This window comes from Bidens hawaiensis, unplaced genomic scaffold (genome assembly GCF_021521415.1).
Source record: "Bidens hawaiensis isolate Kalapana, Puna unplaced genomic scaffold, B.hawaiensis_p1.1 tig00060050_1, whole genome shotgun sequence".
NCBI lineage: Eukaryota > Viridiplantae > Streptophyta > Magnoliopsida > Asterales > Asteraceae > Bidens > Bidens hawaiensis.
This window is the reverse complement of record NW_027500823.1, coordinates 1-72,089: the sequence shown is the minus strand read 5'-3', so window position 1 is coordinate 72,089 and position 72,089 is coordinate 1. Positions and strand designations below refer to the sequence as shown.

The window sequence follows — 72,089 nt, the reverse complement described above, 5'->3', positions numbered from 1 at the left end:
TTCACATATTATCCGAGGTTTTTTTTTCGTGTATATGATACAAATTGATGAAACAATACTTTAGACAATCAGTATTATAGTCTCGAGGTTGGTGACCCAATGACAGAAACTATTAAAGGTTCTAAAGGTGAATTATACAATACTTTAGACAAAGTCTTTTAAAACCCCAATTAAAAGTCATTGGAAGTAAAATAACTTTGCCTGAAAAGTTTATAACTCAATAAAACACATAAAAATGGTGTAATGGATTACCGGTTTTTAATTGATGAGGCCAGAAAGGTGAACTAAACATGTCGTATATCTTTAGAATTATGAGGTCGAACGTTAATTGTTGTTGGTTTGTAATGCATGTACGAACTACTCACCAATTAGTGTTGTCTAACGTTTTATCAAAAAATAAGGGGTCATAGTTGCATTTATTCATGAAACTTGACATGAAAGATGAAGTATCTTTCTAGATTAGTGTTCTTTTCAAGAACATAAGATCATCCACAATAGCATGTTTTTTTTGGTGTTTTTGCATGCCAACAATATGTCTATTATGAGTCATTTTTATGGTTCATGTTTCAAATATGTTATTTGGTAAGAACTAGAAAAAACGAGATGATGCGTGCTCTTTTGCATATGATGCGGGGTGTTTTTTGATTTCTTATTGGGGAGGGGGGGGGGGGGGGGGGGTTATTTTTACATAATATTGTTTTTTTTTAAATGATAGTTGACTTGATGTGTTGTTTGGTATTTTTACATAAGAGGCCTTGTGTTTTCTAAACCACCCAGTGTCTTTGAAAATTGGGTCTTCTTAGTATTACAGTGATTTGGAATTAAAAACTACATGGTCCTAAAATGATTACATCATACCTTTCTAAATTGTTTTTTCGCTTCGCCTTTATCATGCAAGAAAATATACATGGTGGACCGGAGTCTAAACATTGTCAACAAATTGCCCTTTGTCATTACTTACACTATACACCAATCAAATCATTATACATTTTTTAAGATTTCTATATTTTCAACCTCAGTTTATATGGGGTCAAACCTATACATAATTAATGATGAAAATTGTACATAATACTTACAAATAGTGTAATTGTTTTCTACTATGCCAATATGCTGCTCATGTAAAACAATTATCTTTCAAACAATTTAAAACTTATTTTGGTAAGGGAAAGGGTATCCATTTTTCTCCACATCAGCACCAAATCATTTTTTATTTTTTTATTTTTAAAATAAATTCTTTGAACTTTTCTAAGGTGATGGTATTCATGTTTCTTCATACATAAAGGTTATTTAATAACTAATTTAAACAAAGAAAAACAAATGTAAAAAGTAATAAAAAACTAGAAAAATAGTTTAAATACAAAATATTAAACAAAATTAATTCCATTACTTTATACAAAGTTTTACTTGAATAAGAATGATAAAATAGTTAATAATAGTAATATATTAGTAATAATAAGACTGAGGGTAGTGGGGGTGAGGGGTGGGCGCGGCCGCCTATATGGCTCGCGAACACCGCTACACCCCTCCGGTGAGCAAGGGCGCGGCCGGCCGGCGTGGCTGTGGTCGTGGGGCTAACTAGCCGTTGGAGGGTGTGTTGACTGGTCAACTTTACCGTTGGCCAATTTAAATATATATATATATATATATATATATATATGTATATATATATTTAATCTATAAATACAAATCCACCCTTTCTATAAAAACTCAAACCATACATTCTCTCTATCAAAACTTCTATTTATATATTTATAAATGGCATCGTCGTCATCGTCTTCGTCTTCCTATTCTACCGAAGAAGACGAACTCATTTGTCAAGCGGTTCAAATGACGATAAGTTTTTTGAGAGATCAAAATCGCCCCCGAGCCCCATTGTTCCGCCAACCGCGTATTCGTGATCGAAAGACCGCTAACGAAACTTTGATACGTCACTATTTTAGTCCCAATCCCACATATGGTGAGGATAGTTTTAGAACCCGTTTTCGAATTACTAGACGATTATTCATGCGTCTAGCAAATGACTTGCCGGAGCACTTTGAGTATTTTCAACAAAGGGATGACGCTAGAGGTAAGCCCGGGTTCACGACTACTCAAAAAATTACCGCCGCACTTCGACAACTAGCGTATGGTGTTGGATCGGACATGTTGGACGAGTATCTACAAATGGCTAAAAAGACCGGACGCGATGCGCTTAACCACTTTTGTAGAGGTATATATTTTTTTACGTTTGTTTATATATTTTTCACATATTTACATAACTTATATAACTTTAATAATTATATTTAGGAGTCATATCGCTATACAAGCGGAGATACTTACGTATACCAACAATGTATGATATCCAACGCATATACGATGTGCACGGTGAAAAAGCATGGTTTCCCCAGGATGCTCGGTAGCCTTGATTGTATGCATGTTGGTTGGGCTATGTGTCCCACTGCTTGGCGAGGTCAATTCCATCGAGGTGATCACCCCGGGCCTACTATCGTACTTGAGGCGGCGGCGTCACAGGATCTTTGGATTGGGCATGCATTCTTTGGGGTTGCCGGGTCTAATAATGACCAAAATGTTATCGACCAGTCACCGATAATCGATGACCTTATCAACGGGGTAGAACCTCCTCAAGCTTTTTTTGCAAATGGAGAACATTTCAAGTACGGGTACTACCTCGTTGATGGTATTTACAACGAATGGGGGATACTTGTTCAAGCTTACGCGGCTCCAGTTTCCGACAAGCGAAAGTACTTCACGAAGAAACAAGAATCGACAAGGAAAGATATTGAAAGGGCGTTTGGAGTCCTAAAGAAAAGATGGGCAATGTTGGCGAATCCAATAAGATTTTGGACAAGGGAGAAGATAACGGAAGTCGTCATCACGTGTATAATCCTACATAACATGATACTAGAAGACGAGGGTAAAGCTATTTGTCAAAACTACCAAGGTGATATTCCAAGACAAGAATCGACGATCACCAATGAACAACGACTCGCCAACATAAATATCATCAAGAGCTGTGAGTTACATGGCAACGTTCGGCATGAGTTGGTTGAGCATTTGTGGGATAGAAGACCCGATGATCTTGTATTAGACTAGTATCAACGTAATGTTTTATATTATTATTAATGTAATGTTTTATATTATTATTTAATGTATTATTTAAAATAATTAAATAAATAAAAAACTGGATCAAGCCCCTACTCACCTGGACCACTACACCCTCTGAGGCTTGGTTGGGGGGCTTGATCCATGGCCATGTCATCGCTTACGTGTTAGATTTTGCTTGGCTCACCTGGGGCTCAACCAAGCCCCATTACCCTCAGCCTAATAATGGTATTAGTGTTTAAAATGGTTATTTGGTAGCTTTTGTCTAATCACATATACAAGTTATTTATTACTTCAAACTTTTAAGCATTTTTTTTTTATTTTGAACGGTGTGAGCTATTTGTTTTCATCTCCATTTTTTACCTGTAACAGACATTTGTATGTACCCTGATTTCGTTCTTTCACTATCAGTTGATAAGATTGAAGGTATTCTATCTAATTATTTGATAGATAGGTTATTCAATAAATGAAAAAAAAACTCATATTTACAAGTTGGTTGGCTAATGAAAAAAAGAAGTATTTTTATTCTCTTAATTTTAAATAAAGTAAAAAAAAAAACAAAACATGAATATCAATTTTTACCCTATATATTTGATCTTTGTGAGAACAACGTAAAATACTATACTACCTGATTCATATACATATAGTTCTCAATTAAAGGAACATCTTTTTTCCTTTAAAAATAATAACAGTAAAATTAAGTGTCCAAATTTAGATTAATTGGTCAAAAACTCGAAATTATATTAAGTGGTCAAAAGTAGGTATAGAAATTGAGGGAGCTTTGGCAGGGAACATTTTGATATCGTTAGGGCATACAAGTATTCTATTGTTGATCTTAATAAGAAAGAACTCGCAATGAGAAAGTTAGTAACACTTAATGTTGTGTGTTAACAAGTTAACCTCATAATTTAATTAACGGCACTTCTTCGAAACATCAAAACTCAGTCATCTACTTCCTATTAGAAAAGTCAAAGCATCTATGCTAAAAAGTCAACATAATCGAGAACCCACATAATTGAACTTTGAAAGGTCACCAACCAAGAAATTGTATAAGCTATAAAGTATTCAATTTTCATAACATGTGTGTCATACACATTTCATACCATAAAAGTAGTTGTTGGTATCCTTAGCACGATATTATATTAGATTTCATGTTTCATATTCCGACAATGAAAATCTCAAAATACATGAATTCAACCAATACTTGTGTCTTAAATTTATTCCAAACTTTAAATAATAGCAAATATCCAGCCACATAAATTTAAATTAGTGTATCAATTTATTGATTTGTGTAACTTATCTGTCAACTGATGTGTTGGATATACAAGAATACATATATATGTTTAACTCTATACTCTATAGTAAGCCCTACTTCCGATATTTATATATATGCCACAGATTTGAGAGGTGAATAGTTTGTTCAACATTGGTTTGTTGTCGCATGTTTCTGTGACTATTAACAAGTCAACCATCAACATTGTCTTCACAAAAATAAATTAAAATTGCAAACGTGTATAGCAGAAATTGTCCAACACTAAAGTTCGTAGTTTGCTTTTTATCTCATTTTACAAATAATTTTAGTTATAAAACATACTTGACAACTTTCATATTCGATTTATCATATTTCTTTTTCTTTTTGAATAAATGGCACACGGCATTGCCTTTCCCAGAATCTCACCCCACCTAATAAATTATTTTGGTAACATGTTGTTTTCTTTTAAAGAAGTGAATATATTCAAGTTATTTATAAAAATAAACGATTTTTTTTCCAATTAGATGCAATTTTTAATTTTTTGAGAATTTTCTTATACCAACATGATATTTTACCAAATGGTATCTTAAAGTGTTATAAAGTATTTCATATTTCGAAATCGAGGGTTCTAGTCTTGTATTGGACACATGTTTAGTATTATTAAGAGTAGATAAGATTACATTTAAAATAAAAAAGAATTTGATTAGAAGTTTATGTATTGCTATATATGTGTAAACACATTAACAGGGCAATGTTATCGGATAATCAGGTTGAATAATCGGGCATATTATAAATTTCAGTACCAAACCTATAAATTTCGAAAGTAATCCAGAACCCGTCCAATATCCTAATAGGACATGTATTATCCATCAAAAAGTTTTGGGTTTCATTGTCATCTCTAGTTGTTTTAACCAGTTAGAGCACTTCATGTCATATTATTTTTCTTAAATTGTATTTATTTAATTTTCCTTCTAGTTTAAACTTAGTGGAAAAAGCCTATCTACGTGTGATATGACAAAAACATTTCACTTTTAAGTAATAGTAGTATCACGGATTTCACTTCTAATCATATGTACCAAACATGCTTTGCAATATAAAATTAATGATATAATAGTCAAAAGGAAATATTGATTAAATTTCTTGTTGAAGGGATATGATGGAGAAAGAGACTTCTTTTATTACATCACTTTGAAGTCACGAACTTTCTTTATACATACAACAAAATCGAATTTCAATCTTCCTAATTCTATTTTATAACCATTTAAACAAATGTACATTTTTTAAATTTTAAAAATATAAAATAATAAACAAAAAACAAAACGATTCAAGTATTTCACCTCATCATCTTCTTCATGTCTTCAAAAAATCAAACGAAAATGGAGGTTTCAAAAGATCATAAGGCGCCCAAAGCGCATCAAGCGGACACGGGCGTTCTGCGTCAAGCCTCACCCACGGCTTCCCTTTTCCACTCCAATGTAACAAACTCACCGGTCCGGGATGCAAATCCCGGCAAAGCCCTCAGAAATTATCCCCTCCAAGCCCGTGTTGGTTCCATCGGTGATCCACCGACGCTATTTTGCCCGCGAAAACGAGCAAAAACGGCGGTAGAGAACCTAACATCAAAGAAGATATATTATCAGAGTTTATTATTATACCGTTACCATAGTTTAAGAGACATTATTAACTGATTTAAATTTGTTTCGTGTTTCAAGTCGACCTATTTTATATTAATCTACAAATATGAGTAATACCAACCTAATGACTTAGTAACAATTACTCATTCATATTATTCATATCAAAACTTTCTTGTAGTTTGATTTCTTCCATTTGTTGTTGTGTATACAGCTCACATCCGGAATTAACAAACTTAGGCTTACGTATTTAACTCAAGGATCTAATAAATGAATGAACGAGAATAATCAAAGAATGAGCTGTTATTATAACTAATAAAATAAAATTATTGAAATTAAAGTAAAGATAATAATGTTCAAAAAGAACATTAATTTCATTTCTAAAAGTAGTTATGTAAAAAATCAAAAATAAAAGTTCCTAACTTTATACTTTTTAAATTTTTTCACTCTAAAGTCAAAATATTAACGTGTGAGCCCACTTTTTAAGGTGTCATGCTCGGATTGACCCCAAGGGCGTGTGAGCCCACTTTTTAAGGTGTCATGCTCGGATTGACCCCAAGGGCGTAGGCAACTTTAGAGAATTGTGTTCGGTTGATCCTGTACAAAATTTGATTTTACTATTATATATTAGTGTATTTTTGACCTCGAACCTGTAGAAACTCAAATCTAAGTTATAAACAATCAATCATCCGTTCCTTAAAATTATCCGAACCCGTAAGAAAAAATTTCTAGCTACCCCACTATTGACCCATTGATTATACATGGTAAATTGATGTACTACTCAACTAAATAGTTGTCTATCAAATGAAACGTACTTACGTAGTACCTATGTTGTGATTTTACGACGGTAATAATAATAATAATATACCTAATTCGTAAATCCTGGTTCGTTTTTGTAACTCCATCCATTCTTCGATTTTCCTAGTGTAGTCACCGGCACGCCACCGGTTTAAGTCGATGACCATAACACCGGTGTTAAAATAACAAGCTTTCCGGTCAGCAAAAGTCAACGATAGAGAGGGGTTTGACCAGAAAGTAGGAGTAAAGTAAAACGTAAAATTAGCATTACAATACTCCGGTGCAGCCAACACGGCGTTGTTCAGCGGTATATTCGCTAGCTTCGCAATGTCGTCAACCAGGACCAGGTCGGAGTCAAGGTAGACGACTTTTCCGACGTGGGGTGGTAGGATTCCGGCGAGGTAGCTCCGGGCGTAGTTTAGCGGGCAGTCTAGGGCGGATCGGATGGAGGTGGAGATAAGTCCGGCGACGGTGGAGTCGTTGAAGGGGTAGATTTGGTGGATATTTAAAAGGGAAGAGAAACAAGTGATTGATTGGGTTTCAAGTATGGACACAGTTTAGTCAAGTGTCTTTTTTTTTTAATAAAAAAATATTTTTTTAGGTAAAATAATAATATTAATAATGAGAACAAGAATAGTAATAATATTAATAATAATAAAATATAGTGGAAGTTAGCTGTAAGCTGACCTCACCGCCCAAGGAAAATACCATTCGATAGTGAAGGAAAACCAAATGGACTCCGTAAGAGGTTTTCAAATAAAACATGTTACTAGAAATAAATGAATCACTCTTCTAGAGAAATGTCCGTCCATGATATTGAATATGACTTACATTTTTACTCAGGTTAAAATATCAAATTTAACCCATATAAATAATAGCATGTAACCCGAACATATCTCGTTTAACCAATTCATGCAAATATGTTAAACTGGTAGGGAGTTTGTAAAATCGGGTTAAGTTATTGGGTTGGTTTTTTAATGTAAGAGGTTGGTTGGTCGATCTATTTAATTAAATTGAATAAACACGTCAACTCGACCATGACCCGTTTGACTAAGATATGAATTCAAATACAAACCGTTTATTTAAACCGATCAGCCCGAATATAACTAGTTTATTAAATGGGTTAGATACTTGAATGTGATAACATAAAATTTGATTATATTCGTGTCGTGTCATAAATTATGACCTATATAAATAAGATATCAAAACATATACTTTAATTACTAATATTTGAAAATGATGTCCTATGTTTTGAACATTAGTTATACAATACTTGTAACTCAAGAATAAAAGTAAGCAAAAATCTAACTATACTAATAAACAAAAACATTAAAAGATGATGTGTCATAACCACATTTATTCATTGCTTTGGACTTTCCTCCTATTTTCTAATCTCCACTCTCATTAATTCATGCTAATCATGGGTTATGGGCTTACTTTATATGACCCATGGGTTGTAACTAGATATATTAATGTAATGGGTTTTCTTTATTTTTATTATTATAACCGTTTAGGGTTTAGGTATCTCACCTCTCTCTTTTGCTCAGATATTTTATGAAGTCATTCTCAATCCTTTTGTATCTCTATTTCTAAGTAACCATATGTTTATAATCCTATGAATTTTAATGTTAAATTTTAGTTTCACAATATTCTGCTTTGATTATTTTATCAAATTTTAATTTCTTTATTACTAAAATGCATAATGGTTTTATTAGTTTTATTGACATCCGAAAGCTTTATATAATTTGTTTAGAGTATTAAGGATCCGAATGACCTTTCTGTGTTTAGGAATCACGACAAACTTTGATAACCTTCCAAGTCATATATGCTTTGATTTTAGCCTCTTTTTATTACATTTTAACATATGCATTTTGGTATGCTCTCAGTTTATTTGAACGTAATATTGTGTAATGTTTGATAATTTTTGTTTTTGTATGATATTTTTTTAAAAATTTAGTTAATTGTTTATATAGTTCTAAATATTGTGGTTGTAAATACCAATTAATTTTAAAGTGTTACATCTCATATTATAAAAAGAAAAAGGTTTTATTACATTTTTCCAACTCATTTTAAATTAATGGTGTATATGAATGTGCTAAGGTTAACTCACCCTTAATATACTATTATTATTTATATGTCTCAATTTAAAAATTCTTAAAAGTGTTTAAAATTGTTGTTTAGTAGTCAAATTATATTAATGTGAAAGATTTGATATAATATATTTCAAAAGGTCATATATATCTAACTATACTATTAAATCAATAAGTTTTAAGTTCATATACCCTCTTCCTATTGGTTGATTATCATAGTTTTCATTTATATCAAGGTCTTCTCTAATTTTCAAGGTATTAAAATCAAAAATATATTAAATTAAGATTCATCAATGCTATTAAATTATTATCTTTTCTCTTTCTTTTAATCTTTAATTTTTCATTTTCAATACTTAAATAATGATGTAATAATGTAATATTTTAATTAATATTACATTTAGCTAAAAGTGTAAATTTATATTAATTAAATAACAAGACAAAATATTCAAAATATTCTATTTAATGCAATCTTTTAAAATCGTAGGTATAGTTTGAATTCGAAATATTAAAAAGTTATTTTTGAAAATTTTATTACTTTTGGTTGATTTCATTCACCATCTTTGTTATACTTTTGGTTGATTTTATTCACCACCCGTGTTAATTTTATATATAATATATAATATATAATATATAAATAATTTAATTAATTATTTACATATTTAATATAGAGATTATTGAGAATATATATATATATAGAGATACCGATATATAATATTATAATTCTGTTAAAATATTATATTATTTAAATATTTAAATTTAATTTGACAAATTGAATAGGAAATTAAGGATATTAGGAAAGAATGACCCGATGTATTAAGGAAAGGTTTAATTATGAATTTGTAAAATTTTAAATTTGATATTCCCTCCTTCCTATTTGAATTAATTATTCATCTTCAATAATTAAATAATAACGTAATAATGTAATATTTTAATATTACTAATACATTAAGCTAAAAGTGTAAATTTATATTAATTAAATAACAAGACAAAATATTCTATTTAATGCAATCTTTTAAAATTGTAGGTATAGTTTGATTTCGAAATATTAAAAAGTTATTTTTGAAAATGTTATTATTTGTTGTTGTTTTCATTACCACTTTTGTCATGTTTTTTGTTGATTTTATTCACCACCTGTGTTATTTTTATATATAATATAAACTAAATAAATTAATTAATTATTTGCGTATTTAATATATTACGGAGAATATATATGTATATAATATATACATAGAGATACCGATATAAATTATTATAATTCTTTTAAAATATTATATTATTTAAAATTTTAAATTAAATTTGAGAAATTCAATAGGAAATTAAGTATATTAGGAAAGCATGACCAGGTCTATTAAGGAAAGTTTTAATTTCGGATTTTATAAAATTCCCTCATTCATATTTGAATTAATTATTGACTTAATTATGGTCTAAATGTGAATGAAAATTTTATTTAATTAACAATAATTAAGTTTTGCTATTATTATCTTAGTTGACCCATTGACCCACTGATTTAATTACACTCATTTACTTTTAAGATTCAAAATACAAATCCATTGACTATTATTTTTTAATAATAACAATTTACGTTAGTTGACCCATTCAACCATTCACTTACTATTGTCAATATATTACAACAATTACTAACTTTTTATTTTCACACCTTATATTAATTACAATTACAATACATACTATATGATTAGTAACTTATATTTTTACATTATGTAACATTCCATTTTACATATCTACAATTACATAAAATTAAAGAATTATGAAATATATTAATTGTATTTCGAATCTAATTTTGTAACATTGCATATTATTTGAAAATCCACTAATTACATTATCAATTCTATTCCTTCCTAATTTAATTCTTTTTAAATTTTTCGAAATTTCCTAACTTTATGTATTTAATCAATTACATTTATACCTTCCTTCTATAATTTTCGATAACCCTAATTCATTTCCTATAAATATGTACATTTCATAGGCTAATTCTTACACCATCAACGCCTTTTTAATAAAATCGAGTAGCTTTGTGCCAAGGTTTTTACTTTTTGTTTACATATATTTATTCCATTTTCATATTTAATTTTTGACGCTTAAATTTTTTATTGTTATTTAATTTTAATTTGTTTGTGTTTTTGTTAAACTTTTGTAGTAAGATGGAGCCAACCAATATCACCATGTCGAACTAACTCGATGTTCTTAACAGTGAGTGTATTCTAAAGGTCCGTATTTTGAGAGTTTGGCGGCTGAAGGACAACTCAAAGCCCGGGCAAGATTGGTCCATCGAAATGATTGTTCAAGACGAGATGGTATTGTTAACATATTCATTCATTTACTATATTATTCATACAATTATTTACTAATGAGATTTTGTATGAGTGTTACACTTGCCTTTTAGTAATTTTGTTTGTGCTTACAGATGAGATTTGTTGAACATAGTGGGATGTAGTTGAAATTAAGACAATAGTTATATTATATGGAGCTAGAGGAGTTGTTGCAATGTTGGCTATCTTTCGTTGTTATTGGTGCAATTTATCAAAGTTTCATTGATAAATGCATAGAAAGTTTTATTAACTGCAAGAGCCAAGGGGGATATTTGGATGTTTAAAGCATTAAACGGTAGTTTGATTTCAGGAAATGTGAATTCATCGCTTTTACTTGTGCAGCTCGGGCCCGTGTTCGTTCGCGATTCAACTCTTCATTTGTCAGTTCATTGTAAAAAGAAAAAAACATTTACTTTTGTATGGTTATGACAAAAAGGTATGATCTATAATCAATATATAACATTACAGTTTTGAATTAATCATATATGTTTGGTTTCAGTTTATATGGCAGTTCATTGTTTTACACTAAATTTGGTTTGGTTTTGGTTATAGGTTCTGCGATTGGCTATAGCCTACAGGTGGTGAAGTTTGTTTGGTCTTTTTCCAAATGCCTAGAATGGTGAATCTCAAGGCTATTTTAACTTTTATATGTCAGCACTGATTTATTTTGACTATGTGCATGGCTTGAACTAAAAGATTTGGAAGAAGTGGTGGGATTAGATGACTCGATGGAATGGATTTGTTCAAGTTGATTGCTGTTATTTTTGTTTATGTATCAATATTGAATTAGGATAGGAATATGTTAGTATAACTAATCTTTGTAATTATCTTTGTATAACATATCATCATATTTTTCAAGTCGTCGCAATGTTTGCATTTTAGTAGTATTTATTTTGCCTTTAATTTTCAATAGTAGCTTTCTAAGTCATTAATATAACAAACTTCTAAAAATGGTTTGTTAGGCCATGGGGTATACTCTAACCCCAACATACGTTAAAATGACATGAAATTAAAAAACATGAATTAAACCACTCCTCATTTGTGCTAATTTTGTTAAAAAAGAGCCTTTGATTATGCTTTTAACGAGTTAAAAGGCAAAGAACAATATACTAAATTAATAATTAGTAGGGATGAGATAAGTTAAAAGGATTAAACTATTTTCTTTGGGTGACTTGGAATGAAAGAGAGATAAATGAGTGATGTTATGGAGTTAAGATGAGTTAGAGTATACCCATGGCCTTATGATCAATTGATTTTTTTTAATGATTTAACCAGGGTAATTAATACACATCATTGTTTCATATATTGTGACACTTGGTTCATTTGTTTCCTGTAGTATATTACTTATATCATATATGGTTAGATCATACCAATTTTGACAAGTCGTCCTTATTATCATAAGCTTCATATTATATCAATTTTATGTTTTAAATACTTGCTTTTAGACCAGTTATTCAATATTTATTCATTTTTAGATTATATGTTTTTCTATTTTGGGTATTTATTCATTTTTAGATTATATGTTTTTCTATTTTGGGTTTGTCATAGTGTCAAGTGTTTTAAGTTGAAAGATTTAACGAGAAAAGAATATTGTCAAATAGTTCTAGAGTCGTCTCAGTTGACTATTAATATTCATGAACAACTTTTAAATAAATTCACTAAAACAAAAGTAAGATTGTTTCAAGTATTTATATTATTATATTTATTTTTTAGTTGTTTATGGTTTATTACCATCCCGTGTAATACACGGGTTCTAACCTAGTATTGTAATATATTGATAAAACTATATAACATAGGTATTTAAGTGTTTCTATCACCGTCTAATGTTGACATCCCACAGGGCCGTGAAAATGGCACCCGAGCAACCAAACGCCTATGACTTCATCTTTCACTAAAAGCAACATCCCAACTTAAATTGTGTAAACTTAAATTTAGAATATGACATCATATATAAGTAACAGTTAGAAACCCTTTAAGAAGTTTTAGAACTAATGAAATTAACTATTTACAAGTGTCCATGTATACATATTACTTATACAGTATACACACACATAAATCTGGATGAAGGCATGAAGCTAGATAGGAGCTCAAGTCAAACCCTTTAGATACACAAGCCTAACTCGTTATCTTTTCGAGCATGTTGTTTATACTCAAATTTAATAAAAGCTCGGTCTGTAAAAGCTTGAGTTTGAGCTGAACGTCTGAGGTTGAGATTGAGCTTAATAAAGGCTTGACTTGAACAGGCTTTAGCCAAGTTTGGGCGTCTCGATTATTTTAGAGTTGGTTCTAGAGCCTAGAGGTTCATTTAATATATAAATTAAGACAAATAATACAAAATGGCATATAAAACCTCACAATTATTATGTTTTAAGGGGCCTAACTTTGACTTTTATAGGTCTACTGGATTAATACCTAATGTTCTTTTTCAATTTCTAAAGTTTGTTTTATACTAGTATTAAGTCCCCGCACTACAACGGAGGACGTAAAACCATAAAAAAGTAGTGTTGAAATGCTTTATTGAACCATATGTTGAAGAGGGTGTTACCGTGCTTTGCGACGGGGGACTGTTAAACCGAATAAAAAGTGGATTTAAAAACGTTTAACCACGCATGCTCCTTGCGGAGTGTTAACACACAAAATTTAGACAAAAACGTAAAACATAGAAAATTAAAACTAAGTCGACTTAGGACTAACATGTTGTGACGGGTTTGTTGACCGGAGAAAAATAAACTTAAAAACGTTGAACCACACACACACGTTGCAGCATGTTAACTCACAAAATTGTAACTAAAACGTTGAACAGAAATTTTGTAAAAAAATGAAAAGTATTCTGAACAAAAGTTGAAAGTGAAATATAGTTGGGGTTAAAAATGAAAATTGTTTTTTGACAAACTTGTTAAAGATGAAAGTTTTAGATAAAAACAAAATGAAAAGTAAAGAAGGAAAAAATATTAAATTGCACGATCTATAAAGCTACAACTATATGTTAGTTTTGCCAAACATACATAAACCGGTAAGGTTGTAGGTTTTGGATGTGATTTTCTATAAGAGCTAGAAGTTATTTAAGTATTTAACCTTTTAAGCATTAATAATTACAGTATTATAATAAATTAGTGTTCTTAAGTGTTAATTTAATTTCGAGTACGTAGCTACAACAAAAAGGTTTAAATAAGAAATTGCTAAACTATTTCACCGTTTAACTATTTGTTTCTCTAAAACGGTTATAACGGTAGTGAAACATTGTAGAAATGGCTCACTATTCAAAAGTAACATATTTCGGGTTTGATTTTGAGAAATAACAAGTTTGAAATATGTGGTTTCAATTTTGTAACACTTATAGGTATTAACACTAGCTTTTGTTTACTTTAAACTAAATAAAAGACCCGACGTGCTTTATATATATGCGAGAATTTTGATCATTCTTAATATTATTTTTATTCATTGAAAATAAGAGAACTACTATGAATCGTCAAAATACCCTTACGTACAAGGCATATGGAGTCAGTTTATGATAAAAATACACAAAATTATTTTAAAACAGAAATCACATGTTAAGTTTAGTCACAAAACATATCACTCATGGCAAACTAGATAAACCATATGCATATGTAACTCTAAACTAAATTATCCGAAGTTAAAAGATGATCCCATTAAATAAGTCCATAGAGAAGGTTCAAGGTTTTATAGGACACGTATGATTAAAAGAAAAAATCATTCTTCTAGATTGACCTTAATTTTTCATTATTCTACACACATGTAAATAGGACTTTCCTATTAAATTATGGCAAATGATTCGTTTTGGCTCAAAAACTTTTTCATTATTCTACACATGAAATTAAAATTTTGTGATACAAACAACAAGGTATAAAAAGAATTATATGAAGAGGATAAGGATTTAATCTTATCTAAACACTTAATAAAATAAAAACATGTTTGCCCTTATTCTTTGCCATTTAAAAGTAGTTTAAATTCAAAAGTTTTTTTTTATAGTTTTTTTTTCTTTGTAGGAAATTTGGATTTTAATAATCCCAACTTAGTCCAGTTGGCCGATAACAATCCCAACTTTAAAAGTAGCTGTCACTGGTCCCAACTTTCAAACTATTTGTTTTTGTTGGACCTCCGTTAAAAAAATTTTAACGACGTTAAGTTTTTTTTTAATTTCAGATTAATATTTTAGGGCTTTTGATCGGAATGAGAATATGAATCGACAGATATAAAACTTAACTCGAAATGGCGCTTTAAACAGTTTGATTTTTGTTAATTAAAAGTTTAAACATCGGAATTGAAGCATCCTTTAGCCGTTTGGACCACCGTTTGATGGCAAGTTTTACATCAATCGACTCGTATCCTTATTCCGATCAAAAGCCCTAAAATATAATTTTGAAATTTGGAAAAAACTTAACGTCATTAAGTTTTTTTTAACGGAGGTCCAATGAAAACAAATAGTGTGAAAGTTGGGATCAGTGGCAGTTATTTTCAAAGTTGGGATTATTATCGGCCAACTGCATTAAGTTGGGATTATTAAAATCCAATTTTCCTTCTTTTTACTCTTCACTATTAAACAATATAGCTTGTAAGTGTACTATATAATGCTAATTATTTTTCCCGGTTATTCGAAAAGTGAATGTTTGAACATAAACAAAGAAGCTTCTAATGGATAGGAACCATGCGCTAAATTACAAATAAATGAAAGTTTTAGTCGAGAAATAAAATAATTTAAAGAAGTAATTGTGCTGAAAGTAGTACTGTATGTTCACAATGATTCCTAACACAATATTTAAGTTTTAGAGACCCAAAGCTTGACTTTGTTAGGTCTAGAAGATTAATACTTGTTTGAACTAGATGATTAATTTATACGAAGTTCTTTTTGTATAAAGTATATGACTACACCATATAACTATGCAAACTGCGTATCTAATTACGTAACATTATAATCAGCAAGTATATTAATAATTACATAGCATATGTATATAATTACCCAAACTTATATCAACGTCTTTTAAAGTCATTTTATGGTCTTTTTAACCTAACTACACCATGCATATGTGGATAAGATAGGAATGAGTTAACAAGCTTGTTAATTCCTATTGGGATATCCTAAGCCCTAATGAGATGTGCCAATGTACTTTATCATACATGCCATACTTATAAAAATTTATAAAAGCAAACATTTACTTAGTTTTATTTTGTTTTAAACTTTTAGAATGTAAGTTTTCAATATAATGATTCTAATCTGAACCGAAGGTCCCAAACAATAGTGATGGTCAAAGAAGTAATAACAAGTATGGATCGAACAAGCCAGGTGGACATGTGCATGTTGCAATTGTGTGACTGGAAAAAGTGTGCGAGCATTTAACATTTGTCATTCTTTGACTATGATAGTTTTTAATGGTTGACCATAACGGAAAATTTGACGTTTTATTTTATTTTATTTTATTATTTTTCTATAAATTAAATAACTTAACTTTTTATATTTTTTAGTTTATTTTTTAAATACATTAAGCTTCCACAGAAAGAAATGAAGCTATTCATGGTGACGGATGGCGATCTATGTAGACGTGGGGGTGACATCCAACTCAAACCAATGGATACCAGATGAATTAGCCCAAAGGTGTGTCATTTATAGATCGAGTGATTCGAGTCATATCTAAACACAACTTTTATATGTGCACATATTTTCCATCAACTTTAATCTAGATATATTTATAATCATGCAACTCCTTTGATCTAAATATATCAAATAGGTTTATTATAAATGAGTTGGCGAATTACAAAAATGTTTAAATGGGCTATAAACAACTAAACAAGTTGGGAGGTTTTCGGTTATGCTTCTAAGCGAGTAAACAGATCGGCATGCTTAATTAAACAGGATCAACACATCAATCTAAACCTGACATAGGCAAACTTAAAGCCAAGCCATGGAAGTCAGCCACACCCCATGGGTTTTTTTAGTATATGTGTCATAAAATCCCAAACAACCCCCAATAAATGTTGACTCGCACCCCATCGAACTTTTACGACGACCCGCGATAATTTTTTGGTACCCTCTGAAAGAATAAGTAATTTAGATTTTTAAAATTTACAGACATAGATCAACTATACACTAACTATTAATTAACATATATACAAGAATTTTAAACTAATTGGACATCAGTACCCTCCTATTTAAATTTAGCCCAATAATCATTACTAATTTGTAAATAATTAAGACTTACTAGTTACTAATATTTAATCAGTTAAGCCCAACAACCCAAACCTCATTAGCAACTAAAAGGAATTAAGTGTGGTTTTAGTACCTGTGGTTTGGCCAACTACGCAACTTTAGTACCTATTCTTTATTTTGTGCAAATGACTACCTCAGTTTCAAAAAACCTTGATTTTTAGTACATTTTTTAACCCCGTCAATTTTCATCCGTTAAATCCGAGGTATTTATGTGATTTCATTATTATTTGTTTTTTCTTTTATTTTCTCTCCTTTTTATATTAAGAAAATTATGATAATAATAATCATTATAGCCATCTACAGATCTTCATCATCATCCTCATCACCATATTCAAACACTCAACCACACAAATGATTATAGCCACACAAATAATAACAATCATTATAGCCATCTAGAGATTCATCCTCATCTTCATATTTCATACATACAAGTTTTGTACTAGAATTTAAAAAATAACATAGATCAAAGGTGTATTCTCTCACACACAGTGTGTGTGTTCTTGGTGTTCCGGAACCCTTTCCTTCATCTTCATTCCTCTGTAATGAACAACACCCACTTCAACATCATCTCGCCGGAGAAGGCAAATACCCTGACCAAAATACCCTTCCCTCATCATCATCTTGTGGGTATCCGGCGGCAGCGAAGATGGATCCGCCAGAGAAAGTGACGTTGGGCCGTTGACGGTGATGCCGTGGAGGAAGTCCGACCACCATTGGTACGGTGAGATGCCGAGGCTGGGTGTGTCGGTGTCGTTGTTGAAGAGGCGGGTGATTAAAGTATTGAAACATGGAGGAATGATAGTGTTTTGTGAAGAAGAAGAAGAAGAAGAAGAAGAAGAAGAAGAAGGGGTTTAAAGACGGGGAGAGAGAAAAGGAGGAAGAAAAAGAAAAACAAAATATATAATAGTGAAATTACCCAAATACCCCTAATTTAAATAATGAAATTACGCAAATACCCCAGACTTAACGGATGAAAATTAATGGGGTTAAAAAAAGTACTAAAAATGCAAGTTTTTTTAAACTGAGGTAGTCATTTACACAAAATAAAGAATATGTATTAAAGTTGCGTAGTTGGCCAAACCACATGTACTAAAATGGCACTTAACTCCAACTAAAAGATTAGCCTAAACATAATTAACAAATAAAATTACAAGCGACTCTTAGCTTTACGTGATCAAAGGAAATTTGCTGATTACCACTCATACTCAAATCAAAACTAGATAAAGAACAAGTTACGGGTGAAATAAAACCATAGAATTTACTAAACTTGTTGAAGGGATGAAACATAACCGATGTATATCTAACCGATGTATACTCGCACAATGGGAGAAAGTTAAGAGTGAGGCTGAAAATTTTGGGTGGAGCTAAATGTAAACATTCACTAACTCGGATCAATCGGTTTAGTCACAATATTCCTATCTTCGTACCCAAAAACATGTGCCTTCCCTTCAAAATTCAAATGGAACAAACAAGGAATACCCCGCCACCTGTTAAGGCCAGAAATAGATTATATGAGTATATGACTATTAGTGCATTCACATTGGAGCCTCTGTATCTGTATATATTTTTTTATAATAAAGAGGGGAAATAATATAAGAAATAACTAAAATGCCACTACACACGAAGAAAAGATAATAAAATAAGTATTGTTTAGAGAATAATATGTTTTTAGTTGAATTATAAAGGTTCTCCGATGTAGTTAGTATTATTATTAAGATTATTATAAAAATAAATTTGACTACAAAGACAAGTGCATACCATTTATAAGTCAAATCTACAATGAATGTTACACAGGTAATCACATGGTGTTTGTCCTTGGGAATTATGAAGCCAAAAGAATAGTGGAAAGTGATAATAATCAACTAACACATAACTTGTGCAATCATGAACAAGTCTAATGGAAGGAGTTTTAGTAGACTTTTTATCCAAAATTCAATGGGCCAAGAGACAAGAACCTGCACAAACAAAAGCCTTCCAGCATATTCCCTGAGCTTGTTCCACAAGTAGAGCTAATAATAATAAAACCATTGACAAACAAACAACCAACTTGTTGGTGCTTTCTTTTCTATTGGATATCCTTTTATTGGTTAGGGGCTTTGAAGTAAAGGTAAAAAAACCAGTTTGGAAGTGTATTCAATAGCGTAACCAGTTGGATTTGAAACCGAGTCTATCCACCAGTCTATAACCAGCTTGGGTTTATAGCCGTTGAAAATGTTTGGAATCCATTTGAAACTGATCCGAACAAGTTCCTATTAGTTCGGATTATTTCTCTTAGAAACTGATTTCAAACTAAACTGGTTTCGACTAAAAAAAATTCGTATTATTTCTTTCAGAATCTGATTTCAACCTGAATTGGTTTGCTCTAAAGAGTTTTAGACATTAGCTCGTAACAATCCGAGTTCGAGTTTAGCTTGGTTACACACCCCTACTTTGGAGTGTTTATTCCAATTGTTCTGTTAGGTGTTGCTATTTGACGATTTTCTATTCATTCCCCCGGTATGACTTAACGAGAGAAAGGAAAGGATCTGAGATTTTTTTTAACAAAAGTAGAAAGAAAAGAAGAGAAAAGAAATGAACCTATTAAAAATCCCAAATTACCATCAAGCAATTATTCAAAATACTATGCATCGCTTTTCTCTTCTCTTCAACTCGGGAACACATAAAAATTTTAATTTCTCTTCATTTTTTCAACTTTTAAACTATGGAACATCCAAATATAATGCATTCCACTTTAATAATTTCACAAAGTAAAAAACAATCCAAACCCCAAAAAGATCCAAACTTTTGGGATAGGATAAAACAACCCCTAAATCTAAAGCCATTTGCACTTTGTGCAATGACTAGCCCTAACTTATACACTAAACCTCAAAACCACTACAACATCCCGAATACAATTACAATTTAACTCGGGTAAAAGACGAACTACCTATGATTTACATGAACTAAACTCGAGTTAACACGGACAATTACTTCAAAACCATGATTCCATATTACCCCAACCCGTACATAAACCTTCACCCTCCCCGTCGCCTTCGTCACTAAAAAGAGTTTAATCCGAGCAATCCAATGAAGCCCCACACGCCTTATTATATGCTTGACATGCCGAACGACACACCCTTAATCTATTGTCACCATCTTTGTCACATTTTTGTATTGATATCTGTTAAAGATAAAATAACATAAAAGTGAGCAGAAAACCGAATTAACCTAACTAAACCGACATACAAACCAACATCTATACTTTTTAATCTTTTCAATGCATTTTATAAAGAGAAAACTTACCCAACAAGCTAGTCTTTTAGAAGCTGTATCGCATTTTCTCCCTCTAAACATATTGAAAATTTTTCTAGCACCGGTCAGGTACAACCGGTTATAATTTGGCATGACCACGACCTCCTCGAGCTGCTGCAACATGCTCGAGTCGCTCGGTGCACAATGTGACCCATACACATTGTTTATTAAAACGTCTTTACAAATCGCCAGGTTGGCGATAATATTGGAAGTGTTTTGACAGGTGTAGCCCGCATAGTCGGAGCACCGGAATTCACATGTACCGTTGTCACATACCCCGCCGTGAAGACTGCATTGTTCATCGCATATAGCTGCATTGCGTATGTAGAAATTGGTTTAAATGTATAGTGACCGTCTTGCCCTTAGATTCAATTCTTAGTTTTAAAAAGGGTAAACCCGTAAAAAGCCAACATACTTTCACAACTAGTGGCGTTCATATGTCGGTTTTGGGCAGAAACCAAACAGAAAACCAAAAAGGAACATCAAACTCACCGGTTGAGCAATCAACTCCCGTGTACCCGTTTACACATTCACAAAAGCCGTTTTCAAAGCACTTCCCGTTTCCACTACAATTGCTCGGGCAGGACCCTAGATAAAAAAAATTTATTGTGTAATAAAATCAACCCGAATAAAAATCATTTGACTAAGTGAATACACAAATGGAAAATGATGCTTACGTTTGCTACAATCGGGCCCATCAAACCCGATAAGACAATGACATGTTCCACCAACACAGTCACCATTTAAGTTACATGAGTTCGGACACTGCCCGAATGTCAAAATAGGGTCTGCACTACAGAGCTCATGATATGCCGGGCAGATAAGCTCACCTAAAATTTGAAAAAGAAAATAAATAAACAAAAAAACAAAAAAAACAAAACATTTATTGGCAAAATAATCATTAGGGGGTGTATGAAACCGGAAAACCAATCCGTAACAAAAATAAAGAACAGTCTGGTATAATGTTTCCCTAAAAACCGAATTTTGGGATTGGTTTCGGTTTTGCATGTAATTAAATCTAAAAAAACAAATCGAAATAACCAAATCCAAACCAAAACCGACGGATTGGTTTTATATTTTCGTAAAAACTGAATTTCGGTTCAGTTTCGATTTTGCATGTAATGAAAACCAAAAAACCCGCTCTGTAACCCAAAAAACCTAACCCAAACAAAAACTTACAGCTATTTTCTGTTTTCGTAAAATCCGATTTTTCGATTTGGTTACAGTTTTGCATGTAATTAAATCCTAAAAACCGAACCGAATTTATGAATTTTCATTTTTAATTTTGAAAGTTTAGTAACCTATAAGAATTAATTAAATAAATAGGGTAACACAAATATTTTAGCCCAAACGCATAATAATCAATTAATCTGTAACTAACAATAGAAGTTAGGCCCAATTCATTATTTTGGACCATTTTTTCCGACTAAAAAATGTCAAGCCCAAATGATGAAACCAAAACCGAACAAAACCAAACCAACGGTTATCAATAGTTCAAAAACCGAACTTTTGGTTATTGTTTCGGTTTGAGAACAAGACCAACCCATGCACACCCCTAATAATCATAATCCGTTCAACCCGGCGAGAAATTTTTTGTTCAAGAAGTACCTTTAAAGCCAGGAAACTTAATCGGTCCACCAGCTTCGGGGCGTATTTTCCACATATCATCAACCGCAACCTCTAGTGTATTGTTTACACATCTTCGTTGGTAACAACCGTTTCCTTGGGTCATAGAGCCCCGAACGAAGCCATTTCTTACTAATGAAGAGGACATACACCTTAAAAAATAAAATATAAATATAAATATAAGAGTTATGATAAATATATATTATTTTATTTTGCAAGATTTTGAAATGAAAGGCCTACCTTGAGTTTATTCCGCGTACTTCACCCAACATTTTGTCGGGCTCGCGTGCACCGTTAGGGTCTATACATGAACCATCAGAATAAGGTACAAAATATGTGCAAAAATCAGCCAGTGATGAACTGTCCATCTGCAATCAACAAGTCAAGAGGTTCAAAAGATTGTTTAGATTATGGATGTAAACGAACTCGAGCGCAATCATAGCTCAAGCTTAAACTGAGCTCGTCTAATAAATGAGCCTGAGCCTTCATCTACCGAGCTTGTGTAAGCTCAAAACAAGTAAAGCCTGAGCTTGAGCTATGTTAAGTTAAACGAGCCGCGCATGAACAAGCTATTTACCTAAAAATATAAAAAAATTTATTAATATAAAAGGTATACATTTCATAATAAATAATTTTACATATATAGTTATGATTAAAAAAATAACTTAAAATATTATGTTATATATAAAAGTATATGTAATTATAACATATACAGAAATAATTATGTATTTATATAATAACATATAATAATTACATAATAGACAAGCTGATTCCGAGCTCGAGCTTTGTTAACTTAAACGAGCTGAGCTTAAACGGGACATTTTTTTTACAAAAATATAATAATATTTATCTAATATAAAAAATGTCCATTACATAATAAGTTTTTTTACATACATAATTATGATAAAAAGATAACTTAACAGTAGATTATGTTATATATAAGAAATTATAGTTATTAACTGTATACAAATATATATATATATACACATTTATATACACATAATAAATAAATAACTATTAAATAATAAACAAGACGCAGAGTTGAGCTCAAGCTATGAATATAAAAATTGAAACAAGCCGAGCTCGGGCTAGGCTCGTTTTATAGATGCCATTTATTTGAAACTAATTAACAAACACACCTTTATTCGATTGCGGAAAATAGCGGGCCCAACGAGGAAGATCGCCACTATAATCTACAATCGGGCAATAACCTTCCGCTTCACGGTTATATGTACATCCCGTTATTTGTGTTGCATTGCAATAATAAGCCCCTTTCCAAAGGTTACACGGGTCCGTAACAAACTCGGTCCCTTGGTTACTTCCCCAATCAAGACGGTCTGCCATGCTATAATTAGCCTCATACCAACCACTATCCTCAAGTAAAGCTAATGTCATTTTTGAAACCACGGATCGCGTGTCAACCGAACCCGTCATGATCTCGTTCATTAAAAGTCTCTTTTCCCAGTGAGACCCTGACATGTTTTTGATGATCACGAAAATGTTTTATTACTAGCATTATAATTATATTATTGTTGTTGTTAAAATGAGTTTGGTTTCGGATTACCAACCTGATGTTCCACGGCCCCCACCGTCTTCAAGTTCCAGCCCGGTGAAACTCTCTGAGAATGTCTGACAAGAGAAACGGGTCATGGATCAATTCAAAACGGGTCATTTTTTTTGTATTGGCGGTCTAAATGGGTCGTGTTCAAATTTTTTTATTGCTAATTAGTATGTGAAATATGATTACAAAAATTACATAATAAGTTTTAAGAAATTATTAATCAAAGACTGATTCACTGTTTGTCTATTTAAGTTTGGTTTTATTAGAGAGGCAAAACAGGTAATTTTTGGTATATGCGGTCAAAATGAGTCGGGTTGACCTGATAAACTTTTTGTCCAAAACTTTTATTTTTTTTATAAAGAATCATACACCAAATATGATCACAAATATTATATTGTTTCAAAAATAATATAGTTTTAAGAATAATGAGTTAAAACAAAGATTTAGGCGAGTTTCTGGCCCGTTTAACCCATTTGATATGTCTCATGTTTGACTTGTTGGAGATAAAACCTAAACCAAATAAACTCATTCATAAATAAATAATTTAAAACTATAAAGAAAAGAGTGTGATGTAACGTACCCCATAATGATGGCGTGCATGCATGATAACGTGTGGCAAAACGACACGTGTCACAATCCTCCCAATATTTTCATCCATTGTCTCTTCAGTAACCTTCAAAATATAATAAAAAAAGAAAGGAAAATCATAGTTAAAATCACAAGCCATTTTAGACCATTTTGGATGTTACAAACTAAGTCAACCAAATGAATCAATAGTCAAACTTGTGTATAACACTATAACTTATACAAGGACAACAAATGGTTTTACCTGGCTTCGCCGCCTTTTTCTCTCATCTCTAAAATGAGTGAACGCGTGAGGGTCAAATCCAAGAACATGCATCACCTAGCAACATTAAAATTTTCAAAACCTTTTTCAATGATATGCCGCATACCTTTTAACTGTCTTACAAAATAAAGATAAAAATAAAAAAGAGGAAATGTCATATACACCCCTAAAATATTACAAGTTAAAATAATATCATATTGCCCATTTGAAATACTTAAAAATCTAAATGACTAAATCCTTAGATAAGCGAAGGATATTTATGTCAAAAATACGAACACGGGTTTATCTGATATTATAATCTTTTGTAGAAGAATATAAGAAATTATCCGAAAAGATAACAACCAAACTCACTTCATGTATGAGGGTAGCCGAAAGTAACGTTTCTGCTTCTGCTGTCAAATGTCTAGGGGCTACATTCACATGTCCTGCAAATACATGAATTGCACATTCACCTTTTAAACACTAATTCTTACATAACAAGTGTGTTTTGACTTTTGAGAATTGAAACGAATATGATATAAGTTACCAGCAATTGCACGGCCCCATTGATCACGTTCACATGCTACCGCCCATGCTAAAGTATTGAGAGTGGTGGGCCTTGTAGTCACCAAAAGAACCAAGTCGGCATCGGCAACACCCTCTGGCAAAAAGATTTTAAAAAATGCATAAATATATTAATTTTAGAAGAACTAGTCAAGTAATAATCTCAATTGTGCTTTTATCTCAAAAGGGTCAAACCGAGAATTTGACCAAAAGTAATAATCTCAATTGTGCTTGTAAACGAACTGAACAAACAAGAACTGAGCATATTCGTGTTTTAGCATTAACTAAACAAACGATCGAACACGAACCACCAAACGAATGGGATTTTCTTGTTCATGTTTATTCATCAAGAAAATGTACATGTTCATTTTTGTTTATGTTGGCTCGTAAACAATATAAATGAACGGTTAACAAACATAAATGAACGAACGAGACATGTGCTCGTATTAGTTCATTTAACTAAATGAACAAATCTTTTTGTTCATCGTTTGTTTATTAAATAATCGAAGTTCCCATTGAACGGTTCACGAAACATTCCCTGAACGTTCGACTCGTTTACAGGCCTAAACCGACATAAAGAAAACCTTCAACATATGCACGTGGAAGTTGAACACCGCCATCTTGTCCACAAGCAGAGTAACCACTTAACCGCAAGTTTCCCTTTACACGTTCAACCGCCAAAGCTCTTCTAAACCAGTCTGCTGTCTGCCCTAAAGCCTGATCTCTCACAATACATCAACATTAATAAAAAAAAATAAGCAATTAAAAATGTAATACCAAAATAATGATCCATTGCCAAAAACTAGGGGTGTAAATGAGCCCGAGCCCGAGCTCTAGCTCGGCCTGTTTCAAGCTCTTTTTCTAAAGCTCAAGCTCGGCTTGTGAGCCGTTTCTTCAAGCTCGAGCTCGGATCGTATCTTATATATTAATAATTAATCTATACAAATTTTAATTAATTTTAAATATTTTTTATCTATAACTTTTTATGTACAGCATAATATAAATATTATATAGTTTATATATCTTATAAATACTTGTTTAATACATTGAATAGACACTATATAAATGATAGGCTCGTAGTCCACTTTAAGGCTCAAGCTCGCTTAAGCTTGGCTCGGTTTTCTAGCTTTTGACGAGCGGATCTCAAGTAGCTCATGAGCCAGCTTGGCTCGTTTACGCCCCTATCGAAACCCCATGAAGAAAAATGAAAAACAAGAAAAATACGCGTTGAAGCCGATGCCTTTTATCCTCTCCGGTTATATCATCCGAAGTGCAATTATACCAACAATCGCCAAAAATTGGAGGATCGTTGTGAGGATTACAAGACGGTGTACCAAAATTAGAAGCTGCAAGTGGTTCACCTAACTGAAAAAATGAAACACAAATTAACAAGAAAATCATTTAACTTTTGCATCACAATTTAAAAAAAAAAACTAACTAATAAAGAAAATCATTTGAATTTGCATCAATATTTCAAGAAACATAAATTAATCAAGAAAATCTTATAAATTTGCATCAATATTTCAACACAAATTAATCAAGAAAATCATTTAAATTTGCATAACAATTGCAAGAAACACAGATTAACCAAGAAAATCATTTCAATTTGCATCAAAAATTCAAAAAACACGGATTACTCAAGAAAATAATTCAGATTTGCATCCAAATTTCGAGAAAAACAAATTAATCAAGAATCATTTAAATATGCATCAGAATTTCATTAAACATATTGTTTAACTAAACTTACTTTCACAATATCACCAACGTTTCTACAATCTCTAGTAGGCGAATGACCCACAGCATCATAGTTTAGATCAATTCTGATGGGCTGTTTTACATTCTTAGTAAAGCCATAATCTTTTTGAATTTCCAATAATACCCTTCCCTTGCGGTGAAGAGGCTCGGTATCAGTAGCATGATAAACTTGTGGTGTTACTGAATAAACCTTGTGCCCGTGTCTCTTTCTTCTTTGTTCAATTATCTCATCATGAATACAAGAATGCGATAAAATATTTTCACTACCCGTTTCTGACCCTTTTCGTTGCACTCGATTTTGGTCAAACTTTGCTTGAATTATGTCGAAAAATACTAATATTAATAGAATCTGAAACAAATAACAAAACCATATTGATCATTTCAGCTAAAAAACAAGAAAGAGTATATAGATAACAAGTTTAACTCTTTTAGAACCCTAAATTCTCTATTTTTTTTCTTACCAAAAACACTAACTTTAACTCAAACTCCTAACAATTCAAACCCTAATAGTTTTCTATATAACAGTAGTGATTCTAGCATAAAAAAACATTAAATTTGAAACATTTCACAAATTACAGAAAATTAGACACCATAACAGGTTCAATATCTCCAATCAATAAGATTTACCACCAAAACAGGAAAAAATATATATAATATAATGTATAAGAAGAAAATATTAAAAATGAAAATGGAAGTTTACCTGTAGAAGAAGTAATAGCTGGGGCCAACATTTCCTTGTACACAAAATCTTGAACTCCATAAATGTCATAATAATTAGTTAAATAAATACTGTACCCAGATCAAAAGATTAAACCTTTCTAAAAAAATAAAAAAAAAAACATTAATGTTAGTTGTTGAATAGTTAAAAAGAAAGATGTGTTCTTGAGTACTGTTGGATTCTTGAAGGGGTAAGGTGAGAGGAGAAGAGTTTTCAGTTACTAAAAAATTTGGTGTCGTGATGATTATTATATATAAGTTTAGAATAAAAGGAGTTAGCGGTAAAAGTTAGTGATAGGATGGAACTAGTGATTAACAGGAATTAATTGAAATTAACAAAAATCGGGATTAACTGAGATTAATTGACTATTAATTGATTAATTAAGGACACATATTCGGGATTTTTACAACCATAGTTATACATGTCCACAACATTAAAACTTATTTGACGAAGATTAACGAGTGGGACACCACTTCTTTTATGGGTTAGGGGCATTAGAGACCAGATTGGTTTAAGTGTTAACGGTCTTTAAAAACTTCTACACTCACACATAATAATTTAATGAGTGTTTTTAAATTAAAGTAGTAGGGTCATGCGAGGTTGTATCATTTCTTTTAAATGAAATGAAATAAAAGTAAAAAATGAGATTTAACGCTTACGTAAAGTTAAAAACTATGAATAACCCATGATATTAACTATTAAGAGTTTGATTTGATTGTAGTAATGGAACTCTCTTTGAATAATATTTACTTGCGATATTTGTGGACTAAAGGGCATTACGCGTGATTTTCTCCATGTGGATCTAGACAAAATTCATGCCTAGTCACCATATGATTTTTCTTTCTTTTTTTGTTTTTCATGTTTGTTTATAAGAAGATGATAAGTTTTGATGTTAGTCTAATCTTTGGCTTTAACCGAAACCCTAAACTTGTAGAGGTCGGTGCAAAAGTTAATAATTAAGCTTTTTATGTAGTCAAATAGATTAAATCTTTGGAAACTTCCTTAAGCAATTGCCAATATACATTATTAGTGTGGTGATAATGATATGGTTGAGTAAATCAAGTTTTTATATACTAATATTTTGATGCGTTTAATGTAGTGAGGACATCCACAATAATAATTTTCTAGGAGTTATTATTAAGTCATTTTTATGTCTTGTTTTTCAAATGAGTTCTTTGATAAGAATTAGAAAAATAGAGATGGTGCATGCTCTTTTGCATGTGGTGGACCACATTGTTAGACCCTCCGTAGTGGGAACACCGCCCCAAAGCGTCGCATAGCGTCGGAAACACCGCCCATGAGACGCTATAAAGAGGAGGGGGGGGGGGGGCGCTCCCCACACAGCGCTGGATGGGTGAGGAAAGAAGGAAGATGATTGGCTACTTTATTTTCTTTTTGTTTTTAAGATAAAAATAATAAAATATTAATGAGAAAATGATTTATATTGGCTCCATTCACTACACTCTTTTTATCCAAAAAAACTTTATGGTGATGTGGCGTCATCTGACGCAAAACGCCCCTATAAGGGTTTCATCCACACACACTGTCTTATTTTGATTTTGTTAGGTGTTTTTATGATATAACAACTAACTAAATAATTTTTTTTTGTGTTTTTTACACCTTCATGTTGTGGATGCCCTAATACACGCATAAACTAATCACGACTAAGTCAGCCGATACCTATTATGTTGGGGTCAGTGCAGCTAGTTCAGATAATATATTAACGTTGATAAAAGACAAAACTTGATATTTAAAAATAATAAATACAAAGATTTATCCCACATCTAATAGAGTAATAGTCATCAATCCCTTACCTAGGCCTCCCTAGGCAAAATCTCTTTAATATTATTTTCTTTATGAAGTAGATAATTTTATTTTTTATATATATGCCACAGAAGAACGAGAAGTGAGAACTGAGAATCAACCTAAAAGACAACCTAAACCGCTTCTATTAAATTGCTTTTAATGTGTCAAAAATATTGAATTATTATGACATCAATCGATCGGTGTTCACCAAACATGTGAGCGTAACGCTTACAGTTTTAAATTTTGTTTTATATAAAATACTATCCTTTAACATAGATCATACACTCTCTCCTCTGCTCTATTTTAAATCATAATTTTTTTACTTGCGTTAAAACTTTTTATAAACATGTGATGTTTTAGGGCTTTTAATCGTAAGTATAATATGAGTCGATTTGTGTAAAACTTACTTCGAAACGGTGCTTCAGTTTAGAAGTGTGAACTTCGGTTAACAAAAATTCAGTCGTTTGAAAGGTATATTTCGAGATACACTATGCATCGATGGACTCGTATCTTCCTTTGTATCAAAGGTCTTAAAACAGTAGTTTGTAATTTGGATAAAACTTAACGTCATTAAGTTTTTTTTAGAGGTACAATGAGAGTAAAATATTGTAAAAGTTCGGACCACCAACGGAAATATACCCAGCTGGAATTATTATCAGTCAATGACAATAAGTTGGGTTTATTGAAATCCAATTTACCATATATATATATAATTGTAGTTGGTCCATGTAGGAAAATGTCTTATCTTTCCTCTACTTTTTGGTAAATTATATACATTTTTATCATATATTTCTTTTAGACCTTACTAATAACTTAATTTTTATTAGAATTGTAACTTTTTTATTATTTTAACAACTTGAAGAAAAACGTCCTGATCACTTTTTTCAAAGGACACTTACATTAAAAGACAACTACCAAACAACAAAAGACACTTATGTATGAGAAATGATGATTTCCTTAATCCTAAAAGTGACTAAAGTTATGTAAAATTTTATACTTAATTAGTTACCTTTTAAACTACAAACTCTCGAACCAATAACTTAGTCGTAACTTTTACATAAATTTGCTTATACTATGATTTGAACCCTCATTACTTAGGAGGGACTCCATCTTATCAGTTATCATGACGCCCTAAGACCATTACGTTGTGTTCTCGAGTTCATTTATAAAAAGAAAAAAGTTTTCTTTTTTTATCTTTTCTTTTGGTATCTTCATTTTCTCTTCAATTTTAATTTATTCCGAATCTTTTCAATTTGGAATGATACAAATTTTTTTATTTACTAATTATTTTCTCTTTCCTCCCGTCATTTTCTTTCTTTTAATGAAACTCGGGAACACCTCTTTTTAATTTTCCTTCCTTTTCTTTTCTTAAATGAAACTCGAGAACATAACATATTTTTTCCATCTCTTATTTTCCTTCCTTTAAATGAAACTCGGGAACACGGTATTAGGCTCCAAAGTCTTTAATTATGTATGTAGAATTAATTAATTACATGTCTACCTGTTAATATTTTAGGAGTTGATGAATAAAGTTATATACAATAATGAAAGGCGAAATACACATATTTGTTTGCATGGATTTGGTGAAACATACTGAAACACTTCACCACAATGATAAAGTCTAGTTTTTCTTTAATTTGTTATTGTATATTGAAGTACGTTGTTTAATTATTACTCCGTATTATTATTATTATTATTAATTATTATTATTATTATATGAATGTATTTTAGTTATTAATGTACATTAATTATTATTATACATGTATATAAAAGTATTATTTGTATTTTAATGACGTGGTAGTGAAAGTTCAGTGAAACTATGCCTGGGATTGCTGCCAAATACGATGATAGAAATTGATGTAACGTTATTACGAAAGTTAAAATTTAAATGGGAAGTGGAAACACACCCCATAATTTTCAGTTCCAAAGAAGTTATTACAAACCATTATAGGATAAAACTTCAGAATTCTAAAATTTACCAAGTGAATGATTAACGGACCCCGTGTGGTACCACACCCATTTTGTCTAAAAAATGACAATTAGACACTAATCTGACATGAAGATTAAATTTTGAATTTAGACAAGGATCCAGTACCAGCGTCAAAGGCACGGCACCAACAACTATGGCCCAAACAATTTACCCGATCAAGAATATGCCTTGTCGCTTTGACTAACATCTTTTTTAAAGAAACTAATAATATATAATGAATATTTTTCTATGGATTGAGCGGGGATACTTGTAGGTTCTAGTTGGACCGGATTAAATATTAAAAAGGAAAATACAATATAAGCTTAGTGATTTTTAAGTTGAAAATTAGTATATAATAAAAATAGAAAATTCCAATTTGCCTCCCTGTGATATATCGGCGGGAGATGGATTAGCCCATGAAAACGAAATTGCGCATTTTGAACGTATGTGATATTTGGGCGGGGCAGTCTGTGCCCTTCCCGTCAGTTGACCGGCGTTGACTAACCAAAAAAAGTTGAGATGACCATTTTACCCCTATATCTTCAATTGTCATCATCTAACCCAGAATCTTCATCTTCATCTTCATCTTCATCTTCATCATATAACCCATAATCCCTATATATTCATCTTCATCATCATCTAACCCAAAATCTTCTTCATTTTCATCATCTTGTTCATCTCAAGAACCCTATTTTTTAAATTTGGGGCTTTTTCAAATTTTCCCGTCAAGAACCCTATTTTTTTATTAGAAATATGAGAACCAAAACTTAATCCATGGCTGCCCGAATTCTTAAGTTTGGTATAATAATAATAATAATAATAATAATAATAATAATAATAATAATAATAATAATCATCATCTTATGTCACGCACACTCACCGGAAACCTAATCTTCTCCACCACCACCACCACCACCACCGTGGTCATCCTGGACAACGGCGGCGGGCAAATAAAATCCGGGTTCGGCGCGGCCAAATAATAGACACATGATCGGAAAAACGAGATGGCCGGAATCCATGGCGGCAGTGGCTGCCGTGGCGGCGGCGTGGTGCCGAAGGTTAGGGGTTTTGATCGGAATGATTTATGGGTACGGTGGTTGAATTATTGAAATGATTGGTGGTAGGATTTGAGAGATTTGAGGGTTTGAGTGATGAAATCTAGGGTTTGACGATCAATTATGTTTGAGGTTGATGATGATGAAGATGAGTTGATGATGATGATGATCTGCTATTGCTCCTTTGTTGTTGTTATTATGAAGATGAGTTGATGATGATAATGAAGATGATCTGCTATGCTGTTGTTTTTTTGTTGTTGTTGTTATTATTATTATTTATTATATTATTAAAATACCCTTAATATGTTGGTATTATTACTATAATACCAACAGTCAATTGACGGTCAACTGACGGAAAGGCACAGATTGCCCCACCCAAATATCACATACGTTCAAAATGCGCAATTTCGTTTTCAGGGGCTAATCCATCTCCCGCCGATACATCACAGGGAGGCAAATTGGAATTTTCTCATAATAAAATGCTTTAAGCTAAGATATAAGTAAATAATGAAGAATGAGTTGTGCCTGATCCAAGATAAGATGGGTCGTTTTTCTTACTAAAAGTAAAGTCCAAGATTCAATATATATAAATTTTAACACAATATAGTTAACACACATGTTCACATTTTTCTAACTTAAACCTTGTGTAGTAGGGCGCTTTCCTACACAAAAAAACCCCTAATATTCACATATTTTTAATACTAAAGTTTCAAATATGAAGCTCCCTAATTTCAATTAATTACTTTATTCACTAACGAACTTGTTTTATGAGTTATGCAATTTATTATACATATTAAATGTTAATATTAATCATTCCAGAAGAAAAATATGATTGCTTATAGAAAAATAAAACAAGCTGCTTCTTACGAGTCACGAGTCAAGGTCAAAATTGTAGATCATGATAAACTATTCGAGTTGAGTTGACTCATTTAATTTCGAGCCTGAGCCCGAGATTGAGCCTCGGCACCTGTTTAAACCCTTAATGGTTGTTGGCACACTTAACAGTTAACCCCTGTCCTGAGTTTGGGCTGGTTTTTTGGGTTTGAGCCCACCATAGTTGAGCCTGCCATAATGCCAGGAAACCATTTTAATCAAGATTTCTATTATTGATGTATATGATATATTGATATCGTGTTATATTGTATTTTGTCACCCTAAATCATTATCCATGAAAGTAAATAATAAGTTCAATATTGTGACTCTTTTAAGTTGAAAATTTTAGATTCTCACCCTTTACATATAACTGAATTAGATTCAAAACAACATTGGACAAACTAGACTAAAATACGTAACCAAAACAATACTGGGCAACTAAAATCGAAACTATTTATCGATAGATACATTGAAGCAAAGTGATAAAGACTGATTTGAGATGGTCAATCTCCTAATAGACCCGTAGAGTGAGTTAGGCTCCAAGAACAAGTGATAAGAAGAGAAACCAAAGTTGGAACAATTTTCTAATTATTTTTATTATTTTTTTTTTCTCAAACAATGATTACATTTATAGAAAAAGAAAGACATAAATATAGGAAAAAATAAACAATAAGGCAACACAATTAGAGTATAATAAGGAAACTAAATAATATATAAAACTTAAATAATCATATTAAACTTAACGAATATTAATGTTCGTATCACAAAGATGTGTTAAATTTTATAATACAGTATCAATAACAACATATTTTAAATACTACAAGTAAACAAGAGATCGCATCGTACAAATAATGTTACACACATTCACTGACACTATTTACATGTTATTTACAACACCAAATGAAAGTTTTGCTGCCCCTAATGTCCTCGTAGTCTCCCCTCCCCCAATAAAAAAACATCACTTCATTTACGCGACTAGATTCGATCTTCAACCCTCATGGTTTCTTCTATCCCAAGAAAATTTTTTGTTATGCAAGCAACAACTCAAAACATCAATAAAAATAAACACTTCATCATTTTGCGCCTTTTAGTCCTGCTATCATGCTCATTGTTAACACCATTTGAAGACCTTCTGATCCTATTTTCCACTTTGGGGGTCTCTCCGGCCGAAGGTTTGCGCTCTTTTTTGGTTTTTAGACACACTATTGATAAAAACGAATCGCATAAGCACACATTAGACTGAATCGAGTGCACAATTTCATTAGATGTAGTAATTGCGACTCAGTTACTTATTAATGATCTGATATGGGTCTTCTTTAAGCACATACGAATCAAATAAAAGATAATTAGCGAAAAATAAAAGATGTCAAATGAAATAGCTTAAAAAGGTGTCAATTTGATTGAAATAATTTATCCATACAAACTCCTAACTAGTTTTATTTTAGAATAGTGTTCTAATGATATTAGACTAAATTACATTGATGGTCCCTGCGGTATGCTCAAATTTCAGTTTTGGTCTTAACTTTGAGAAGTTACAAGTTTAGACCAATATTCTACAAATGTGTAACATAGTTAGTCCATAACTAGCTCGTGAACTATTAACAAACTATATAATCATAACTAGCTCATTAACCATTTATAATATTTTTCAAAAATACTGACATAAAACAAGTACCTGATGTGGCAGGGTGTAACACTACTTCTTTCGACTTTTGAGGTGCATAGATATTAAAATTGACACTTGTATCTTTCATTTCTTGATCTATAATATCATCCTCTAGTTCTTGTAACAAGGCCATTGAGTCAAAGTATTCTTCTGATATCGTGGTCAAACAACTCGAATCTGATGAGCTGGAAGCACGTGATCCCGAATCAACAAGATCGTTTAACTCAAAGTAGTCTCCTGTCAAAATACAATCCGTTTCGCTTGACATTTCAAGAAAACGATCGGGTGATCCCCTGGTCACAAGTGGCGGTCCTGTTTTGTTTTCCATGGTCTTTCCCTATAAAACATGCGCGGATTTGGTTAAAATGAACAAAAATTAGGTGTGCATGAAACCATACCGACTTGCAAAAGATAACCGACATAACCAAACCAAAATAACTGAACCTAACCTAAAACCGACTGTTTGGCTTTACGTTTTTTCCCAAAAACCAAATTTCCACGTTGGTTCCGGTTTTACATGTACCGAAAACCATATGAACAGAACCAACTTTAGTTATTGAATACATGGATTATAAGTTTTATATATGAATGAAGTAATTTATAAAAAACTTAATGCACAGTGTAGCCCGAAAACTTTGGGCCCAAAATGTATGCAATTAACTAATCATTACTTAAGAAATATGTGTAGCCCCAAAGTTTCAGGCCAAGAATTATTATTTTGGGCTTTTCTTTCGGTCCAACATTTTAATGGCAAAAGTCCAAAACCGAAAAAACCAAACCGGAACCAAATGCATTATGAAAACTTAAACCGAATAGAATTACAAGTTTTTTAGTCCGGTTTAGGTTTTATAAAACTGAAATAACCGGCCCTTAAGAACTATATGAGACACGCCTTTTTAAACCAAAGGTTAGATGTGGTCAACAGGTTGTAAACAAACCAAGTTGAACTGAACAAGGCTTTGTTCAGTTGTTCATATTCATTTGCTAACAATTTATCGGGCAAACAAACGGCTCACGAACACATACCATCGAAATTTCTTGGTGGTGTCCGTTCATTAAAGAAGTGATTTTGTTTGTGTATGTTCGATTCATAAATGAACACAAATGAATGCAAACAAACTCGGACGAACCCAAACCAACATTTAATTACATAAATGAACACATATAAACATATATAAATTTGAAAATAAAACCAAATTCAAATAATTATTACTAAAGAAATAAAAAAAATGCCGAGACATTGGGTTTTACGATTCTCTTAACACAGATTTCGTGTGTATACGCATTTGATGGTAGTTGTATTGCCAGAGATGAATCTACTTTTTCAGTAACTTTTCCTACGACAATACGAAACTAATATCTTCATGAAACAAAAACTCAATAATAAAAAGCACAAGCTAAAAGAATCAAAGATGATCATAAAGAAAACGAATCAATGAGATAAGATCAAATCGCAAGTACCTAACAATGATAACCGAGTCAAAAAGTGATTTCAACGTTGACTTTTATGGTCAAACTAACCAACTCAAGTTCAATGGATCATGATCAACCGAACAACTATTAACTGTACACATTTGATAGCATTAACCATCCACATAATTAAAAAAAAGTGTAAAACAGCAAGAGCAAAGATAACTAAACATCCCTTATCCATTTCAATCTGATCATACGTTTAATAACACAAAACAAATTGTAACGATACATTACGCGACCTAGAAACATTAAATTTCGTTAAAATCTAATACGATGAAAGTATAGGATTAACATATTACCTTTAGGGTAGATCAAGATGACAACTGAACAACAACACACTGAATCCTAAGTTTTTTTTTGGGTTTGCTTAAGAGAGTGAATAAACAAGCAAGTAATTAGATAATATGGAGGATTGGTGGGTATTTATAGGGAGTAAAGCTAACCGTGGTTAGTGAAGTAAACTGGAGGTAGTTTGGTCATTGGTTGTGTTTCTTGTCGTTGATTGCTTGTATAAGTACGTGGCGAGATTTCATTGGCTGGATTACGTAGCCGGGACTTGAAGGTACAATACTTCATGACGTCAAACAATTTAACGCGGTTGTTTCAAACATTGATTCCGGACACTCATCACAACATTTTCATATTACCTTAAACTCATCCTTTTAAATTCTTTTTCTTTTTTCTAACAAGACCTTTGTTATTTAAGATTTTTTTTTTATAAATATTACTGTTAAAAGTACGCATAATGGTTTAACTAAAAAGTTAATTACACATCGTTGCGTCAGTGTTGAATAATCACAGAGACACTCACTTATTTTTATATAAAATGTGAGTGGGAGGTTGTGATTGGTTGGAAAATAATTTGGGCTAACACAATCAGCGATTGAGCTCACCAACCCGATGGGGCCGCCCAATGGGTTCTTTTACCTTTGGCTCCCCTCTTTTTCTTAAGCGAAATGGTTGGCGGTGATAGGGATCTCCCCCGTTGCCCTTGGTCTAAAAACATTTTGGCATAATTTTATGAGTTCGTTACAAAACTCACAAGTTACTTCGTTGAATCACAATTCTTCTAAACCGTGACGGAAAATTATAAGTAAAATAATAATTACCCGCCGAAGTGCAAGAGCAACCAATCTTGCTAAAAAAACACTTTCACGCCTATGAAGTTTGTTACTTAACTTACCTTAGACATAACAAAAAGGAAAATGAGATTCCCCATATCAAAAGCAGAGAAGATAGAAAAGCATCACTGGAGCGATTAGTTTTAGAAACACAATGAACGCCCTTTTATGCAATAAATTCATTCTCACATTACAACTATATTGGCATCGATTATGTCTCTCATTTGCCCTCTAGCATGCGAGTTCACTCAGTATCAAAGTTAGGGCTGACAATATATGATACGAACCTATTAACACGACACGACGCGGGTTTTAACATGTTTGGGTTTGAGTTTCACAGGTTTCGTGTCTTAAAACATGTCGATATGTTTAAGACACTTTTAAATTCGTGTCCCGACAGGTTAAAGACCTGTTAACATGTGTAGACGTTTATTTAAAAATATATATATACACTCCTCAAAACTTAACCTAAAGTCATGCTTACAAACGGTTCACTAATGCCTGTCTGAACCTGATAATATTTTTTTATGGATGTTGTGATTTGCTTCGATGGTGTGGTTTTTGGTTCATGTATGTTATGGATTAGTGGTTTTTGTTTCAAATGTGTTTGGATTATTTATTAATTAAGGCTTTTATGCTCATTTTGAAAAATTTTGTTTCATTACATGTGTATTATTTATTGTGTCTTTAAACATGTCTCTTAACATGTCTTAACAGGTTAACATGCTACTAAACAAGTGTTTGGGAAAAAATGACACGCTTAGTTATCGTGTCGTTTTCGTGTTTAGCACAACAGGTCATCGTGTCTTAACGTGTCGTGTTTTTTCGTGTCGTGTCCGACATGTTATGATTCATTCAATCAAGGAAAATTCAATGGGATCTCCCTAAGGGTATTTCTGTGTTTATGGTATGGTTTAAACGGTTTTAGGACAAACCATGAACCAACCTGTTAACAATGGTTTTTAATTATCAACCAAAAAATGAACCGTGGAAAATTGAAACCATATTGTTACTAACGGTTTGGTTTCTCGCTTTCGACTCATTGGGTCTTTATAAAGAATTAAATAAAATATACAAATGAAAAGGTTATTCAAAATGCATAGAACGAACCATCCAAAAAACAACTATCCATATACTAATATACTTCAAAATGTAGTCTAAATACATAAAGAAGTTCGATCTCTTTGTATGCCAAAACCAATACTATATCAACAGATTGCATATTTATGGTTATATAATAGTAGTCTTGATGTACACTGGTAAACTACATTGGCCACAAGGCTATGGATGAGCTCCTCAATGTTTGCTACCTTCATAGTGTTGGACGTAATTTCCGTCGGGCCGACTCATCGAGCCTATGATGGATTGATGTTTTGTTTATTAAGTTGAACACGCGACTTGATTTACATGGACTTTGTGAACAAGTCGAGCCAATGACTTGGACAATAATGAATTTATTTATTAATTATTGTTTAAATATGTTTTTACTAATTAGTATTTGATTATGATAAAAAGTTTTTATTCTAGTCTAATTAGGTTTTCATGTTTAAACCAATATATACCCAAGCTTGTGGGTTATATTTATATGTGTTTTTAGTATTGTAATTTTTCGAGCTAATGAGAATTACAAAGATCGAACTTATGATCTAAACTATTGTTTCGTGTTTATCGATCCTGGTCACCAAACTTCACATAGATGTACATTGTTATCAGAAAAATCCTCTGGTTCAAATCTTTTTTTTTTTGTGACAGGCTCCAATACGAAAGAATAGTACACCACCATCTTGGTTCACCTAGCTCGGTTCTCAGGATTATTAATGGTATACGTGATCAAATGTCGTATATCAACTTCCACTCGCGTATTATAATTTCCTCCGAAAAATGCATGTCGTTGTTCATTAGGATTTAATTTAATTTAATTTAATTTAATTATCATTATAACTTTATTGTCTAAATAGACATATGGTTAGTAAAGTGAAAACCAAATTCCTTATCTTTCCAACTTTACATTATTATAACTTTATTGTTAAACAAAAAACAAAAACAACAAAACAGATGATTAGTCAAGTTAAAAACAACAATATAAGAAAGCTTTATTTATAATCATGAGATAAGGACACAAGCTGGTGCTATACATCTGAACCAAATGTATAATAAAACATAAATATATATATGAAGTTGTGTTAAAATCATGATAGTTAATAAATAAAAAAATAAAAACATAAATTAAGTCACACATAATATAACGTTCATTTGTTAAACAACCTGATTTACATAACCTGATCGATAATAAGAATTTATCGATGGTTACATCTGTTATGTCGATTAATATTCGCGTAGAAATGTTTGTTTAGAAAACATACTAATTCGTTTTTAGATTTGAAAGCCTGCCAAAACATTATTAATTGATTCGTCAACGAGTATAAACGACTATGAAATAGGGATGAGACATGTCCACGAAAAAATGAAAAATGCTGACATATAAAAAACAAATGAAATTCCGCAGATTGTTGTAATCGTTTTGTACTAATGTAAGACGGTTATATAAATTCGAAAGCCCGTCAAAACATTCTACATCTTGAAATAGGAATTAGACCGGTACCAAAAAAATACCAATATAGTAAAACAAGTTAAAGTATAAACCAAACAGCGTAACAAAATGTCATTAGTTCGATACTGATCGATACCAATACCATTAAAAAAACAAAAAAAAACAAAAGAAAAGTGTAGATGTAAAAGAAAGAAAAAAACATGAAAAAGAAGCAACCAAGTTCCTCGTGTTGAACACACATGATATTCTCCACTTCACTTCCAGTGATTGATCATCTTTACATTCACACAAAACACATACACTCACAAATATTATTATTATTATTATTATTATTATTATTCATCATCATGAGCTTGTGAAATTTCACACTTATAAATTAACACCAATCCCACACACCCATCATCATCATCATCATCATCATCATCATCTCACAACTCTAGAAATCAATCAATCGGAGAATGAACTGGGAGGTGGTGGAATCATCACCGGCGCCGCCGCCTGGGCGGAGGAAGCCGTCGTGGAGAGAGAAAGAGAATAATCGGAGGAGAGAAAGAAAACGAAGAGCAATTGCGGCAAACATATTCAATGGGTTAAGGACACAAGGAAACTATCATCAGCCTAAACATTGTGATAATAATGAGGTCTTGAAGGCCTTGTGTAGAGAAGCAGGCTGGATTGTGCTTCCTGATGGCACTACTTTTCGTAAGGTATTATTATTATTATTTCATAGATTCACGCTTGATTTTTTCGATTTCGGTTCGGTTTTAAGCAGGCGTGTTAATCGTGTCGTGCTGAAAGTTTGAAATGTTCAACGAACATGGGTCATAATTTTTATTTGTGTAAAAGATATAGGTTAAATGACTCGTAAACGGGTTATTGTGTTGGTATGTTTAACTAAATGTGGTAAACAGGTTGACAGAACAAGACCCGCTTTTTAAATGGGTTATATGTAACCCAAAAACCTGATTATTTTTTTTATCGTGTCAGAAATTTCCACTCTTAGGTTTCTCAGTTTAATCGGTTTCAAACCAAATAATAATAATATGACGTGTATTTGTATTTAAAATTGCAGGGATGCAAGCCCCCACCATCCGTCATTGACACCAGGCGCAGATCAACCAACACAACACCATGTGCTTCTCAGATACCAAGCCCATGGTCCTCGTCGTATCCAAGCCCGGTCCCTTCGTACCAATGCAGCCCGACCCGTCTCGAAACAAACACCCCATCATCAACCAACTCGTTTGGGTTTCTTTGCAACCCAATCCCACCATCACTCCCGCCTCTCCGTATCTCAAGCAGCGCACCCGTGACACCACCCCTCTGAAGAAGTAGGTCCCAGCAGAGCCCAGTTGGTCCCGCAAGACTCACCTTGAACAGGGACGTCTGCGCAAAGACCATCTGCTCCCGCAGGACCCACCATGCTCAGAGAACCTTACGCGCAGTACGCAAGCTGTACACGCAGGGAAAGCCTCCCAATGGTAAAGTACCCCGCCTGTTCCCACAGTTGCGGATACAAGCCATCAGGGAAGGCTACCCGCAGACAGCAGGGCTACACGCACAAGACACTAGATACTTCAGTAGTCACATGAAGGAATGAGCAAGGCGGGAACAATCCCGCCTAAATGAGCCAGTCTGTATGATTCTGAAAGATCTTTTGTACTATACCTACCAAGGTATGGATAGGACAGACGATCTGACCAGAACAGCCCATGAGCCAATCACAGGGTGACAGCTCACCGACAACAGTGCGAGGAGGAGCACCCTCTAGTACTGTTTGTCACTATTAGCCACTGCCTACTCACCAACCCTTATTGTGGGGCATGCGCAGCCTACAGTTGGTGGAATAGTGTTACTGTTGGCCGTAACCTATCCACCAACCAGCATGGCCTGCGTACAATCCACAGTAGGTGGGACGTGCATAGTCTACAGTTGGTGGAATAGTGCAGCCGACTTTGTTACTGTTGGCCGTAACCTACCCACCAACCAGTATGGCCTGTGCATAATCCACTGTTGGTAGAACAGGAATACTATTCAGCCGGCTGTACCTTCTAGGAAAACTACCTTCGGCTATAAATACTCCGACATCTTGGAATGGTAAGATCATCTGCTATCCAGTTATCTAGCAATCTCTTAATATACACTTATATTCAGAGCAACCTAGTCTGATTCTCACGCCGGAGAGTGGTCACAAGGAGGAACCCCCCCTTCTCAGTGACGAGCTTACGGTGTTTGTTTTGCAGGTCTCCTGAAGAACAGCCTTCTCAGCTAGACCTCATCCGTGGGAAACATTACTTAACCCCCAGATTATCTATAATCTGTACCGGGTCACTTAGTGTTTCTTCATTGGCGCCATCCGTGCATAAAAGCTAGAACTAATTTAGTTTTTTCGAAATTTTCTGAAGAAATGGTTAACGTTACTCCGGTCCAAAGGCCAGTAACCGACCAAGAAACCCCGGTAACAACCCCAGCAACTGGGGGGAACACCGGTGGTTATACAATCCTTACGAACACTACCCCGACTACCCAAGCCGGGGCAAGTGGAGTAAATATTCCACTGGGGTTCACCAATACCCAGTTGGAAAAACGAACGAGGGCCCCTCGCCAAACACTAGATCAAGTGAAGGCGTGGGCCGAAGCACGGCAAAGAGAATTCCAAGCCGAATTGGATGAACGCTTGCGTTCAGCTCAACAGGCTGACGAATTCGGCAGTACTCGCCAACATCTCAATATGAGCAGTGACTGCGAGTACTCAGACGACGAGTTGGAGTCCGATACCGACGCGAACCCTCGCCATAAGGCGAAAGGGAAGCGTAAGGAGACGGACGGCCAACCAAAAAGGAATTTTGGGGAAGCCTTTAAACCAATCGTGGAGAGAAACCCGCGTGACTTCTCCAAAACCTTTAGACCAACTGCTACAAATGCAGGAAAGTCAAAATTCGCAAGGGACATTGCGGAAGCAATCGCCCCGAGAAGTGCCAAACAAATGTCCAACATTGGCACTTATGATGGTCTATCCGACCCAGACGACCATTTGAACAGGTTCATTGCGGGGGCTACCGTCAGCAACTGGACGGAACCCACGTGGTGCTACATGTTCCAAATGACTCTGGTCGGAGCGGCCAGGGCATGGTTCGATCGTTTACCGATCCACCACATTTATGACTGGGCGGACTTTCAGAACAAGTTCAGCCAGCATTTCAGCCAACAGAGGAAGTACACTGAAGAGCAGTGGACGATCCTCAACTGCGTGAGAGAGGAGGATGAATCTTTACTGGACTTCATCACTCGCTTCAACTCCAAAAAACTTAGTCTCGGCAACATAAGTGAGGATCTGGTTCGCGCCGCCTTCATCCAAGGCGCCGAATACCCAGAACTTATCCGCACATTGACGGGTAAGGATGGCATGCCATCAACTTGGGATGCCATCATGACGGCGGCAAAGCGCTTTGCCGAGACGGAAAAGCAACTGGGAAGGGATCTTCCCCAGAGTACACACCTCTACACGCTGAGGACAAGAGAGAACAATGTCCGGATCGCCCGGCAGAACAAAAAGAGGAGGCTAGGTATTTGGCAGTCAAGGGTAAACTTTGACACCTCATCCAGCTCTCGCCCTCTTGTTGGCGGAAGGGATAACACACACCCTTCAAACCGAAAACACCGGTGGACGCCACTCACGAAGAGCGTCACGGAGATATTTGCCACGGAAAAATTGCCATGGCCAAAAGCCCCATTGATCCGGCAGAAACCTAATGCGGATCAAAGCAAATCCTGTGATTTCCACGGGACAAAGGGTCATGGTACTGAAGAGTGCACATCCTTGAAGGATATTATTGAGACATTTGTCAAGGATGGAAGACTTGCACATCTCGTGGCATCGATCAAGAAGGGAGGAAGGAATGACAACCGGTACAGAGGTAACGGACGAAAGCCCGTCGACATCAACATCAACATGGTTCATGGCAAGGTCAGAGGAAGAAAAAGACGGGTGACAGAACCATGCGCGTGGAAGGAAGCTGAGGTGCGCTTCCCGCGAGTGCCAGGAGGCCCCAGCAAAGAAGGCCCCATCGTCATCAGAAGCCAGCTGGGGCATTACATCACTTCCCGCACTCTTGCTGACAACGGCGCTTCGTCGACAGTGATGTACAGGCAGTTCTTTGATAAGCTGGATGATGAAGATAAAGAACGCTTGGAAACGGTCTACGCTTCAATGGAAGGGTTTGACGGCAGTACAGAAACCCCCCTGGGTATCCTATCTTTCCCCGTTACTCTTACTGATGGGAATCATTCACGCACAGAAGACGTGGATTTTGTCGTGATGAAAAAGCCACACCACACGTACGACATCCTATTCGGAAGAGACGGGATGGCAAGATTCAATGCCGTGGTATCTTCAGTCCACGGCATGATGGGATGGCCAACAGCTGAGGGTGTAGCGATGATCTCTGGCATTCCCCAGGTATGCATTGCATCTGTCTCATCTAAACCCAAACCGAAAAAGGCTAAACCAACCATCACTGAACCGGAAAAATGGGCCTTCAATGGCAAATACCCCGACCAGGCCGTTACCATTGGACCAACAATCGTTGATCCCACCCGCACATTACTCAAACGCTTACTGCAGAAAAACGCTGACATCTTTGCGTGGGCACCAGCTGACATGACTGGTGTACCCCGAAGTAAGGCGGAGCATAAGCTCAAGTGCGATCCGGCTGTTACGCCAGTCGTACAAAAGCGCAGAGTAATGGGGCCTGAACAAACTAACGCGTGTAGAACCCAAGTCAAGGAACTCCTTGACGTAGGCATCGTACGCGTTAGTAGATATCAAACATGGGTTGCAAATCCCGTAATGGTACCGAAGAATGACAAACAATGGCGCATGTGCATAGATTTCAAAGATTTGAACAAAGCATGCCCCAAAGATTGTTATCCGTTACCAGAAATTGATCTCAAGGTGGATTCGTTGGCACCATTTCGCCTTAAATGCTTCTTGGATGCGTATAAGGGGTACCACCAAATCCACATGGCCATAGATGACCAGGACAAAACCGCATTTCGGACGCCCGATGGTACATTTTGTTATAAAATGATGCCATTCGGACTTAAGAATGCAGGGTCCACGTACCAACGACTAATGGACAAAGAGTTTCATGCCCAAATCGGGAGAAACTTGGAAGTCTATATGGATGATTTGGTCATCAAAAGCCTCGAGCCAGAAGCGATGTTGAAAGACATTGAAGAAACTTTCAACACGCTCCGAAAAATAAACATGAAGCTCAACCCGAGCAAGTGTTCATTTGGGATGGAAGAAGGGAAGTTCTTGGGAGTCATTGTTACTAAAGATGGCTTCAGAGCGAACCCTGAAAAGGTCGAAGCCATTGTTAAAATGGAATCACCTACCACCATCAAACAGGCTCAGACACTGAATGGACGACTAGTCGCACTTAATCGCTTCTTGGCAAACCATGCGGATAAGTCGTTTCCTTTCGTGTCAACATTGAGAAACTGCTTGAACAAAACGCACTTCCGCTGGACACCAGAAGCGGAAGCAGCTTTTCAGGAGATTCGGTCACGCTTGATCGAACTCCCAACACTTACGGCACCACAAGCAGGAGAGGAGTTAATCCTATACCTTTCCGCAACAGATAGAGCAACCGGGGCAGTCCTGCTAGTAGAACGAAAGGGCATCCAGATGCCAATCTATTATGTTAGCCGTGTACTAACAGACGTAGAAACCCGGTACTCTACCCTCGAAAAATTAGTCTTAGCACTTATACACGCTTCACGCAGGTTAAGACGATATTTCCAGGGTCACCCAATTACCATTCTCACCAACTTCAAACTCTCAAACGTTCTAGGCAAACCCGAATTATCGGGACGTCTAGCCAAATGGGCAATTGAATTGGGAGAATATGCAATTAAGTATAAGCCAAGACCAGCCATAAAAGGCCAGGTCCTGGCCGATTTTATTGCAGAAGTCCCCGCTTCGCGGGAGAAAGAATGCCAGGAGGAGGCTCAACCCTCCCCAGCACAGGACATCAAGGATGTCTGGCGACTCTACACTGATGGAGCCGCCAGTAACGAGGGTTCAGGCGCAGGGTTAAAATTAACCAACCCAGCAGGCCAAGAATATACTTACGCTATTCGGTTGGATTTTCCAAGTACGAATAACGAAGCCGAATACGAAGCATTCTTGGCCGGTTTGAGAATTGCGCGTAAGATGGGAGTGAAAAACTTGGAAGCCCACGTGGATTCCATGCTGGTGGCCAACCAAATAAATGGGACGTACACGGCTGTGAACGACACAATGGCCCTGTACCTCGCCCAGGCAAAAACCCTCATGCGTGATTTTAATGATTGTAAAGTCATACACGTCAAGCGCAGCGAAAACAAATCTGCGGATGCGTTAAGCAAGCTTGCGTCACTAGCCTTCACCCATTTGGGAAAGGACATCCGCATTGAACTCCTCGAAGCACCATCAGTCCCGCACAAGGAAATTTGTGTCATCCAAATCGGTACAGAAACGTGGATGACACCGATAATAAATTACCTTGCAGCAGGAACACTACCAGAGTCAAAAACACAGGCAAGAAAACTACGCTGTAAAGCACTAAATTATCAACTTGTCAATGACATCCTTTACGGACGTAACTTTCTTGGCCCACTCTTAAGATGCGTGGACAACCAAGATGCTGATTACCTCCTAAGGGAAGTACACGAAGGCATCTGTGGGGTACACGCAGGTACCCGCGCTGTTGTAGCCAAGCTAAACAACGCGGGATACTTTTGGCCGGGGATGCATACGGATGCACTGGCATACATCAGAAAATGCAGGTCTTGCCAGCTTTACGCACCCAACACGCACCGCCCGAAGAATGAACTTGTTCCAGTCACTTCTTCATGGCCATTTCAGAAATGGGCCATCGATGTGACAGGCCCATTTCCCACGGCAGCAGGAAATGTTCAGTTCCTAGTGGTAGCCATCGACTACTTCACCAAGTGGATAGAAGCAAAACCTTTAGCCCAAACAACCGCAAAACATATCAAAAAATTTATTTGGGAATTTATTATTTGTCGTTTTGGACTTCCACAGAATTTGGTGAGCGATAACGGCACCAACTTTGCTGACAAGAAGCTACAACAGTGGCTAAAAGAACTTCAAATCACCCACACCTTTACCTCAGTGGCACACCCGCAAGGTAATGGTGAGGTGGAAAGAGCAAACAAGAGCATCGTCGATGGCATAAAGAAAAGACTCTTGAAACACAGATCCGGCTGGGTGGACGAGCTTCCGCACGTCCTTTGGGCAAACAGAACGCTGAAGAAGGCCAGTACGGGAGAAACCCCGTTCAGTCTCACTTATGGCACTGAAGCCATGGTCCCAGTCGAAATTGGTTTACCCTCACCAAGGGTCTTGATCCAGCCAGAAGACAATGATGCGGAAAGACGGTTAGACCTTATGCTAGCCGAGGAACGCAGAGACTTAGCCGCAGTGCGTGAAGAGAACTACAAACGACAAATGCAAAAGTACTACAACACGCGGGTAAAACTCTGCAACTTCAAGATAGGAGACTACATACTGCGTAACAACGAGGCTTCAAACCAAGAGCGCCCGGGAAAGCTGGCCCCGGTTTGGGAAGGGCCATACATTATCAAAGAAGTCCTGGGAAAGGGCGCATACCGGCTCGAAAGGCTCGATGGCACTCCCATCCCAAGAACATGGAATGGAGCTCAATTACGCAAATGTTATATGTAGATCAATTCCAAAACTTGTAAAGAAAAGGCCTAGAGCCACTTCTAATGGAAATGATTCTCCTTTCATAATGTGTTTACCTTTATCCTTATGAACTTCCCACTAGTGCCGGTATTTACCGCATAAACGGGGAGAAGTAAGTCGTCACGTGTGTAAGGCGGCAAAACCCGCATAAACACAACGTTAAGGGAAACCTACACGCAGGTATGATGTAAGTAAAGTTTAGCCATCCTTGTAAGTGCAAGTGACGGTCCTACCCGCACAATCACGAACAAAGAAGCAAAACTTCAACCTATCATCTACCACGTTCAAAGGTTATCCTAAAAAAAAAAAAAAAGGATAAGGAAAACCTACACGCAGGTCAGATATGGGTAGAGTTTAGCCATCCTACTAAGTGCAAGTGACGGTCATACCCGCACAATCACGAAAGAGGAAGCAAAACTTCACACATTATCTACCACGTTCAAAGGTTAACTTATCCTCAAATAAGGTAAACCTACACGCAGGTCAGATGGTAAAGTTTAGCCATCCTACTACGTGCAAGTGACGGTCCTACCCGCACAATCACGGAAGAGGAAGCAAAACTTCACACCTATCTACCACGTTCAAAGGTTAACTTATTCTAAACACTTGGAAAATTGCTAATTTAAACTTAAGTATGTAAGTCATATAACGTTTATAAAGCAAGGAATCCAATGAATCAAGCGGTCTTAGCCGCGCAAAGATTTACATTTCATAAATATTCGTTACAAGAATGGCCGGGTAACTACCCGCCTACAAGAGAATCTATACAAACTAAATCTATCCTAGTAGCGGGAAGGGATCTTCAGGATCAGGCTTCAGGGCCACTTCCACTTGGACCAGCGCCGTCAGTAGAGCGTGGCTGTTCAAGATAAGCCTTAAGGATAGGTAGCCCGTCATCAGCAGCAGCAATTTCATTTACCTTCTCCACCACCGGATGCGGGAAGGCAGCATACTGGTTCACTGCTTGGTCATAAATAGTTTCGGTATCCACATTATACAAAGGGAAGTTGGAAGGCGGGACGCCTTTCTCAGCAAACCCTAGACCAAGCAGGAAGCCGGTCCGTTCCCCATCCTCATGAGAAGCGTTGAGGGCTGCGCTCATAGCATCATCGTAAGATGTCTCTGAAAAGACCCGATGCACAACCTGCATAAGAAAATATACAAGTGTCAACACCCTATCTACAAAGAAAAGCGTGAAGACATGAAGATAGACTTACCTGAGACAACGCTTCTCGAAGAAGCCATTCCTTGGCAACCAGAGCTTCTTTAAGGGCGGCTTGAGCTTGGGTGCAGGCGCGTTCGGCTTCGCTTTTGTTAAGGTTGGCAAGTAGCACTTCCTTTGCGGCAGCCTCTTCGACGCCCTTAAGCTTCCGCTCTGTATGGTCAAGCACGCCCCTCTGGTCCAAGATCTCCTGGAGCTTCTTGGCATCTTCCATCGCCAAGGCATCATGAGCGCGTTGGAGAGCCTCTAATTTGGCCTTGAGCTCCTCGTTCTCCACGCGTAAAGGCTCAGCAACGGCTTCAGCCTTGGTGGCCCTCTCGGTCGCGTTCCTCGAAGTCTCCTTAGCTAGCCGAAGCTGTTCGTTAACAGCTTGGGCAGCCTTGGAGCGGGCCTCGAGTCGCGCTTGAACCTCAACCTCGAGGGCCTTGAAGGCCTTCTCCTTTTCCGCAGCAGCTGCGGACAGCTTTTGGTTCTCCTCCCGAAGAGCCCGCACTTGGGATACTTCCTTAGCGCGAGCTGCTTTCAACTTGTCATTTTCACGACAAAGCAGCTCGACGCGCGGCTGCATCCGGGCTTGGAGAACTCGAAGCTCATTGGTTAGCCTACCCTCCTGGTAGCTAGCCATGGCTTCCCCCAACGCACCATGGGGAGCAGCGTGGCGAGCCCATTCCACGCACTCCACAGGGGTACGAAGGGTTGTTCCTCGGCGTATGTTCCATCGAGGAACATACACTTCATTGGAATCCGAAACTGCAGAAAACAAAAAGCAGTTAGGAAAAGATGATAAAATATATAAGTAAAAAAGGGCCAAAGGACCTGTAGGGTCAATTACAGGCCGATAGCCGCCGAACCCATCACCTGAACCCAATGGAAATCCATCCAAGAGGTCAGGCAGATGGGAAGGTGGCGGAAAGATGCGAGAAGCCCCACGCGTACCTGAAGGACCGGCCGTCGTTGCCGAGGACGGGGGCATGGTAGCAGCCGCCGTAGTCGCCGCCGTGGTCGCTGCCGCAGAATCCGCGGCAAATGTAACCGCCGGCTCTGTGAAGGATGCTGTAAAAATTGCACTCACAGCCGGCGGGTGACGTCATCTCGGCTGGAACAGTCGGCTCAGAATGAGCAACTGAACCAGCGGAAGCAGGCGCAGGCGCCTGGGTCAACGCCTCAGGTAGGCTGACCAAGCCTACCGTCATTGGCGGAGAGGTTGTACTCGGACCCTCACCCTGGAATGCGCCAACATCCACGCCTGCGTAAAGAAGAAAAGTGTTAAAAAGACTTGAAGATTAAACTACGAAGATAAAAGCTAAGAGTTGTACTTACAGGGTTTCTTCAGCTTGAACGTACGGACGGGCGGGGACGAACCCGATGGAGCCGGTCTCTTGATGCCGGTTACCGTCGTCGTCATTGGTTCTCCAGAGGTAACAGTTGTAGCCTCCGGAACAGTGGTCTTCTCACCACCGGGCTTCCCCCCCGCCTCTTCACTATCTGACTCAGTGTCAGATAGGAGCACTGGATCGGCTGTGGAGGCCGCCTTCTCCTTCCCTTTCCCGCCGGCAGCCCGCTTCTTCCGCACTAACGAAGGACCATCTGCGGATTCCTCAGAAGAAGACAGGGTGTAAGGAATTCCAGCAGCGGGTACAGCACTGAGGGGTGGAGGGGAGAATAACGCCTTACCTGGCCGCCGGTGGCTCAGGATCTCGTGGCCCAGCGGATAAACCTCCACAAACCGATCCGCTGTTTGCTCCAGGATGGGCAACTCGTTCTCATCAAGAGCACGAGTACCCATCCGCACAGGATCGTCAGCTTCCCGCGGGTACAGGAGCGACTCCAAATTGTTCCCCTCTGAAAGAAAAGAAACAGTTAGAAGACAAACTCATATCAGCAAGAAAGACAAGACATACCATAAGGAGTAGAGTTCAAACCGTATTCGAGAAGGATGGGAACCTGAGACGCCTCCTTCCACACCCGGCTCATCCCCAGCATCACCATCCCGGACTCCGCAAACCGGTAAACCGGAGATTGGACCAGGGATATCTTCGAGAACCATTCTGCCTCCTGGTAGTTGGGGGCGTGAAGGCTCGGAATTGCTTGGCCATTTTTAAACTTCATGGCAAGGGGGACGGCGCGGGCGGATATGTAGAAGAACTCCCGCTTCCACGATCGGAGACTGCGCTCGGTCGCACAAATCTTTAAACCCTTGATACGGGTTGTCAGGGTGTACCACCCCTGGATGCACCTCCAAGTATAGAAGGTCATCAGGCGGTCCACATGGGGCTCGATGCCCAGAATCCGGCACACCCACTCGAAGTGGCGAATCTTGGCGACCGCCATAGGGTGCAGCTCGGTCAAATGAACACCGTGCCTCTCAAGGACACGGTAAACAAACTTTGTCAATGGGAACCCAAGATTCCCATAGACAAAGAATGCTGCATAAACCCCGATCTTGCCTCTGGGGGCATCGTACACGGTCTGGTGGGATTCAGGAAACTCAGGCTCGAGAGGATCGAGCATGAACTTCCTAACAACATACCGGTACTGATCGCCGGGCAGAGCACACTGGCACTCGCCAGCAGTACTCCTATCATCGGTCGTAGGCTCGAAATCATGTGAAGACATCTTGCAAAAGGAAGAAGAAAACGATTTCAGGGGAATGCTCGACTAATTAGAGTATTCACCGGAAATCGCTGTAAAGATGAAGAGAAAATGTGAAAGTATGAATTGGAAAGGATCCTCCACCCCCTTTATATACTAATCGCAATTAATGCGGTGAATTTAATGCGGAGGAGAGAGAAATTGAAGGTGCAATGAAACTATGACGCGTGGCGAAAAGCAACCTGGCAACAGCTGTCAAAAGGACGCGTGCCAGTAATTTCGCGGCCACGCGCCCGAAAAATCGCGCCCACGCGCCTGAAAAAGCGACTGGAATGACCATGTACTGTCACGTCACCATAACTTCCTGCACGTCCTGACACAGTCAGAAGAAACCGTCGCACGACGTTTCAGATGTTTGGACTGTTCTTATCCTTACCAACCTTTCGAATTTCAAAATTCAAAATTCAAAAAGATTCAAAAGTAAGCGGGAAAATACCCCTTACCTTGGCAACCAAGTAACCATAAGACGGATGCGGGTACAGTGTAAAGGCAAAACCCTTCACATACCTAGCACCCGCAGGGAATTGAAGCCAAGAAAACCCCGGCAACAAAGTAACTATAAGGCGGGTGCGGGTACAGTGTTAAGGCAAAACCCTTCACATACCTAGCACCCGCAGGGAATTGACGCCAGGGGTACCTTGAAAGTAAAGTAACTGTAAGACGAGCGCGGGTACAGTGTTAAGGCAAAACCCTTCACATACCTAGCGCTCCGCAGGGAATTGAAACCAAGAAGGATCTTTTGGGCAATGCTTGTGGAAACGGAAATAACATCCTCGCATAGCGGGAACGTCGAGAACTACATTGTTTGAGGCTCCAGGATGGAATTGGTGGTTTAAACATAATTGATCACTATGTTCAAAACCACTAAAACCTCAAGGAGAATCCACACAAGTGAGACTCAACGCTCCTGACTTGCGAGAAGGTTACATACCTACCCGCATCATACCCAAAGATCAAGCAAAAAAATCGGGAATTTTTGCAAGTGACATTAGGAAATCCGCGGGAAGAATCCCCACGGAGAACTTTAAAACTAAAAACCTTTTCAAAACCCCTTGCTTAAAGTCCAAAAGTTCACCTCACTTTATTGAACATTCATGAGAAGAACATTGGACTGGGGGGACTTGAAGAGGTAGGTCCCAGCAGAGCCCAGTTGGTCCCGCAAGACTCACCTTGAACAGGGACGTCTGCGCAAAGACCATCTGCTCCCGCAGGACCCACCATGCTCAGAGAACCTTACGCGCAGTACGCAAGCTGTACACGCAGGGAAAGCCTCCCAATGGTAAAGTACCCCGCCTGTTCCCGCAGTTGCGGATACAAGCCATCAGGGAAGGCTACCCGCAGACAGCAGGGCTACACGCACAAGACACTAGATACTTCAGTAGTCACATGAAGGAATGAGCAAGGCGGGAACAATCCCGCCTAAATGAGCCAGTCTGTATGATTCTGAAAGATCTTTTGTACTATACCTACCAAGGTATGGATAGGACAGACGATCTGACCAGAACAGCCCATGAGCCAATCACAGGGTGACAGCTCACCGACAACAGTGCGAGGAGGAGCACCCTCTAGTACTGTTTGTCACTATTAGCCGCTGCCTACTCACCAACCCTTACTGTGGGGCATGCGCAGCCTACAGTTGGTGGAATAGTGTTACTGTTGGCCGTAACCTATCCACCAACCAGCATGGCCTGCGTACAATCCACAGTAGGTGGGACGTGCATAGTCTACAGTTGGTGGAATAGTGCAGCCGACTTTGTTACTGTTGGCCGTAACCTACCCACCAACCAGTATGGCCTGTGCATAATCCACTGTTGGTAGAACAGGAATACTATTCAGCCGGCTGTACCTTCTAGGAAACCTACCTTCGGCTATAAATACTCCGACATCTTGGAATGGTAAGATCATCTGCTATCCAGTTATCTAGCAATCTCTTAATATACACTTATATTCAGAGCAACCTAGTCTGATTCTCACGCCGGAGGGTGGTCACAAGGAGGAACCCCCCCCCCCCTTCTCAGTGACGAGCTTACGGTGTTTGTTTTGCAGGTCTCCTGAAGAACAGCCTTCTCAGCTAGACCTCATCCGTGGGAAACATTACTTAACCCCCAGATTATCTATAATCTGTACCGGGTCACTTAGTGTTTCTTCACCCTCTCAAAAGTTCCAAGCCCGACCCGAAGGCCCACCACTATACCTGAGTGTGAAATGTGTGATGAGTCTTATTGGTCCACTTGTCATTCGTTTCAACGAATGCGGTTCCAAGATTGTGGTCCAATGATGGTTAGCCCCGGTTCGCCAACTTTCAACCTTGTGAACCCAATGGCTCAAGCGGGTGCGAAGGATGCAATGCTGGAAAAAGGGAAAGGGGTCAAGGCGTGGAAAGGAGAGCGGTTTCATGATGTCGGTTTTGACGATCTTGAGCTCATCCTAGGACTCTAGGAGGAGCGAATGCTAGAAGTTTCAAGACTTGATCGGTTAATTGAGTCATATCAAGTTAAAAGTGATATTTCGGTGCCGGTTTTGGTGTTTGTTTGATGATATTAGTGATTTGGAGGTCATGTTTATGGTTCATGTAGGTAGATAGCATGGTGTTGAAGAAGATTGTGTTGTAATTAATTCATTTGGGCATTCATGATGTACCTTTTATTTGATATGAATTGATTGTTTTGGTGGGTATAAATCTTGTACTTGTGATAAATTTAGTACCAGTTATCGTATTAACTTAGTTTCGGTTATCTAGTTATCGTACAATTATAGTTTACGCTTAGTCTAAATACTGATTTAACCAACAAAAACCGACCAATGATCTGACAGATTGACAATTAACAAACTCATATAAACAACTTCTCTACACATTGATATCCCTAAAGTTTAGTTTGCTTACAGCATACACAACAATAGAACCAAAACCGCCTTTTTAGGAGATTTCTTAAATTAAAAGCCCGACTCTAACCAGTGATCTTTTCATTATTGGGCACGCGACGAGATCTTGACTGTAAATAGCCCTTAAAAGGCGACTGAAGAAACAGTGAAGATGTTGAGAAGCGTTTTTGTCTTGATGACACCGATGCTAGGCAACTAAAACTGTTGCTTCTTAGCCTTCTTTTTTCACTCTCAAATTGATTATCATGTTTCACGGCCGATGCTTTAAGGGCTTCGGGTAAAATAAAGCTAAAAGCCGAACCTGTAATTTCAATAACACGATTATGCCAAATTTGGGCTTGACTTTTTAGCAGAACTCAAACATCCACACACATACATGTATATACGATATGTATGTACGCATGCACACACGTATATGTGTATACTACAATTTTAATCCATTATGGGCCAATTTAACGATATTTTAACGCTAAAGGGTCAAAGTGGCCTAAATTTTAAGACGTAGGGTAAAATGATACATGCCAATTGTCAAAAGTAATCCAAAGGGTTATAAATTGTTTTTAGCCACCTAAATTAATTCACAAAAAGATTATATATTACGAAAATACAAGGTTCAAGTTGGCCCGCTTTGACCCATTACCCAACCAGCTTATTTTGTCATCATTTGTATCCAAGGTTTACATTAACAACAAAAAAGGAGCAAGTGGAGATTAAAAAAAATATATTACCCAATTTCGCGAGCCGATTAACCCATTTAGGAATTTGCTTGCCAGTCAGCTTGTAACAAATGTCATTGCAGAAATGGTTACAGTTCTTGATGATTAAGTGGTACGTGTCACCATTGTAGTTTGCAGCATGATGTTCCATGAATTCTCTTACCTGAACCGGGTTCAAACATGTAGTCCCAATCAATATTGACCTCCTAAACTTGAACCCTGGGCATTGCCGTGGTTCGACCTCAAACACACCACTAGAAGAATACTCATGAGCCCCAAATGCATATTCCACACCATGAACTATAAAGCACAAACATCATGCATTAGGAATATAATAATTGTAGCTATGATTGCATTTACAACAATTTTGAAATTGATATATTAAGGGAGAATTGAACAAGTTGATTATATTAGGGAGAATTTGATAAGTTGAAAAATCATATATCTGACAGAGGTAAATGTTCATAAACTAAAAAATCATCAAAATTGGGTATATAAGATATTTTAAGCACGGGTTCGGTATATATGATACCAGCTTTAGAAACCCGTGTATTACACGGGATAAATTAATATATAAATCACAATGAATAAGTTAATACAAATAAAAAAAATAATTAAGTCTCTTTATATTATGTAAAAAAATGTATTACAAATATAGTCGTTTGTTATCATCAAATATATTTGAATTTTAAATCAAGAATGAGTTGTTCTACTATCGGTATACAATAACGAAAAAATGTACTGAAAGCAACATTTAAAACAATGAGGCGTTTTGATGTGAAAGATCAAAAATGTTATACGTTCCATACCCGGCCATAGACAAAAAAGACAACAGATTTTCCGTTTTAATCAGCATTCATGTTGTCTTTATAAACACACTTTGTTCAACTATGGCCATAGACAAAAAAGACAACAGATTTTCCGTTTTAATCAGCATTCATGTTGTCTTTATAAACACACTTTGTTCAACTATGGCCATAGACAAAAAAGACACAGATTTTCCTTTTTAATCAGCATTCATGTTGTCTTTATAAACACACTTTGTTCAACTATCACAATAGTCTTGTAATAAATATAAAAATGGAAAATTTGTTTATGATTTTTAAAACTAAATATTTGTAAAAGAAAATAAAAAAAAATTATTATAGCTTTCTTTAATATGAAGATGTCTCAAAAAATTGAATGTTAATGCATTCTTTAAACATAAACTCCTTTATATATATACATTTCAATCTTAAAGAAAATATATTTATGACACATAATTATTATACTAATATTTTTTTATATTAAATATGTTTAGAATATAATTTAGTGTATTAATAATTCAATCAATAGATATTGACCAATTAATACTGTATGTTTAATTTATAATCAATACTATATTTAGAACCAGGATTTTTTTTTCTTTTCCATTAATAGTAGAGAAGTGATTTTGGAGGGAAATTGATAATGAGAATTAACCTCAGAATGCCATGTGTCAGAATTATTTTCTTTTATTAGTATAGGTAGATTTCACAAGTAACATACCTTCTACACCAGAGTGAAAGATGCCAAATCCAGCCCAATAAGCATACCCATTCATGGGTGTCAAATCATAAACATTGAGATAAACGGGTGTGTTTCCTGGCCCGTGTTCCGCTTTTATTTTCGGGAAAAAACAAAAACGAGCAGCCGATTTTCCTTTTAAACGAAGCGGCACGATAGACTTCAGGCCTTTCTTTGTTACAAATTTCATGGTGGTTGTAGCAGGTTGCAGCTAGAAATCGGTCAACTCCTAAATACCATCCTACATAAATCACCAACCCATGAATCAGCAGACAATTTAACAAAATAAATTTATCACAAGCCAGCTACTTTTATTTATTGCACATCCAACTGCTATTCGATATACTTGCTGGAAAGTGGAAACATAGTTTATTCATACTCATAAGCTCTGAGTTGACTTTGACAATTTGATTAAATACACACAGATATACTGACACTTGATTATATAATATTCATATCATGATTCATGAGTTTCACACTTTCCCCATCTAAAAAGCAGACTGAAACTAAAGTCAAACTTTGACCATCAAAGGACATGAGTGGGAGCCCATGAACATGATTTCTTATTCTTGAAAATTTCAACATTATGTTTAAAAGTAGTTAGCTGGTATAAATCATTCAGTTTAGCAATTCTAGCATCATAAACTAGAAAGCACTGACATCTTAATTTTATTAATTTTAACTCCATACTGATTGATATGTGACAGTGAAGACTGAAGATGACTAAACTAAATGGAACCTGTTTTGATAGTTACAGTAGCTACAAAAGATATAAATGCAGATGGTACTATTGTACCAAGTGACAATAACGCTTTTCAGAAAGATTCTTTTCTGTTTTTTACATTTGAACCTGTAGCTTAAAACATCAATCTCTCTTTCCATCAAAAAATGCCCAATTATTGAGTGTTCGTTTTCAATTAACATTATATAAGGGTGTTCACGCCTTCACGGTCTAGTTCGGCTAGTTTTGACAAAAAAATTGGCCCGAACCGCTAGCTAAGGTTTTGAAAATTAGAAAACGAAACCAGGTTGGTTGGCGGTTTGAACCATTTTTTATATTTTTATATTCTTTAGTTTGTAATTTTGTATAGTATAAAAAATTGATAAATATGTTACATAAATAGTATACCACTATACGTAAGCATAACTCACTCCATATTCCCAAAAGTGAAACAAATAATAATATAATATAGGTAAACAATGAGTTCGGTTACACGATCATTTCCAAGTTACAAACCGTGAACCGAACTGTTAAACCTGGCTTTTTAAAAAGTGAACTATAAACCTCAAACCAGCCAATTTGCTTCGACTTGGGCTAGGCCCGCTTGTAAACAAACCGAATATTCAGTGAACCGTTTGGCAGACGTTTGTTTAAACGAACTAACATGAACACATCTTTGTTCATTTATGTTCGTGAACATCCGTTCATTTAAGTTAGTTCCTATATGTTGATTATTTTATGTTTGTTTAAGTTTATCCTTTACGTTCGTTAATATATTCATTTAAATTTTTTAGTCCGTTTACGAACACCCCTAATTAACAATATCTGTAACAAAACAACTTTCAAACGCCAAACCATACGCTTGACATTCTCTTTACACAATAAAAAAAAAAAAAACATAGTTGCTAAACTAAAGCTTGCGAAAACAGCAAAAAGCACATGATGTAGACCAAAATAAACAGGAAAAAGAACATGTAAATGACAATCACAAGCTTCATCATGCTACCTAAAACTCAGAGTCTCAAAAGTAAACAATAATAATAATAATAATAATAATAATAATAATAATAACCATTTCAATTTAGCCCTAAACACAAAGTTTCATCATTTCATGAACAGAAAGTAACACATAACCGTCTAACTTAAAGCAAATAAGCTCCAACAACATACATTATCCACCAAATCAACAAATTGAGGCTTAAAATGTGTAATTAAAACGCAATTTGTGCTGCATTTAGGTATAAACAATGAAAATAGTAGGGAATAATTTCAGATCTCGTGTCGGCGTTACATAAACAGAATGAATCAAGCATACACTGCAATTAACAGATCGAATACATGAAACTAGTAACAGAAACCGAAGCATTCAGAACGAAATCATATAAAATTTGGCAATTAAATTAAATTAAGAAGGTGAAATTGCTGAGAATGTGATGGAAGAGAAATGAAACTTACAGAGGAGGATAATAATAATAATAACCGCCATTGGATAATGCTGGGATTTAATTTATCAACATAACAAAGAAAGAAAGAAATAATTGGAAAATGAATGAAGAAGTTGGAGAATCCCGGGCACAGTGTGTGTGTGAGAGGATATTATTAACACACGCACACTCTTTTTGTTCATCAACCAAGATTAAACCATAAATACACACACCTCTTTACGGTATTTTAATAATATGTTTCCTTCTAAATACTGTTTTCCTTCTAAAAAAAACTATCCTTGTACCTACTAATGGTAATTGGTCGGGTTTGGGTAGGGTTTGGTTATTTCTAAATTCATACCCGGTTTATTAAAGTACATCTCAAACTTGTCAGGTTCGGGTTTTGTCATCGGGTTTCGGGTTTCATATCGGGTTTTGACAAAATACCTGCCGGGTGTAAACTCGCCGGGTTCTACCGGATTTTGACAAAATATAACTAATCGATTACCAGTGGCGGATCCAGAAAATTTTTTCGGGTGGTGCACTACTTATAGATGCTTCAATTTCATAGAGTCGGGTATAAAAAAATTTCAGGTCGGTTTGAGGTTCGGGTCGGTTCGATGGTTCCAGCAAAGTTCATTACACAATAAAAATACGATAAAATAATAAAAGACCTCTAAGTAGATATGCCCGTCTAATTTCATCTTTTTGGCTTTGGTGATAAGATGAAATTGGTTGCCCTTCGGAAGGATCCCATGGAAGATCATTCAAATTTATTTTTGACGGTTTACTACTTGAAGATGATGATCCAAGGTTCGATGGTTCTCTTTAGAAATATCTCGTGATGTTCATAAAAACTAAACTAAGAAACTAACAAAAACTAACAAACTAACAAATTAAAACTAAATTTAACAAATAACTTAACAACTAACAACATAAAAAACAATTAACTAGAACAAGTAATTAGCATTTAACAAATGAATGTGAACATAGGCTTAATTAAAAAAAAAGTTCAAAAAAAACACATCAAAACCGGATCGAACCCGTAACCTCACACGTACAAAACCAAAATTTTACCAGCAGACCAGCGATTATGGTTGAGAATAGGGTGGTTCCTTCCTAATTTATAAGGTGGTTCATATAATATTTTCTATATAAAAGTACACTATTATTTCGAAACTCGGGTGGTTCCACGGAACCACCCCCATTCTATGTAAATCCGCCACTGTCGATTACAAAGATGGTTACCAGAAAGATAAAATATCTCAAATCATTGACATAAACAAGTTTCGACAAATAATATATTTAGAATATATAGTGTGTGTGTGTATAATATTATAAGCTATATCGGGTACATCGGGTATATAATCGGGTAAATGGGTCTATGCTATCGGGTAATCGGGTATATTAGAAATCCCAAACCCTTGAAAAATTTCAAAAATAATCCCAAACTCTAATGAGTCGAGTCCCGTCCCATTTATGTCGGGTTTCGTTTAGGTTTCATTGCCATCACTATGTATACCCGATAAGGCATTTTTTTCTTTGGTGAACACTTTGTTAAACTCCTAGAAACTATTAAATGGTTCGTGAGGTCAAATCAATTAAGTTTTACTTTACACAGGCTTTAGGGCTGTAAGCGAACCGGTCGTCCGTTCGGCAAGAAGTTCGTTTGTGTTTGTCCGTTTAATAAATGAACTAGACGTGAACAAAAAAATTTCGTTCGGTAAGCTTAATGGACGAACATGGACAAAGGCCATGTCCGTTCAATAGTGTCCGTGAACGTCCGTTTGATTACGTCCGTACATATAGGTTTGTGCATGTTTGTTCTTCGTTAATGACAGTATTAGTGTTCGTTGTCTGTTAGTGTCCATTAATGTTCATATGTTTGTTTGTCCATTAATGTTCATTAGTTTCCATTAATGTTCATGTGTTTGTTTGTTCATTAGAGTCAGTTAGTGTATGTTTTGTCCATTAGTGTTCGTTAACGTCCGTTTACAATATTACCGGACGGACACTGACGAACACGGACAAACTAAATTTATTAATGGACGAACACGAGAATTTTCGTTCGGTAGAGTGTTCGTGAACCGTTTGTTTGTCTGTCAAAAGCTTAACGGACGGACACGGACAAGGTCTCGTTCGTGTCCCTTCGATCCGTGTACACCCCTAACAGGCTTAGACCAAGAAAATATGAAACATGAGTGAGATTTGACCTACGATGTCAAACAGAAAACTCTTAAGTGAATCTAAGGTAAAACTCCTGATTTCAGATTAAAAACACAATAGTAGTTTTATTAAGCTATATACTTTTATCATTTTACATTTATTATAATCTTTTATACTATTATTTTTATATAATATAGATTTGTTGGAGTACAAAGTTTATTCTGTAATCATACATTTAACCTCGGTCCTCGTTATTTGTCGAGCAAGTGTTTACAACCACCAATCAAATAAACCTAACCGATTTCACCCTTGAATAGTGACGCCTCCGCAAAATGTATTCGGTGCAAAAAATATGTATGTAAAACGAGCCCATAACCCAAAGTTATATTGATCAAAAGCATATCTTGAAGTTGACCCTATCGAAAGTGGCGATTGCCCTAATTCGAACTCGCCTTTCGAGAAATCAAAAAGTATTAACGAGGCTAAAGTTCGGATACCATTTGCTATGTATCACGTGGAGAGACAACATGGCGCAACTCACTTTATGTAAGAAACATATGTCCACGGCTGCAACTAGAGTTTATCTTTTATTAGTTTAAGATGAAAAGATTATATTTACATAGTAAGGTATAAACAAAGAGATAACTAGATAATTAAAACCGGACCACATTCATCCCATCTTATCAACCCAAAAAGCCCTTCACGGAGGCTAACAAGATGATGACACTAGGTCTTATTGTTTCTTGACTTCTTCTTCACATGTGCCTCTCCACAAATGCACACTTACACCATCTATTTTGCCCAAATAATTGTGATCCTTGCCATCTTTAGCCAAATATAGATCAAATATACCAATTGACATGAGTGGTCGTCCAAGTGTCAATGTGTGTGTTGTCAAGTCATAATTCTAAATCTTATGGACTGATTTAATCTTTAACTTAGCGATAAAAACCTTTCATGTAACTTAAATATAATATAACTATTCCCCAAATAAAATTGGGTTGTGACGTCCCATGTAAAGTCTTTAGATGTTTTATGCGCTATGTTAATTGTTTCTCACTTCACAAAAGAAGAAAAGGTTCATCAAAACTTTGACATGACCTATAAATTGTATCACTATGGGGTTGCGTTATAACTTATAATAATGATCCTCGTCCGGTCCATCTTAGCACCATCGATGCAGCATGCGACCACGACCAGCCACCACCCAGGGGAGGCTCGGAGGGTGTGCAATCCGCACCATCGGCTGGGGCACATGAGTTTCGGGGCACAAACGTTTTTATACATATTACATATATATGTTTTCCAGTGTTAAAAATAAGGTTTTTGCAATGGTTTATGAGATAATTACATGCTCAGAATGGATTCTGCAATAATAAATCGGTCGATAAAAGTTTTAACTATGTACATTAGCGAATAAAAAGTTTTCGTTAAGGCCTACGGGCCTTTTTATTTTGGCTCGGCTGAGGTATTTAAATTCTCGGAGACGGCCCTGCCACCACCACATTGTCACCCCAAAAACGCAATTGTGTGTATTGTAAGGTTGTTTTATTTTTGCTTGGATTAAGAAGTAATTTAGTTATTTGATGTTTTCACTTGACTCTTTTGGTTCAACTAGTTTTTGCCCGACCTAAGTTTTACTCTCTCTTTCAAAAATTCAAATTCTTCGAGTTGTAACCTCAAACATATTTTCTTAACCAATGAACAAAAATATATAAATATATTCGTTTAAGTATTCGTGTTAGTTTGATTAAACTTAAACAACGAACACAAACAATCATCCAGTATTTTTCAAGCCCAAATGTATGATCACCAAATTGATTTTTAGTTTATTAACTAAACCATATTATTGTATTTCAATTACAGAAAACAACCAACCATCGTCTAGTATTGTCATCATTTATGTAACTAAAACTTTATTATATATATAAAACTAAAACACAAGTATTCATTCACCTCCTACTAAAAATCATTTGAGCACCATACTGGGGTTGCATAGTCAGCGACTGCATAGGAGCATGAACGTATGAAGGTGAAACCGTAAACGAGTAACGCCCAACAATCATCGCCAAGACAATTTTAGCCTCGACGATTGCTAGATTTTGGCCAACACAAACTTTCGTGCCCAACCCGAACGGGAAGAACACACCCAAATGGTTCCTAGGCTCCAAAAATCTCATGGGGTTGAACTCATTTGCATCCTCTCCCCATATTCTTACATCATGATGGATCGCTGTCATGGCCATAAAAATCTGTGTACCGGCTGGAACATCGAGTTGACCTGCGAGTTTCACGTTTACCGAGGCTTGTCTCATCATCATTACAGCCGGAGGGTAGAGTCGAAGTGTTTCATTCAAGATCATGGTAACCTGTTTGACACAAAGGAAGCATTGGTCTAATATAGTTTAAACCGTAACGGGTGTTAAATGAGTTGTGTTGGCGGGTTGAACCCAACACAAACCAGAATATCATGTAAGATACATGAACTCGAACACAACACGAGTTTTCACAGGTTAGCAAGAGTATGACTTATTTACCTGAAAAGTTTTATCTTATTTATTGCATACCCGTCATCAGGTTGACCTGAAAACTGTAATACGCTATACTTATTTCTCTATTATTTTTCAAATTTTAACTTAAAATACTAGTTTAAGTTACGTCATTATACGTTCTTTTTTATAAAAGTAAACTCCTTAAATGGATTAACCTATTAGCCTGTCAAGTTGACTCATACACAACATATTTAGCTAAAACATGTGACCTAAACCATGTAAACTAAACTCAAGCCCGCAAATTCTATGTTTTCATTTAATGTCACAAGTTCACAACCCTATATAAAATTGGAGATGATAATGTGACTTACGATTTTTAAGTCCGCCAACTTATTGGCACGAGGAGCCGCATTTTGACCACAAACGCGGTCAACTTCTTCTCGAGCCTTGTCTTGCCATTCTTGATGCAATCCGAGAAGGAGAAAAGCAAATGTCAAAAGATTAGCGGTTGTTCCTTTCCTGCAAAGTAAAATGTCTTACATTCATCTATAATCTCCTTTAGATCAAGCGTGTCGTCTTTTTTAGAAGGTAACATCAATGTGGCGAGTAGAGTATTCGAATTCAGTTTTGTGTTTTTGTTTTTCTCGATCACTTTCGTTACTAATTCTGTTGTTTCTTTCTCGAGCTTCCTCATTGTCCTGTTAAGTTTTGTTGGTAAAAACCTACACCAAAATTTAACACATTAAAATAAATATCAAAACTAGGTGTATATGGGTGTGCACGAAACCGAAAAGGCCGAACCAAAACAAAAAAAAAACCAAGAAAACCGAACCGAAAAAACCAAACCGAATTACAAATCGGTGTTCGGTTTTAAACTTTAGCAAAGGCCGAAATATTGGTTTTGGTTCGGTTTTGTATTTTATTAAGAACCGAAATAACCAAAATATCGAAATAACCATAATATCTTAACTCTAAACAATTTAAACAAAATTTACCGATGACTATTTGTTTAGTTTTAACATATGGTTAATAACAAATATGTTTGGTTTCAACATACGGTTAATAACTAATAATACTAGTACTTTTAGTTTGATTTTGAATTTTGATATTAAATGTATCTTTTATTTATTGTTAATATTTCGTATTTGAGGTCCAAAGGTTCATTATTATTATTATTATTATTATTATTATTATATTAATAAGGTTTATTGGATTTAAATAGTCTGAACTTTGCTATATTGGTCAATATTAATTCCAACTTAGAAATTGGCATACACTAATCCCAATATTCACTTTATTGGCCGCTAACGAGCTTTTTCATAACAGTGTCCAAGCCAGTTAGTTTTTGCTGATGTGTCATTGGTTTTAATAATCCCCGTAACCCCTCCATCTTTCCATAATTACACAAACAATCCCTCTCATTTTTCAATATATAAACCAACTCAAAAATCTCAACCAATCATCACTGCCGTCATCATCATCTGTCGCTACCCCCACCATCATCAGCCACCGACGTCACCATCAGCCACTACCAACTCACTCTCTCTACCCTCTTCTTCTTTATACCTTCTCTCTCTCTCTCTCTCTCTCCAACGGCACCACAACCGGTCACCACCCATAGCCACTCACCTCCGACACCTCCTGATCCAACCTATATTCCTTGGATCTATACCACCCATTTGGCATCTAATTTGGGTTTGGAAACTAGGAACCAAAGAGGGAGGAGCGCTTATTATACTTCAATCGAATTTTTTTTTTAAATTGGTGTTTATTCACGAAAAAAAAGGAAAACTGGAAAAGTCAAAAAAAAAAAAAAAAGGAAAATGGTGTATCCGCTGCCAGCGGCGGATTAGGAAGAAACTCAACTAGGATCCGCCATTGGCAATGGCGGATCAATCATTGGAAGCTTCTCCGGCGACATCCAATCGCAGATTCCGGCAATACCCAGATCGGAAAATCCAATATCAACAAAACCCCCAAATTCAAAGTTTGGTTTTTGGTTCGATTTTAGTCAAAAACCGCACCAAGCTGCATCACGCACACCCCTAGTGTATATGAGCTGAGACAAAGCTCAATTGAAAGAGCTTGAGCTTGACTCATTTGGAGCTCCATATCTACTCTTGGCCTCTTAAAGTTGTTCTATTTAACCATATATGAAAAATTTTACAACTACAACAATGAACTTGAGGTATTTATTAATTAGAAAAAAGTTTATGGGTGCTTTTGGTTTGCATAATTTAATGGAAATGAAATCATAATTATATTTATTAAAGTGTTTGGTTTGTTGAGGTACTGTTAAACATACCACCCTCTATACCATTTCGTAAGTATAGTACCTATATCCTGGTATGTAGACATTTCGTGAGGCAGGCAAAGCGAGCGCAGCTTGTCACTCTTGCAATTCGAATATACGTTTACCCTCCGAAAAGTTGCTACCAAAAGCTGTTCGCGATATAATGTCCGCAGAGAGTCCATGAAGTTCCTTGTGAACGTCAAACTCGAATTCCGACTTGTTTCCTGCTTCAATATTCACATCCCATTTGCTCATCATATCTCCAACACTATCCACAATTTCAGGCACCCATTCCTATTGCCAATTGAAATAACAACAGGTCCAATGAACTTTTAATGATCGATATATTATAACCTTTTCTTTTTAATTATTGAAACATACACCAAAAGAAGAACATGCATGTGAGAGTAGGTGTTTACTATTTATATCCAATTAGATCAGTTTTGATAAAAATAATAATGGGTTGAATCGTTAACTACACTTTATAAAGACTATATAGTTAAACTAATTGGGTAAGTTGATCAGTCTTGCCTTAATTTATTTGTATTAAATTATTAAAACTAGTAATTATTCATGAATATTTTAGATGTGTATGGTTGCATATTTTAAAACAATAACAAGAGTTTGGTTTACACAGTGAGTTTCAAGTTTTAAGGTATACCTTTAGCCAATGGGGGCCGCGTACGGAATACCCGACGTTACTTAGTTGGTCGTTCAAAAAAAAAATAATAATAACAAGAGTAAATGACCAGTTTGGTTTACACAGTGAATTTCAAGTTTTAAAGTAAAAAACAAATCGTTAAACCAATCATAATCCGTGAACGGTGACCGAACCATATAAAATCAAACCGGCTAAAGCAACCGCTCTACTTCGGTCTGGATGGTTCACTCGGTTGCAAAAGTTTATAATATAAACAATACGTCAATACGTGATTAAAATTTTAAGTATTATATGTTGTCTTAGACAAAAATATACTAGTTAAAATCATTTAAAAAAAATATGTATCTTAATGATACTTTTATTTTAAAAATTCAAGAGAATAACTATTTTCAAGTCATATTTATACATAGCAAAAAAATGTCAACGTATTTGAAAATAATATAATACAATAAATAGTGAAAATAGATGCTGTGGTTACATGTTCCAAGTTATAAAAGTATAAAATAGTTTCATATGTTTCTTACTCATAAAATAATAATCTCTAAAAAAAACTTAACTCTTTCCATATTAAATGCCTGAGCAGTGATCCTTCTATGAACAACCCATTTCTCTCCCTCCAACCCGACAAGCCCATCTCCAAACAAACCCTTTAAAATCTGGTTAAACCGGATCTTCCCAAACTGCTAACTAATATATCTTTAATCATATCCGGGTCAGATACCGCTAGCCTGACCTGTGACCCAAACCAATACAAAAATGTATCCCCATAAACTTTTGACTAGTTGTAATAATGAGGCATCACTCTTTGAACAATTCCATCATGGTTGAAAGAAACCGAGCGTGATGATTCGGCCTCGGCGATCATCTTCCGTCTAGTCCCGGCTGCGTTACCGAATATTGGTCTGTAGCCGGGACCACCTACGCCTTGGCGGCGGAAGTGGAGTTGGATCCGAAATGGGATCCATATGTATTTGAAGAGGATGGTGAATATTGTGAGGAGCAAAGGAAGAATAAAGAAAAAGTTCATTGTTGGTTGTGGCATGTGTTTGCAACTTCAATGGGCGTTGAATATAGGGAGTTTGATCAACTACTTTTTATTTTATTATTGTTTAAAAAATAAAAATAGCAAGTTGGTTTAGCTATAAATAATGTATATCTTGATGTAGAATGACGATAGATTATGAGTAATATGATACTTCTTAAAGTTGGTGATGTTAAATACTATAACTACCCCACGCTTATTTGTTAAATCGTTAAAAAGTAAAAGGTTCATTGTTTTTTCTTGTTTATAAACCGACAAAACTGATCAAATCGTCTAGGCCAAGTTTTAAGACAACTTCAGTTGTTGGCTTATGATTGATGTGTTACAAAATGCGTTCTATACTATAAGATAGTCTGCAACAATGCAACTTATTCTTCTCACATGCAAGTCTGGTCAGCATGTCCGATCAATTTTTTACCCAAACACATTTATATCCCCCAACACTATCAAACATGTTCTTCCAAATGCAAACCGCGTTATAGCTATTATATGTTTATTGCATGAGAGGGGAAAAAAGAATTACGCATGTAGCCAACAATGATGCTCCAAGTCTTCAAGGATGTGCAAACCTCAAGGCCGCATGCCTGACATGGAGGCTGACATGCAACCTTCATGTCACCAAGGAATCAAGGATGATGCTACTCGCTACATTGATAATATAGAGATAAATATCTACATTAAAATACCAAATTGTATGACATTAAACATGTAATTGTAAACCGTCTACCAAGAACCATTTCTTTAGTGTAGAAATAATTAAGCATTACATTCAACTACTTGGATTTAAAAATAAGAACGTTATTAGGCTAAGGGTAGTGGAGCTTGATCCACCCCTCAAGTGATCCAATATATTTACAACACATAGACGCTGACGTGACACAAGATCAAGCCCCTGGATCAAGCCCCAGAGGGTGTAGTGGGGCTTGATTGATCCACCTCCAAGTTTTTTGATCCACCCCAAGTTTTTAAGCAGTAACTTCAATCAAGCCTTGTGGACCGGCTCGCCCAGGCCGTCCGCGCCCCCGTCCATGGCTAAGGGGTAGGGGTGGCTAAAAGCCTATAATCATGCTTCCGTCGGATCCGACTGTTTAATTCGTCTTACGGACCCTAGATTTTTCAATTCGAGGGTTTTTTATTTTGAGTTTTAGAGTGAAATTGAACACTATGGTTGTGTTCTCCTCGAAAAACTAAACGATTTGCACTATTGATTTGCTTGATTTTGTGAAGAATAAGAAAGATGGAGGTGGAGGTTGGTTATGGAGGTTTAGGGTTTGAGAGGTAGAAGATGGAGAATCCAGCCGGACTCACTAAAATTCAGGCTGATCCGAGAAGATCTGTCTGATCCATTAAAACGTTGACACGTGTCGCGATTTTAAAGGTCCAAAAATTCAGTCGGATCAGAAATTGTTTTAGTCGGATCCGACGGATTTTTTAGGCTAGTTTGTGTATTTGTTTTTTTTTTGAACGGTGACTTTCGCAGTTAAGATATATCACACTCCTTGGTCCAAAACGAGGAGGAGCCTAGCCACCCCACTCGGGCCAGACTATGTTGACATAATCGGGATCCACGCTGGCATCCGAGTTTGGCTTGGTCGTTCCCGGTAAAACCCAGTTGGCTCACCCCGCCGAAGGCACAGCATGTTTTTTGCTCTGGGAAAATCCGGTCGGAATCAGGACTCGAACCCGGGACATCCGGGTCATCCAACAGGTTTGAGCAATGTTTTCATAATCGGACCGGACACCGAACCAGACGGCCTACCGGTCAACCGGTCAAACCGGTTGGACCGGCCAAACAAATTTGGTTAAAAAATGACGGATCAAGCTTAAAAAATGATTTTTTCAAAAAAAAAAAATTTTTTTCCTTAGAAAACCGGTTCAACCGGTCCGACCGGCCGAACCGGTTCAGACCGGCCGTTCCATGGCACCCGAGCGAACTATGTGAACCGGACCGGTCGGTGGACCGAATCCCGGTCGGACCGGTTCGACCGGCCGGTCCGGTTCAACAACATTGGGTTTGAGTATTTTGTTTGCTGTTGGCTATTTGTGGAAACCATGGTCAAAAATGACTATTTTAGGAATTTTCTCAATCAAAAGAGGTGGTGTTCGCCCGAATCTGTCCAGTCGATAGCCTTGGGTATTTATGTGAAGAATTATTGAGTTACCGGTTTTAAAAAAATCATTGCTTAATGAACCCAATTCAAAAAATAGTAAAGAATAAAGAATTCCTAGTCGCTTAATCATAGAAGTTAATGACAAGTTGTTCGCTTCAGTGTACACTTGTTGATAATCATCACTTTCAAGCAATTGAACACTAACAACTTTGTAAAAGATTTGAGGTTGACAAATGACAACACTTTACATAAGTTTTTGCTCAAATACAAACTATTAATAAAACAAAAGCCCCAATTTACATAACATAAATCCATAATATTGATATAAACATAAGGGTGAAATGAGTAACCAATTTAAAGTTACCAAATGGTATCGATAACCACATTTATTAAATAACAAAATATGAAAACACATTCAGTACCTCCTACTAACCATCATTTGAGCACCGTATTGTGGTTGCAAAGTTATGGACTGCATTGGAGCATGAACGTACGAAGGCGAAACCGCAAGCAAGTACCTCCCAACAATCATTGCTAACACAATCTTAGCCTCAACAATTGCTAGATTTTGGCCAACACAAACCCGCGGCCCCATGCTGAACGGGAAGTACGCACCTAAATGTTTCTTAGGCCCCAAAAATCTATTCGGGTTAAACACACTTGCATCCTCTCCCCATATTCTTACGTCATGATGGATCGCTGTCATGGGCAACAAAATTTGTGTACCCGGCTGGAATATCGAGCTTATCGACGAGTTTCACTTTTACGAAGGCTTGTAGCATCATCATTACGGGTGGAGGGTAGAGTCGAAGCGTTTCGTTCAAGATCATGGTAACCTGTTTGACATGAAGAAAATATTGATGATCAATTGATCTAAATAAAACATTGCACAAAAATTAATTTTATTTTTTACATATCATCATCATCATCATCGTACTCAGTATATCCCACCAATAGCAATGCTATGGTAGGGTCTGAGGAGGGTAAGATGTAGACAGTCTTACCTCTATCCCATAGGGATAGAGAGGCTGCTTCCGGTGAGACCCCCGGCTCGATAGTAGTTTTGCATCAAGCCTTGGACATAAGGCACATAGCACTCAATCATCAGGGACACCGGCTGATTGGTGCATGTGCCCTTGTCTTTCGGCTATCAACGCCACCGCATGATGCCTGATTAACCTTCCGCCACTTTTAACGTTATTTTCACGAGATTAGTAAAATAACGTCAAAATTAGTGCACTTTTACTTTTGCCCACCCGAGGGTTCACACATATATACATTATATGCGCGCACCGCAAGCAGTGCGTATTTTATTTTTTACATATGAATACTCTAAAGTTACATATTTACAACAAAAATTAAAAAAATATATAGATAACGTCAATGGAGAAGCTTCATTGAGGCCCGGGCCTGGCCCACCCTGTTTTTTTGCGCAGTAGTGTAAATTTACTCGTTTTCCAGCCGAAAATTTGCTCCCCCCCCCCCCCCCCCGCGTGTTTGTGAAATTTTGTATGCATTTTGAGCTCCCCCCCCCCCCCCCCGGTGCCTCAATTCAAGCTTCGCCACTGGTCATATCGTAATTATGTTATAACTATAAAACACGATGTTTACTTCTGGTTTTTATTTTTTGGAAAACTTGACATAAATACTTGATCAGTTTATACTGACATCAAACATATTTAAAAATATATATAAAAGATAAATGGATTAAACATATCACAACCCACGAACTTGTTTAGCTAAAACGAGTTTGACCTAAAAATGATCTAAATCCATTCAGACTAATCCCACACGTGTGAATTTCATGTTAGGTTCGTGTAATGTCATGAATTCACACACCCACTAGATGAAAAGAGATTATACTCGTATAGACTTACGATCTTTAAGTCTGTCAAATTAGCAGCAGAGGTATGCATTTTGACCACAAACACGGTCAACTTCTTCTCGAGCTTTGCTTTGCCATTCTTGATGCAACCCGAGAAGGAGACATGCCCATGTCAAAAGATTAGCGGTTGTTTCCTTTCCCGCAAAGTAAAACGTCTTGCATTCGTCCACAATCTCTTTTAGATCAAGTGTGTCTTCTTTCTTAGAAGGTGATATCAAGGT

At 36.0% G+C, this 72,089-nt stretch overlaps 3 protein-coding genes and 4 pseudogenes across 7 annotated transcripts; 2 read left to right on the top strand and 5 right to left on the bottom strand.

The window, feature by feature from the left end:
- The first annotated feature begins 2,004 nt into the window (after positions 1–2,004).
- On the top strand, positions 2,005–5,119 carry LOC143602899 (uncharacterized). The gene is made up of 3 exons (XM_077079870.1): positions 2,005–2,209; positions 2,711–3,081; positions 5,102–5,119. Exons 1-3 carry the CDS (start codon positions 2,005–2,007, stop codon positions 5,117–5,119), a joined length of 594 nt encoding a protein of 197 aa, XP_076935985.1.
- Positions 5,120–5,508: 389 nt separating this feature from the next.
- LOC143602902 (putative galacturonosyltransferase-like 1) lies at positions 5,509–7,286 on the bottom strand (annotated as a pseudogene). The gene is made up of 2 exons (XR_013147942.1): positions 6,854–7,286; positions 5,509–5,967 (listed from the first exon to the last, which is right to left on the bottom strand). The product of XR_013147942.1 is annotated as a putative galacturonosyltransferase-like 1 (transcript).
- A 12,864-nt stretch (positions 7,287–20,150) lies between these two features.
- On the bottom strand, positions 20,151–27,837 carry LOC143602897 (uncharacterized; annotated as a pseudogene). Its single transcript, XR_013147939.1, has 16 exons — positions 27,747–27,837; positions 27,039–27,395; positions 26,516–26,656; positions 25,876–26,008; positions 25,275–25,388; positions 25,100–25,173; positions 24,731–24,805; positions 24,482–24,574; positions 23,909–23,969; positions 23,478–23,812; positions 22,581–22,708; positions 22,323–22,492; positions 21,392–21,544; positions 21,207–21,302; positions 20,706–21,025; positions 20,151–20,583 (listed from the first exon to the last, which is right to left on the bottom strand). The product of XR_013147939.1 is annotated as an uncharacterized LOC143602897 (transcript).
- A 12,895-nt stretch (positions 27,838–40,732) lies between these two features.
- On the top strand, positions 40,733–54,220 carry LOC143602895 (protein BZR1 homolog 1-like). The gene is made up of 3 exons (XM_077079869.1): positions 40,733–40,985; positions 41,351–41,609; positions 54,091–54,220. Exons 1-2 carry the CDS (start codon positions 40,737–40,739, stop codon positions 41,603–41,605), a joined length of 504 nt encoding a protein of 167 aa, XP_076935984.1. The 5' UTR covers positions 40,733–40,736; the 3' UTR covers positions 41,606–41,609; positions 54,091–54,220.
- A 107-nt stretch (positions 54,221–54,327) lies between these two features.
- Positions 54,328–59,360, bottom strand: LOC143602894 (deSI-like protein At4g17486). The gene is made up of 4 exons (XM_077079868.1): positions 59,250–59,360; positions 57,056–57,314; positions 55,541–55,828; positions 54,328–55,113 (listed from the first exon to the last, which is right to left on the bottom strand). The coding sequence occupies exons 2-4, from the start codon at positions 57,261–57,263 to the stop codon at positions 54,878–54,880; spliced, it is 732 nt and encodes a 243-aa protein (XP_076935983.1). The 5' UTR covers positions 57,264–57,314; positions 59,250–59,360; the 3' UTR covers positions 54,328–54,877.
- A 3,732-nt stretch (positions 59,361–63,092) lies between these two features.
- LOC143602901 (cytochrome P450 734A6-like) lies at positions 63,093–67,924 on the bottom strand (annotated as a pseudogene). The gene is made up of 4 exons (XR_013147941.1): positions 67,355–67,924; positions 66,213–66,463; positions 64,248–64,598; positions 63,093–63,753 (listed from the first exon to the last, which is right to left on the bottom strand). The product of XR_013147941.1 is annotated as a cytochrome P450 734A6-like (transcript).
- A 2,423-nt stretch (positions 67,925–70,347) lies between these two features.
- LOC143602903 (cytochrome P450 734A6 pseudogene) lies at positions 70,348–72,083 on the bottom strand (annotated as a pseudogene). The gene is made up of 2 exons (XR_013147943.1): positions 71,861–72,083; positions 70,348–70,819 (listed from the first exon to the last, which is right to left on the bottom strand). The product of XR_013147943.1 is annotated as a cytochrome P450 734A6 pseudogene (transcript).
- Positions 72,084–72,089: the final 6 nt, after the last annotated feature.

Excerpts from the sequence above, each read along its gene's own strand:
- LOC143602895 (XM_077079869.1), top strand. The coding sequence starts at position 40,737 with ATGAACTGGGAGGTGGTGGAATCATCACCGGCGCCGCCGCCTGGGCGG. Across the intron at positions 40,986-41,350 it reads ATGGCACTACTTTTCGTAAG|GGATGCAAGCCCCCACCATC; the intron begins GTATTATTATTA and ends TTAAAATTGCAG.
- LOC143602894 (XM_077079868.1), bottom strand. The coding sequence starts at position 57,263 with ATGAAATTTGTAACAAAGAAAGGCCTGAAGTCTATCGTGCCGCTTCGT. Across the intron at positions 55,829-57,055 it reads CTTTCACTCTGGTGTAGAAG|TTCATGGTGTGGAATATGCA; the intron begins GTATGTTACTTG and ends TGTGCTTTATAG. Across the intron at positions 55,114-55,540 it reads TAATCGGCTCGCGAAATTGG|GTTCGGCTTTTAGCTTTATT; the intron begins GTAATATATTTT and ends TTGAAATTACAG.
- LOC143602899 (XM_077079870.1), top strand. The coding sequence starts at position 2,005 with ATGCGTCTAGCAAATGACTTGCCGGAGCACTTTGAGTATTTTCAACAA. Across the intron at positions 2,210-2,710 it reads GCTTAACCACTTTTGTAGAG|CTTACGCGGCTCCAGTTTCC; the intron begins GTATATATTTTT and ends TACTTGTTCAAG.